This window comes from Sander vitreus, chromosome 19, assembly GCF_031162955.1.
Source record: "Sander vitreus isolate 19-12246 chromosome 19, sanVit1, whole genome shotgun sequence".
Lineage (NCBI taxonomy): Eukaryota > Metazoa > Chordata > Actinopteri > Perciformes > Percidae > Sander > Sander vitreus.
This window is the reverse complement of record NC_135873.1, coordinates 8,511,417-8,582,073: the sequence shown is the minus strand read 5'-3', so window position 1 is coordinate 8,582,073 and position 70,657 is coordinate 8,511,417. Positions and strand designations below refer to the sequence as shown.

The window sequence follows — 70,657 nt, the reverse complement described above, 5'->3', positions numbered from 1 at the left end:
TACATTTCTAAATCTAATCTGTCTCTGTTTTGTGGGATTTACAGTTTGATAACTGAAAGGATTTCTGGTGCTCCTGGAAAGAAATAGCAAAGGATTGAGGCCTGGTTCAAATAGCCCACATAATGTTCAGCATCTGTGTCAACCTGTTTTATGTTGCCTCCAGTAAAATGTGGATTTAGTTGCTGGAATCATCAAATAAAATGGCTACTTTATTTAAAACAAATCGTATGACCTGTAAGAAAATACACTTATTCACTTTTATGCTAGATGAGAGGCTTGATGCCACTCTCATGTCTGTACGGTATATATATATATACTCACTGTATAAAATAGTGTAAATATCAAGAGCATCCAGCCAGCCTAGTGTGGTGGAAGATTTCTGTCAACAGACTGGGCAATAAAGAAGTTTCAAACAACAACAACAAGTTGTTCCGTGATAGTTTGTTCAAATTTATTATTGCTTGCAAGCAAGGAGATCGAGTTACACAGCACACGTATCAGAGTACAGTGGAAGAGATCTCAAAGTAGCACAAAAAGACAAGAGTATATATATATATATATATATATATATATATATATATTTTGCAGAGGAACAGCATCATGTTTGCTAAGGATGAAACCAGGAAATATCTTGCTATAGCAGGATAACAAAACAATAAGAAATCAAGACACATCTGGGCGCACGCGTCTGGGAGTCACTTCTCTTATGCAGTAATTTTTCATCGATGTCCGCAACATAACCTTTTCTGTCTAGTCTGAAAAATCCCCTTATAGTCCCCTCAACATTACCTTTCTGTCTGAACTAAAACATCCCATTACACTAGCTTAGCATTAAGACTGGAAACAGGTAAACAGCAAGTCTGTTCAAGTTTAAAAACAACAATTTGGAGTTTTACTGGTGGTTATGTGTTAGAATATTTTTTATTGAGCCTGGAGCCTTTGGGCAGAGCTAGGCTAGTTGTTTCTCCGTTTCCAGTCTTTATGCTAAGCTAAGCTAACCAGCTACTTCGTCTACATATGCTGCCTTTAGGCTCGTGTTTACCGTGTTCAAGAGTTCAAGAGTCCATATGAATACCCCCCTCTTGTTGTATTCACAACCTCCAAGTTAAGTTAAGTTTTCAGAAATGGCTGAGGCCATGGAAGTTAATTTTTCGGTGGATGGTTATTCAATATATTGTAATTTTAGTCTTATAGAGTATAGCTACTAAGTAACTGTTAATTTATACAAAAATATGTCACGTTTGTCTTCCAATTTCTTGTTCCTCCGCATGGAGTTGAAATACAACCTGCGTCTACATTTCTTGGAAAAAAAAGCAAAGAATGACAAGAGACCATGTTGCCATTTCTTAGCAGCGGTGTTCTCACGACTTAACCACTTGAACGCCAAGCATATCCTGTACACGACTTCCCATGTCGTAACCATGAGCTCACGAGTTCCATCTGAAGGCAGTAATATTAACCCGAATAGATGTGAGAGCAGGAAAGCGAATAAGCATATTTCCCAAAATGCCAAACTATTTCTTCAAGAGACAGTGCCACTGAATAGACTCCAAAAACAACAAATAAATCCCAATCCACACTGGGATTTATTTGTTGTTTTTGGAGTCTATCCACAGTGGATGGGACCATGCTAACCCCTTTTCTCTCTTTTCACTTCAGGCATGACTGATTCTGAGAACGCCTCCACTCAGACTGTGCTGATCCTTTTTTTCTGCCTAATGGGCTTAATTGTATTGTTGATCCTCTTGTACAAGAAGTTGAACAGGGAGGCCAGTGGAGAATATACTGTGCGGCGCTTGGTGTATAAGGAAGGAGGGATCAGGGACCGGGTGAGAGGTACAGCTTTAGCTCTAGGGACACGTTTCGGAGTCCAGCTGTGGCCTCAAAGTGATACTGGGGAGGATGAAGAGGAAATGCAGGAAGTCCAAGTTGAGGCTGTACAGTCGGATAAGGGTGGTAGCCAGGGGAGTTACAGCGAGGGAGCTGACCAGGAGGAGGAGGAGGAGGAGGAGGGGGAGGATGTGGAGAAGTCTGGAAAAGGAGGTGACACTTCAGATGATAACTCAAGTGTGGAGGGTTCAGAGGCAGGGGGGCAAGCCAGGCCAACAGATCAGGAAAAGGCAAAGGGAGACACCGAGGAGAAAGTGGGAGATGAGGAAGGTAAAGGTGAAGCAAGTGGAGGGGCTGGAATGTTGATAGATCTAAAGCCATTCTCTGGTAGTGCCATCTGGTCTGAGGAAGAGGGAGGTGAGGGCAAGGACAGTGATATGACTGCACTGTGAAAACAGAATTTAAAAAGAAACATTAAATATAAGGGAGGCTTAAGAAATGAGTCATGAGTCCAAATTCCCTAATTAGCTGTTAAAATATATTTTTCTGTCAATTTTATTTCCCAACATAAATGTCTAAATGCTGTTCCACACTGTGTTGGCCTAAAAGTACTGGAGCCACCCTATAAAACAAACAAGTTTCCATTTGCAGGTTGCTAAAACCTCATCAATTCTCACTAAAAAACATTTGTATTTGTATGTAATGGTAGCTATGGCTCTGGTCTTAATTCCACTTCCTGTTAAAAAAGGTGATTGATGAATGAAGTCGTTGTAAATATGCAGGAGTACACTGGATTGGATTTTGAATGTTTGTGCAAGAGTTTACCTTACCTAAAGTAAAACCATATGAGTAAAACTGGTCAAATTAAACGTTGTATTACTGTGTCAGCGTATTGCATGCTGTATATTGTGGACTGTGGCATATGTTTTTTTACTGCTTTAAATGTTTTGTCTAATTTACATGAAACTTCAAAACTTCAAAACAAGATAGATTTTACTGTTTTTGTATTGTTCTTAATGTCAAAACAATTAGTCGATTGAATGATTGTTCGATCCCCAGCAAAGTTAAGTCATTTTTAAGCAAAGAAAACTAAATTTAAAAGGTTCCAGCTTCTCAAATGTGAACTGATGAGTCAAACTTTCCATCAAGTTACATTGTTATACTGTTAGTTAGCCTACCTTGTTGCATAATGTGTAGTAAAAGTAGATCAGTAGTAATCATTATGTTGAATGTACTGCAAAACTATGACATTAAGCTCTATATATAGCTGTGAAAGGATGTAATTATGATACCATGAAATTAAACTACAATAAGGTAGTTGAAATAGGCTACATCTTTACCATTGACATAGGCTACATGTTTAATGAATGTATTGTATTGAAAGGCAGTTCATGAACGGTTTTGTTTTTTGAGACGTTGTACACTGTAACAAAATTAATAAAAAAAAAAAAAAAAACTTTTTCTCGTTAGTAGTGACTTTTTTTTGAGACATGCATGGTGTATGACATCATCAACGTCGATGACGAACATTCAAAATACGTTGTTGTCCTTATATTGACCAATGGGGATGTAGCTCAGTGGTAGAGCGCATGCTTCGCATGTATGAGGTCCCGGGTTCAATCCCCGGCATCTCCAGGCTTTTTAGATATCAGACTATAAAACATGTAACAAGATAGTAAAGTATGTACAGCTGCGAATAAATTAATATAAAAACATTTCGAAATACAATTTATACTAGCGATACAGTTAACAAAGAGCGTGTGAGATGATCACAGAAGAAAATTTGTGATTGGCCAGACGGAACACTTGCTCAAATCGGATTGGATGTGAGAGGTCTTCAAAGAGCGTGAGTGTGGGAGTGTTCACACACGCGAATGTCAAACATATTTTTCACCGGCCAAATTATCTTCAGTGTGAGATCCACTCGATCGAGACATTATGAACCAATAAGTAACCCCGATTTAAAGTAAACATAACTGTAGTGACACATCATTAAAGCAATTATGTAACCAGAAATCCGGGATTGTACCTCAAGACTGAAGACATTCAGTGACAGATGGAACATTAAAGCACCCAAACTGTTCTACAAAGCAGTAATTTGACTGGAGACAATCTAACCCGGTAAATATTATTTGCTTTCAGGAATATGATCTTCCCTAACAGATAGCACAGATTTGGTTAAAAAAAAGAAGAAGAAAAGAGCAACCTTGCATTGCAACGATAAGAGCCAGTCTGTCACAGTAACCTACTTTAAGAGTGCCGCACCACCGTGAGCATCCAAGTTGCATTTTCTCCTCTCACCCTAACTTGATTGTGATTTCAGTAGACGTCACTCATCTGCATAGAGAGTAAAATGCAACCATCCTGCAAGGCTTTTTGCGCCCTGAAACTCTCTGTAGCCTCGCCGTGTGATAAAAGGACCTACTAATTGCTGCATAACCGAAACTACAAACATGGAAGGTACAGTTTGCATGTAGTGTCATGCCAAAATATATATTTATATGCACAGATAGGAAACACATCTGGGTTGCAAACTGTCCAAGATGGATGCAGCGCCGCTGTGCGCAGGGATGCACGGCGGAGCGGCAGCAGGGTGTCTTTAAATGCCCACCATCCCCGCGGTTTCGGTTTTATTTATGCCACCCTATTGTCAGTTGTATTTTTTCACCTTTGCAGGAGTAGGATGTTATTAGCATCCGCTGTAGTGGTATGGGAATGGCTGAACGAGCACGGACGCTGGCGGCCCTACAGCCCGGCTGTCTGTCATCACATCGAGGCAGTCATCCGGAGCGACCCGCGGTGTGGTAGTGTTGTCCTCGGCCAGGTGGACTCTCGCCTCTCGCCCTACATCATCGATTTGCATTCCATGCACCAGTTCCGACAAGACACAGGTGAGAAGCAGAGAGGAGAGAGACACAGGGCGGAGGGTGTATACGGTGTAGCCGGGCCTGATGGAGGCCTTTTTATCGCTCATGTGTCTACTTTATCTTTGCAACCCCTTATGTTGATTCTGCTCCAGAAGTTAATGCCCTGGTGGGAGTGTTTTGCTGCAAAGTGGCTTCTTATTTTTGCAGCAATGACATCAGTGCCATTATTTTTATTTTTTATTTTGGATCCCTAAATCTCGTTTCCCATATTTTACACCTTTCCTGTATTATGTTACATTATATTTAAATGACAGGGAGAGATGCTGTGTGTGTGTGTGTGTGTGTGTGTGTGTGTGTGTGTGTGTGTGTGTGATTTTGAAAGGTGTCAGTGGTGAAGTGAGTTATTCTGGTAGGACCTGTGTATGTTTGCATGTGGCACCTAGGCCACAGCTGAAGTGTCCAGTCATAGCCACAGATTCATTTTATTTTTATACTGCAAACACTGCCATCAGCACCATTGCCTTTTATAGCAGAATATGGGCATAACAAACCATCCTTCACAAGTTAAAGCTTCATGAAAGAGATGCAAGCAGAGCAGTAAGACAAAGCCGGGAATTGTCAGTTGTCAGATGTCTAACTTTGGCAGAGAACCCAACACTACCCCCCACCCCCACCCCCTTTGTGAAGTTTGTTTTCCAAATCCAGCAGAAGAAATAGGGGATGCTGTCTAAATATTAGACAGTGAGGAGGAAGGGGGGTGGGGGGGGGTTCAGGAGTCTGAGGTCATTGTTAAAATGAGGTAGATGGGAGCAGATCTAATGAATGAACTCCCTTGTTGTCTTGTTAAATGTCTAGACCTACTGTACCACACACACACACACACACACACACACACACACACACACACACACTGTATGGTACACATTCAAATGGTTTCTATGAGTTGTGTCATATATGAGATTTTTTTTGTTCTTTACTTCGGAAATGTTTTGATATATGTTTGATCCTACATGTATTTCAAATGCTTAATTTTACAGTATACTGTAAAAAGTACATGAAGTGCATTTTACAGTTCTGACAAAACTGCCTTGTGATCCCAAAAAGGTTTCATCTCTCACTTCTAGATTCAAGCTCACTCATCTTTGAGAAATCTTTGTAGCCCTTTGTGTTTCAGACACAGGGTTTGATATGTGAAGGCTTTACAGTATAAGAACTCTGTAGAGTTTCTCTGGACACTCTGGGAAAGCAAACACAGCCAGCTTTGGGTCGGATCAAGGCTGCCAGCCAATCAGAATTCAGAACACCGTGTGCTGTTTCCAGGGGCAACCTGTTTGCCCAAATTCTTAGCAAGCAAACACAGACATGTTGAATTTGTTAAGGTTGCAATCTACTTTTCCACAGTAAATACGACAGTCAGCCACTTACCTCCTATTGCAGCCACCTCTCATCACCAAGTGTCATGATAGTAGTTCAGGCTTAAAAGAGAAAGATGATCAGATTTTATAGTTACAGTAGAAGTCTTGCACATGTAAAAAATCAAGCAGTAAATCTGTCCAAAGTGCTATTCATGGTAATAATCCAAATGTAATATGACTGTATTACTAGCGGTTGTTGCACCTTTTTCAAATTGTAATACTGTGCATGAATCTTTTGCATTTTTCTGACCTCCTAATTACTGCCTTAGGTACCCTTCGACCGGTACGACGTAGCTTCTACGACCCAACCTCAGCGCCAGGCCAGGGCTGGTTGTGGGAGTGGGAGAACGACGCTGGCAGTTGGACGGCCTACGACACAGAGGTGGGCATCGCAATCCAGGCAGCACGCGATCGTCAGCAGCCCTGGCTTGACCTGGCGCCGCTGGGTTTCTGCTACCTTATTGACTTTGAAAGCATGACCCAAATCAACGGGCAGACACAGCGCTGCCGCCGCATCCAGCGCCGCTCCGACCTGGCTTACCCGCTGGTGTCCGGGCCCCTGCCCAAATCCCACCACGCCTGGGGGCCCATGTCCATGCCCAGCCATGGAGGACTGCTTGGTGTGGATGTATCTGGAGTGGGCATGGGAATGCGGATGAGCAGCAGTGGGACTGGAAACGGCAGCGCGTATCCAAGTGGGGCACTCCCTGCCTCATCCATCACCTCCTTGGGACAGCCCTGCGCCTGTCAGCAGTGTATGTTGGTGCTAAGTGTCAAAGCAGGCGCCATGTCTGCTCACACTCTAGGTCGACGACCGCCACAGACCAAACCACCTAGTCCCAAAATCAGCAGTTACCCTGTCCCAGGAGGGTCGTACTCACTAACCCTCCCTCGACCTCCTTCCCTGTCACGGTCATTTTCCCCCCACAGGACGTCCATAGTTGGGGCGACAGGTGGCTTTAGTCTAGGTGGTATGGGTGGTGCAGGAGGTGTTGGAATCGTCGGTGGTAGTGGTGTTGGCAGTGCCAGCTTTGGTTATGGAGGAGGCTTCACCCACTCACTTTCCCTCCTTGGCTCAGCCACCGCCGCCTTGTCCATTTCCTCCACCCGTCCCCCTCCTCCACCTCTCCCCCCTCTCCCACCACCTCCTCCTCCACCCTCCACCACACTCTCATCTGCTGCCACCTCTCCCCCTCACCCCTCCACCTCGTCCTCCCTCTCTGCTTCCTGTTCTGCCCCTACAGTGCCCGCTCCAGGCCCACCTATCATCTCCACGGCCGCCTCCACCTGCACGCCCTCGCCTTCTGCCCGCGTCCTTGGTCCAGTGTCTTCATCTGGTGCTGCTGCCTGCGCAGCCCCTCTGCCACCCCGGTCCAGCCTAGCAGGGCTGAGCCGACCTGCACTGCAGCGTATCGCCATGGCTCAGTCACGTGCCCTTATCGCCTCTGGGTGAGTACACAACCACTGTATGTATATCAGTTCGCTCAAAATATTAATTTACAGTCAAAAGGGTTCTATCATCCAAGAAAAGGTAAGAAACCTGCTGGAAATGAAGTGTATGGATTTCCAATGGAGCATATTAAAGCAAGCTTTACATTCCTACAAAAACCACCCATCCGAAGAATTCAAAATTGTTACTTACTACACAGTTTCAGTTTAGTCCCACACAAAGGCTTTTATATTTATGTAAATGAAAACAAAAACAAAGGGTGTAGTGCTCATTGACTGTAAAGGCAATACTGAATTGGTGAAATGATTAGCTTGAAGCTTAAAGCTGCAATAATCAATATTGTCATATTAACAGTGGATCAAATGACTATGTGCAACATAAAAAGGGTCGGCCAAATTGAGAATTATCACCCACTAGCAGCAGCAGGCAGCTGCTCTCAGTGCAACACCAAACAAAATCCACTGTCAGCTACCTGCCCAGCAGTTAGTGACAAGCTGGTGAGCATTAAGGCTAAAAAGACAACATAATATAAGAATACAAACGCATGTATAAACACACACGTTGACAGACAAAACACGGAGAAGACAGACAAATTGTAAAATGATATTATAAAAAGTATATAAGCAGTGGGCAGTTTGAATGCCAGCTAGTTTAGGACATTTTAATGGTCACCTAATGTTTGTGGCATTCAAATGACATCTTCACAGAGACTGCATCCCTTATCAATATACTGTATGAAACTAAATGAGACCAACTGAACAGGATTTGTAAGACAATCAATTTAGACAAGACATTATAATTAGTTTGAACCCTCATTACACAGTGTCTGACATCAGCGCTCATTAGCATTCATGAGCCTTTAATCTTTGTGACAAAGTCCATCGGGCTTGTTCATTTCAATGGAAATACAATGAAAAGCATTCACATTGAACAAGCCGAGCTCTCACAAGTGTTCCACATTCCAGACATTTATCATGCAACCGCTTAATGATGGATTTATTTTACACACACACACACACACACACACACACACACACACAACATTTACATAATTTGTATATTTTTCATGCAAAAAAATTTCGCTCGGGGGGCCTCAAGAAATCAGAAAAAAATGTGCTAGCTGTGTCACCAGTTATACTGGCAGATGTTATTCACTGGGAAATTAGGTTAGGTTAAATGTTTGGTGACAGAAGCAACACATTCTCTGTGCTCACTTGTGCTTCACTTCAATCTAAGTTTCAGACGCGTAGGGAACGAGAAGTGTGATGTGGAAACTTGAAGCCTCCAGTGCACAAAATAATCTGAGAATGAACTTTACTATGAAGTAGGAGACATCTTGTTTGTAGTAATATTTCTAGATTATGGACTTTGTATTGGGAGAGAGTAGGTTTTATTTTAAGAATTTTATTTAACTTTTTCGTAGAATATCAGACACACATTATTATTCAAAGTATTTATGGATGTCTTCAAACATGTTTAAAGATCCACAACATTTATTAGCATCAGTGTTAATGAATGATGGAAGTGTCCAGGTCTCATAGCCAGAGGGCGCTGGTTAACAATATATATATGTTGTCAGTGTAGTAAAGAGGTTCTGAGAAGATTTTTGGACCAAGAGCACTGCTGTTCCTATTTTATCATTCCTTTTTCTGTTTTTCAGTTGGTTCTGTTTTAGCGCCTTGTTGTGAGCATGCTACACATTTTTAGCATCTACATTTTACCAGATTCCAATTAAATAGCCTATCTTTTTATAACATTTCCCTCGCAATCATTAAGTCTCATTGAAAGAGATGTTTCTGGGGTGCTCTAGATTGTTGTTATGCAGTTGCTTCAAATATAACATGCAAGAAATTCCCACATTGGTCAAACGCATGCAGTCACTTTATTTGTGTTTGATAGCAGGTCTGCATGGAACTTCTTGTACTGTGATCAAACATTGAAAAATGACCACATGCTGTGGAGAATTTCCATGTTAGCAAACCCAACATCGCCCCAGCAGAGAACCCCAGCTTTCTGGATCCAGCTAAACTTCAGATTAATACCAAATACCACAGGCTTAATATTCATGCTTCAGTAATCTGCGTATTTGTCAGGTGAGCTGTGTGACTGACCCATTCTTTCAACACTGAAACAGCCAACGTCCCAGATCAAGAGTCTTTCTGATCCCATCAGCCTGTGATTCTTGCTTACCCCTCTAGCTTCTCTCCTTCTATGTGTTCTAAGCTCCACTTAGTGCTCCTGCTGTCCTCATTTTATTGCTTTATCCCCAAATTCATAAGTGCACCACATGGGTACTGGAGCAGTGGAGAGAACATCTCCCTAAGCTCTACCCAGTGGTAGAGTTCAATCATGGAAGTACATGTGGGTAATTAGGCTCACATTTTTGTTTTGAGCCACTTAAAGAAGAAAACAATTGGGGGGGAAAAGTGGATTATTGACATTTTGAAGCATTTCTTCATCAGTTGACATTATGTTTTAGCAGTATGCCTATTCTGCTGGTTCTGCACTTCTCATTTGGTGTGACTGATATTGTTTTTTTATTGGGGGTATATGGCTCAATCACCATTGTGTTTAACAGACATTTATTTAAATAAATACTCTTCGAGAATATCATTTTAAGATCAGGTAAAATTAATATTATTGATCCTATACAGATAAACTGAAGTATCACAGCAGCAAAAGGAAGTACACGATGCACAGTGCAGATAAGTAACCTAAAAAAGCTAGAATACTACATATTACTGTATGAGCATTTACGATATACAAAATGAAGCATTGAAAAACAAAAAATTGTATTGTTGGACAAAAATGATCACAAATAAGCAACAAAATGAGGAAGTGAGATACATTTTACATTTTAGATAACAATAATATAGCTTATACTATATTATGATTCTCGGTGTAGTTAAAATAAATATAGAATAGATATTAGATAGATAGAATATGTAATAATAGAATAGAAATATATTTTAAAAAGAATAAGATTTGTTATTGTTAAGGTTGCAAGCGTTTGCCTGCAGTGAAATGGAGCAGATGGGTTTCCAAGTGAAGGGTTAAACTCCTGAGAGGTCGCCAATGTCACAGATTATCACACAGTTGCCTTTAAGGCTCTGACACACCAACCCAACGGCCGACCTTTGTCAGAAAAGGCAGTCGTACTGACTGCCTCCCCAAGTTGGTCAAAAAAGTGGCTCAGAACACACCAAAGCGACGCCGACTTGAGCGTACGTTCTGCGTGTGCACGAGACGTAATACGTCTCCATAACAGCAGGCGGCGCTAATCTGTATTGTCGCCCAATAAATGAAAATCGGCAGCTGATTGGACGAACGCGTCACGTGGGTCTGGCTTCTCAAAGCCAGACCATTATGGCGGCTCGTTCGGAATACGATCTCATATTGTACTAAAATAGTTCACTGAAACGTGTTTCTGAAAACATTTGAAGCGAGAAATAGGACATGCAGTTGCTGAGGTCAGTTTAAAAGATTTTCGTCAGATTTTGAGAGACTCTAGTCACGCTCATCCCGCTCGTCATTTCCGGGTTAGCACTCCACCAATCAGATTGGTCATTGAGTCTGACTGCCCGCCTTCCGATTCAACATGTCAAATCGGCCCAAATGAAGGCCGACGGCTCCTTCTGACTGACGACGGCACGGATCACACGAACAGACTTGAGTCACTGACCTCGCCAGACTGTCCGATGGCCGATAATCGGGTTGGTGTGTCAGGGCCTGTAGTCCACACTAGAGTTCGGATCGGGCCGAATTTTTCTGTCCAAGCCCGGCCCGCGTCCGACTGAGCCGTGACCGAACCCGGCCCAAGCCCGACAGGCATTAAGATATTTGCGTCCGAGCCCGACACAGTGTGGAAAGCTTTTATTAAGCAACTGTAGGAAGGCATTCGGAAATGTCAACAGATGAGCGCATCGGCACACACGGGGCAACAAGCGCACATTAATAAGCTGTTTAATTTAAAATGTTCAATGTGTTAACCTTTCCCGATTGCTTCGTTTCCGACCATGATCAGAAAACCAGGGGAGACTCGTTACCTCCAGGGCCGACGTTATATAACGTTAGGGTTATATCTAGGGCTGTCAAACGATTACATTTTCTTAATCGCGATTAATCGTTGAATTTCTATAGTTAATTGCATGTTTTATCTCATGATTAAAATTCTATTATTTTGCATTTCAGAACTGTTTTTAAGTATACATTAACAATGGAAAGCAATTCTTACCAGTGTATCTTGATTGGGAATCAAATGAATGCAAAGAAAATGACTTTATGAACTTGATTTTAAGATTTGTATTTGTTTATTATATATTTAATCTAGTCACACATTTGAATCTAGAGTCAATATTAGGGTTGGGTATTGTTTGGTTTGGATACCGGTGCTAAAGCGGTACTTTTAAAATGGTACCGGTGCCTTAACGGTGCCTGAACCGATCCTTTTTAAGAAAGTAAAAAAAAAAAAAGAAGGGTACTAAACAGTTGGCAACATTAAAGAATGGCTTGTTTATTGCTAAGGCCATATCGTCAAAATTAAATGTTTAATAATAATGTAATCACTACAACAATAACTTATTTCACTAGTAAATAGCTGTTGAATGACAAAAACAACCACCAGATGGGAAAAGGGCATTTAACAACAACTTTGAATGCACCACAAGGCTGTAAATTACCAGTTTCATTACCAGTTCATTGTCTGTGTTTTTCCGACAACAGCAGCTGCAGATTGTTACATCCCGGTGACGGAATCCTCTACAGTGAAATACAGACACACTTTACACCGTTTAGCGTTAGCTGTCAGCACTGTAACCATATTTAGGTTTAATCCAGGTAATAGCTAGCGGTAGGCTAACGTTAGCTGCTGTCGAGTGTAGCGTTAACTAGCGTCATGTGCAGCGATGTTTCTGTTGCCTGTAATGTTTCAGAGCATCAGAGAGAAGCGCAGGCATATCAGTGGCACCAGAATGAGGCACCGAAATCCACGTTGCTATTCCTGCAGTAGCAGGATGTGTTACGACGCAAAGCCGAGTGAAGTGAAAATAAATTAATAAGTCGGCATGCGATTAATATGATTTAAAAAAAAAAAAATAATAATAATTATGCTCGGCCCTTAATCGCGATTAACGCGTTAATGCTGACAGCCCTAGTTATATCCCGTTTCTAGTGAGCAAATGAATGAACTTGGCTTTCAGTCTGGGGTTTATCTCGGACACCGCACACACTGTGTTGGCTACAAAACTTAAACTTATTCCACCAACTCTGCTCCGGTCGCACCTACACGTCTGCTTCCTCTTTCTCTATCTCTCTTCTGCCTACTTTACACACACACTGAGCTCTCTTAAAGGAGCCGCAGCACCATTTTTCAACAAATGCCTTATCATAATTTCTAAATATCTGTCCGAACCCGTCGGGCTCGGTTCGGGTATCCATGCCTTAGTCCACACACCTGCTGTGATACATCTCCACAAAACCTACACTTGTGTGTGTGTGTATGTGTGTGTGTGTGTGTGTGTCTGTGTGTGGCCATATGCTGCATCTTGTATGTTTCTATCATCCAGCGGTCCAGATGGCGGCTGCTCTAATGCCACTAGATTAGCTGGGATTAAAGAAACGGGACCAATTGACTCTTGTTTCCCATCCTTTCTCTGCCTCAATGTCAGTCAGCCAGCATGTTTTTGTGACTTTGTGAGTCATGTATGGCACACACACAGGAAGCTGGCAGTACAGCTTAGACACTTTGTTGGTAAACAAGCAAATATAGTAACAGAGTAGAGTGTAAGCATATTGTCAGGTACAGGACCTCTTGACTGTAAGTTGTTCTGTGTCATGGTTGCATCATTTATAAGGACTCTTCCCACTAGTGAAAACACTGTGCAGAAATGTGTTACTGTCTTTGTTTATACCAGAACAAAACATTCAACCTTAAAGCCTACACTTCAATCTACATGCCTATGTTACCTTATTGTTACCCTAAGAACAAGGTCGGTAAAATGACATTTTCTATATATGATAACTGATCAACTGTCAAATAATAGCTGGACAGATAATTTTATTTAATATTTCAAAAGGAGTTTTGTTCTTTTTATTTTTTTTATTTACCACTTTCAGGTATTGCTTTCTTTGGGTTGTAAAAGAGAATTATCTGACGTCACGCACCCTCTGCTTTGAATTTAATTGGGTTAAAAAATGTTAGCACAAGTCAAAAAGAGCACCCTGCTAGTCATCATATCAATTAGAGGTTTTAGTTATAGACATAATCTATGGTAAAGTATAAAATATATATAATAGCAGTACAGTGTGCTTTATATAATACGAGAAAAATACTCACAAAAAGATAGATGCATTAAGTAGAAATACAAACAAACTTGTTTTAAAGGTTTTAAAATACATACTAAATGAACTGTAATTAATACTGTAGGAGGAGAAAGACAGTATTAAGTATATTTTTAGGGAAGGATTTTTTTTTTTTAATAATGATGTATGCACAGTTTTAAAATATATTTTATTTTTTCCCATTTCACAAATCAAGAGGAAAGACTAAATGGCAAGAATAAAGTAACAGTAAGACAAAATATTTAAAACCCATACATAAAAGAAGAAGAATGACCAAAAACATAGAATAAAAGGCCTGAGGGTGGGTAGTCCTCATGGAAAAAATTAATTAACTAAATAGATAAAAGAGAAATGGATACAAATACCTTTAGTAGGTAGTCGAGTAGCAAAGGCCCAAAACACGTAAGTGTAGCTGACCATTTGAATGATAAAAAGCATCTGTTTAGACATTTCTTTGAAAGCCTTCTTTGTTGTTAGCATGGTGCACATTCTAATTAAATCTATAGGGACTGTAGGTTGTAATGCAAACATTACAGTTACAGTCAAAGTGATCACATAGCACAGCAAAGTTTTCAAATAACCCTGGCCAAATCCAAGGTTAGGATTTTATGATAGCAGGTGTAAGAAAGAAAGAAAGAAAGAAAGAAAGAAAGACAGGAAAGATTCTGTATTGGTCAATCAACAAAGGCAATTGTACACAAGGCAAATTAACACAAGGCAGTGGAAATGTATCTCTTGGCAGTGGCAGTGTGTTAGTAGGCTACGTCAACGAGTCGTATGTGCTCGTGTCTGTCAGTCTTATGGCAGCCAGTGTGACGTGGTAACTGACAGGTAATCACTCCTGTGACGGATATCTGCCCTAGAGTTTAGTCAACAGATAGAAACAGGTGGATTAGCCCTATAAAAGGAGGAAGGAAACATGACACTGGCACACAACCATAGGAAGTGAGAGACAGGGACAGACGAGTGCCAGAGCAAGTCAACTGAAGCGACAAGTGGAAATTATTGCGGCAATATCTTGAGTTTGTCTTTGGTGCTTTCAAGCAGGAAAAATGACTATTATCAGGGTTGGCAGTCCGTAAGTACACACCTGTTTTACCTGTTAATGAGCAGAGATATAGTACAGCAGTGGTTAAGGATGGTTTGACATTTCATTAAAATAAGGGCAAGTTTACTACTGTCTGAAATATTTTAATCAGCAGATTTAGAGGGACTGACACTTTGGATAATCCACAGATCTGGTTGGCAGCAGTTTCATGTAGGAACTATTTTCTTTCTAGCATAGTTGTACACAAAGATAGCAAATAGCAAAATATCTGGTTTGCTTTAATTTGCCTTGTTTAATGCTGCCATACACATCCTAATCTTAAGCCTTACGTAGCAGGAAGTCCTAGCTGGCAATTATAGGACAGTAAGTCAAGTCGTGATGAGCAACGCCTGTTTGTTTATCTATATAACTCGGCAAAAGCTCCTTATCCTGCTGACTGAGGTGAACAAGAAGCTAGCATATGCTGCCTGTCACTCCACCTGTTTACTTGTGACTCATCAGATTCTGACGCCATGAATCTGGGCTGAGGTGACCGGACAAGTTGCATGTCTGCTTTTAGTGTGTCAGCAATCTGTAGATTCATATTTAATTATTTTCTTGTGTTTCAGAGTGCCAACTGTTCCAGTGAAGAACCTGAATGGATCAAGCCCTGTACACCCTGCGCTGGCAGGTACATTATTTCTCATTATCTTTAAATCGATCAGAAGTACTTTCTTTGAAAGTCTAAAAGGTCTAAAATTCAGCTTTTAAGACTTTGAAGAGGCATCTTGTTTGTTAAGGTTTGTTGTACTTTACAGCTCTTTAAATAAACGTTTCAGTGGCACTGATGTACTTCTGTACAGACACCACAGTTAATGTCATTTTTTACATGACTAGACTAAATCCACTGACCATACCTTATGAATATGGTTAATAGATAATTCCCTGGATAAAGAGCTCATCACGCGCTGAGTAAATCTCAAATAAAGTGTCTAACACCCCCCCCTCTGCTGGCTGTATCCAGGCATTACAGGCATCCTGATGAGCGCAGCAGGACTTCCTGTCTGCCTGACCCGCCCTCCCAAGTTGGTGCTTCATCCTCCACCGGTCAGCAAGAGTGACATCAAGCCCGTCTCCGGTCTGGGCCACTGCTGTCGCAAGACCACAAAGAAACAGGCTCGTAAAGGTGGGTTTGATGATAACTTCTGCTTTATGGTTTTCCCCCATATGCAGTCATACCTGCATTTTGGTCATAAACATATCATCATACTTTGTGTTCCGTCACGTAGGGAAGACCCCTGAGGAGGTGGTGAAGAGGTACCTTCAGAAAGTCCGCAATCCCCCAGAGGAGGTGAGTTCTCCTTTATGATTATTTCTATTTCATTCTTTTGAAAACACCTGTTTTCAATGGCTAAACAACATCTTTCGTACTTGTTTCGTACTCAGGACTGCACCATCTGCATGGAGGCCCTGGCCGGGCCATCGGGCTACAAAGGCCCAGGCGTGGGTGGCATCTCCCGAGCCGAGTCGGTGGGCCGCCTGGCACAGTGTGGTCACCAGTACCACCTCCAATGCCTCGTTGCTATGTACAACAATGGCAACAAGGACGGTAGCCTGCAGTGTCCCACCTGCAAGACCATCTACGGAGTCAAGACCGGCAACCAGCCCCCGGGCAAGATGGAGTACCATGTCATCCCCCACTCGCTACCCGGCCATCCGGACTGCAAAACCATCCGGATAATTTACAACATCCCTCCTGGCATTCAGGTAAAGTCTCACCCATGCTTACATGACACTAGCTTCTAAATGATGAATACAGGAAGCGTTATTGATTTTGCTTGGATAATGTAATTGCTGACTTGCTGTTTAGGGCCCAGAGCACCCAAATCCAGGCAAACCCTTCACTGCCCGCGGGTTCCCCAGGCACTGCTACCTCCCTGACAGCGAGAAGGGACGCAAGGTGAATAAGAACTTTTCTCTATTGTCGAACTTCCTGTATGGTTTGAAGTTAATGTGACTGGATAAAGCGTCATCTTTTCTTTCTTCATCTCTTCGTCCAGGTTCTGAGGCTTCTACTGGTAGCGTGGGACCGCCGGCTCATTTTCTCTGTGGGTACATCCAGCACCACAGGCGAGTCAGATACAGTCATCTGGAACGAGGTGCACCACAAGACGGAGTTCGGCTCCAACCTAACGGGCCACGGCTACCCCGACCCCGGCCACTTGGACAACGTTCTGGAGGAGCTCAAGGCTCAGGGCATCACCGAGGAGGAGTGCCTACCGAGAGACTGAACGGAGACATTCACACACGATCCTGAGAAGGGATCCACAGCTGGACAGAGGAATTATTTTCAAAGTCTGATAAAAGATTTACTGAAACAACTTTCAACCACCAGAGATGGAAAACAACTTCTAAAAGCAAAACTCTTTGCTGAGAATAAAATGTCTCCTATGACTGCATGAGTCAGTTTCGATACGTGGGAAATAATGTTTTTCAAGATCGCAGATGATATTCAGTGAAACATTTGAGACCACTGTGCACATACAAGTAAGTGTTAGATTTAAAAAAAAAAAAAATAATAATAATAATCTATACTGTGAGACATCATATCAAGAATGTAATTAAGTGAATTTTAATGAATTGAAGTGTTTACCACGCCTACTACTGCTGCTGCTATGTGGAACTGAAAGGAGGTTAAACTGGAGAAAAGAAGTGGAGGTCTGTACGTTTTGTCAAGTGTTAGTCCACAAGCAGAAGGAACTTGTCACTGCAGATAAATATTTCAAGCGTATAACTGGATATCTGAGCATGAATATTTGCTGACCTCTAGTGGTACTTTTCCAGAACTACATTCCTTTTTAGGTTTGATTTTTATTCAATTGTATTGTTGTAAATTATGAATACTTGATATATTATATAATATTGATTCCATTCTATCATGTTTTTTTATAATTTAATTTTGTTTTATATGGTGTGTTTCTTTGCATTGTTTTTGGGTGTGGCGTGACTGAGATGTGGGGTGAAGTTAAGATAAACTGCTGGTGTACCAGAGTTTGCCTGACACTTTATATGCCATATACCAGCCCCCTTTCTTTAAAAAAAAAATAAAAAAAAATCATTTTCAGTATTTTGTATTTGATAGGTTCAGAAAATGACATTCCTTAATTGTTCTGCCCTCAGAGCATGGGTGCATTTAATAGCTTTCTATGTCTTCTTGTATCTGCGTTAATGTTAAGGACTGATAGAGGGAAAAGCTACTATGGATTACACCATTCCCCCCTGGAGGAGTAGATTCCCAAAAAGCTAGGATTGGACCTCCTGCTTGAGCTCAGACTTGCACAGAGCTTTCTACTTAGTATCAAAAAGAACCAGACAGCTTATATCTACTGTATAATTGTGTAGGATACACACACCAGCCTCAAATGCTCTAATCACACTACGAAATGTGCTCACCAATTGTTTTTGTCATATTACGTTTTTGTCATGAGCAGGTGCAGAAGATTATCTCTTGTGGATCTAGCTTTGGCCAAAATGGTCCAGTCAGTTTGCATTCGGTCCGTTGTGGACTGGTGTATTATGAGGTACGTGTACGGTATGTGTTGACATACTGATGTAGGCCAACATTAAAAGCATTTATACTTTATGATACTTTATGTATGCACTGTACTGTATGTATGTGTTTTATGTGCACAAATTTGCATTAAACATTTTTCTAAGGTTCAATGAGATAACAGAACTTTATGCCACTTTACTCCTTCATTTTATGTAAGGTTGATTATGTGATGTTTCTTTAAGTCCCTAAATGTGCCAGCCTTTATTACTTTAATAAAAAAGATGTAACTTTTGATAAACAGCAGACACTGTTGCCACCAGCGGCAAATACAAGATCATAGTAAATGCTAAAACATTGTGTAACAGTAGCACAAGTAGAGAAGAATCCATTTGCTAACGTCAACTAACATTAGCCACCAAACACTACTGGTCATACCAGACTAAAAGTTTTTTTTTTTATAGCTGGTTCACCTCATCTCTATGGGTTTAGTGTTTTAGTCATTGTCTGTTCAGCTATTGCAGTTTTGCTGTGAAACTACATTTTCATTTGATTTAAGCCTTTGTATAAATAGTCATGGAAAGATTAAATAAACTGACGACAAAGAATGCACGCATTAGTTACAGTATGCAGCACAGGATGTATGAAATACAAGCAACTTGCATACAGTAAAGTGCAGCGGGACTATTAAATTGAAAAATTAGAGAAGACAGATATTTTTTCTTGTGTGTTCACTGTTCTATGTTATACTCTGTTTATTTGAATTTGTCATCCTGCAGTAACACACTGAGATCATATATTTCCACTGCTTGTATTGGAGATTACCTACTGTGTATTTTCAGAAAGAAAATCATGTGTTCTATCAAATCATGGCAACACTGTGCACTTCCTCTATGCACTTTCCATAAAGAATTATAGCCATGGCCATCTTTAAACTACAGTGGTCGCATTCACTTTTTGCAAAGATTACTGTGTTATAGATTATCAGTTATAGAGACATTTTCTTCCATCGTGAAATTTATAAAAGGCTCCTGGAAAATAGATCCTGGTTAGTCTTGTCATATAGTTAAATTCTACAATGTTGTGTGATTTTACAGATCACCCACATTACTTCAAGAAATGAGCGGCGCGTAACCAGTTTATCTGTAGATTAGTCTGGCTCCTGGATTAGTGGTCTGGATTACTTCCACCTTAATGAATGAGAAAATGTACGGAGATAGTTAAACACAATTATAGTGGTCCCCAGCAAGAGTCAGGCATGTTGAAATACGCAACGGTTAGTATGTCAGTGACTATTTATTTAAACATATGTATTTAAGTCTTACTTAATGTCTTATTTAAGACAATGTGAAATACGTGAACAAAAAAAACACCTACCGTGCTTAACTCTGAGCCAAAGGCAACAATCACAACCCTGCAAAAAAAAAGAAAGTTACCTTCAGGAAGTCAGTAAAGCGATAAATATGAACCAATACCCAATAGACCAATCAAATGTATTTACTTTTTGAGACACAGTCCTTTATGCATACTGGAGGCAACAGTAGAAAAACAGTCACACACAAAAAACCTTTCACACCAACTTTCATTTGCCCTTCAACTTCTGTAACGGTGGAGCTTAAAACGTTTGTCTTAAGTGACAGATGTGATGGATTGGGCAAAGCGGCCAATTTATTATGAAAATGCACCGGCCGCCTGTCAGGTTACTGCGGAGCAGATGGGTAAAGGGTCTAATCAGGCCAGAACTGAGTTAAGCCGGACTGACAACAACTAGTGGCACCTTTGAATAGAGGGTGGGCTCGTGTTTTAGTGCATCACCACATCTGCACATTTTGGGGAGGCAAAAGTAAATAAGTGGAAAGACAAATCAGGAGGCGAAAAGGGGATTGGGTTTTTACTGTCTGTGTATTTGTGTAAAAGACAGTGTGGTTTTGATGGACTAAATATTCTTTTTAAAAAAAAAGGTAACAGGCAGGTAGAAAGAAAGGGAGCAAGAGACAAGGGGAAATAAATGCACAGAATATGGTAGATTAGGGTGCTTGAGATGGGAGTAGACAAAGATCCGCCCCTTGCTGAGAACTAAATGGGGGAGGGGTCTCCAACTGGTCAGAGAAACCCTTTCTGCAGGGGTCCATTGTCTACAACCCCAGCCTGCGAATAGAAAGCTGATTACAGATTACAGAGCAGTCAGCATTTTGTATTCGGTTGCAGGGGTGCCTATGGTTGATCACCACATGTTGCCATTTTGTCTAATGTGTCTCCCCCCTGTTATTTCCCCCGAACACAGCGTTTCCCAGTTTTTCAGTGAAAGGTTTTTGCTTTTGCCTTTTAGGTCTACACTGCAGACTGGAAGTATTTTCTCTCTTCTACATCATGCCAGATAAAGCTAATCCTCCCTCTCCCTTTCTCAAAATGATTTGTCTATTATTAAAAGCTTTTAAATGGAGCAGTGTGTTGGCTGACGACCAAATCCGTTGCCTTGTTGCCAGGGAAACATACCCTCAGCTCTCCTTTTTTTCTCTCCCCAGAGGCTCATATTTCAAAGCTGTCAGCAATCTCATGCGCTCACAGTGCTGTATTTCAGCTAAAAGCTTTTTGTGCTACCAGTGGAGCAGTGTGGAAGGGAATGGAGGTGGATGGGAGTGGTTAGAGGAGAGGGAGGGAAAATAAAGTACCACCTTCGCCGTTACCAAGGCAACTTGATGTCACGGTGACATCACACACCACTAAAAGCTTTTAACCGGATTCCTCTCCCGCCTTAGGCCCCATTTTGAGTCCTCTTTCAGCTAGGCTAGGGGGAAGGGCACAGGCAGGACGGTGTGTGTGCCTGTTTGCATGTACCACTCCCTCACTGCAGATTCATCACAGCTCTTAGCACAGTAAAAGACTTTCAAATTCACCCACTAAAGATCCTGTTTCTGCAAACCCAGCCAGCACAGGCCAAGAGAAAGCATTTCAAAAATGGCAACAGAGGATGGTTTCAGCTACCTCATGGCAGGTCACAGTGAGAAACACAGGCGGGCCCCGAACTGGACCGACGGTGAAATGAAAGCCCTCCTGTACGTGTGGGAGGAACACCACAACGAACTGAAGATGAGCAAGAGGAATGCCAAGGTTTACGAGAAGATGTCCCAGAGGTTTTTCCAGCTGACTGGAGAGCAGCGTTTCAAAGAGGAGATCAAGATGAAAATCACCAACATGTCATTTCAGTACAGGCAAGTACACCAGATCCAAATGTCCAATTACAGATATGACTTCAAACTCCAGCTGTTGCTGCATGACTTTAAACATCTATTGTTGATCCAACAGGCGACTGAAAACTGTTGCTGGTGAAAGTGGGGAGACGCCGGACTGGCCGTATTATAAGGCCATTGAGAAGATCCTCTCCAAGCCGCTGGAGAACGGGCGGGTGACCTCTTTGGAGTTCCAGGCCTCTGTTGCAGGTCCCTCCACTTCCTCCCAGTCTACAGACAACCTGGTGCCCCAGTCAGAGGAGGGCATGCTGGGATTTCTGCCAGAGTACACAGGCTCCTCAGATGAGATGGAGATAAAACAAGAGCTGGACTCTTTGAGCTCTGACAGTGAGCACACACTGGGCTCCAGGTAAAAGGAACTAGACAAGACATATATTGTGTTGGTGTGTGTATGTCACTGATAAAGGTAATAACAGTTTGACAAACTGACCTTTGTATTCTATTGTCAGGGAAGCAATCCACCTACAGTTGTTCAGTTTCAGCTGACTAAATGTCTAAATTTACTTGATCATGTTGTGTTTCCTGTTGCATGTATACATGCATAATAATAATAATAATAATAATAATAATAATAATAATAATAATAATAATAATAATAATAATAATAATATTGTCAAGAAATCAAAATTAGTTTCTAGAATACATGTTTTAGGATATGCATTCAAATTAAGAATATATTAATGTTGTGTCAATGATAATATATATTTTTGAAGAACAGAATGCCAAACATTTGGCAAAAACTCAAGGTCAGCTTTCAGCCCACGAATTGCTCAGTTGTCATAGAGCTGGTTAGGGTGGTCCAAAACTAAGATGACGGTTACTCTGCTAAGCTAGGCTATAGTTACCTTTTTAGCAGGAGTGGTTTAGTTGTTTTTTTATTCTCCATCACTGGATATAGCTGTGGCCTTATTTACGTGGGATAACAAACTAAATTACTATAATTTTAGTGCATCAATATTGATATGTTTCAATTACAGGAAACATGAAAAATATTTTACCTTTAGGCTAAAGATTAGTCGTGATTATCTTCAGCTAGCTTTAGCTGGATTTGGCTCTCTTGCTCTAGCGTCAGCTGTGTAGTTTACTGTTTGGGTTGGTGTTTAATTGTATTTTGTAGTAATGAATAGGTGGGGGGAAAGTAAGAACATTTACCTAGACGTGGATATCTTCAGCTAGCTTTAGCTTTTGGCTCTCTTGCTTTTGCTTAACTGTGTTGTTGACTGTTTGGTTCGGTGTTTAGCTGTGTTTTGTAGCTGGTAGCTTTAAATTCTATACAATGTTTTTTTTATTATACTGTACATATATGACATAACATATACTTTATGTCTATCTGGTTCATCTGATCTTAATATTTTGATTTAATATGCAGTTACTGCATTTTGGGTTCTGTATACATAAGTGCCAATTCAATTATTATTTATTTTTGATATAGATAGATTTTTCGCATTTTTGGCCTTTATTTGATAGGACAGATGAAGACAGGAAAAGGGGAGAGAGGGGGAACGACATGCAGTAAAGGGCCGCTGCGGCAAGGACTAAGCCCCTGTACATGGGGCGCACGCTCAACCAGCCGTGCCACTAGGGCACCCCAACCAATTCAATTAGTTTATTAAGCCTTTTTCATTATAATAATTATAATACTTTTGGTACTGTATGATTCTGGCTTTGGGAGAGGTTGCTGATGTAAACTAACAATTAGATTGAAGGACTAACAATTACCTCTTGCACCCAGAGGTGATCTGATCTATTACAAGTCACTGCCTGCTCTAAAAGGCCCATTCTCTGTTCTCCAGCTCTCACCCTACTTCAGCCAGAAAAAGACATGCCAACAAGCACCTGTCCATGAAGAGAAAGAAACTGCGGGTGATGCAGGCCATGTTCCAGCAACAAAAAAGGTCGAGTCGGGCCATAGAGGAGACATGCAGGGAGGTCCGTCGAGTCATGCACCAACAGAACCTCCTCCAGGTCCAGTGTCTGCAGCTGCAGGAACGTATGATGAATCTACTGGAGAAGATGATCCAGCCTCCCTCCGCCATGTCAGCATCATGGAGTCAGAGTGGGGTCAAAGATCCAGTGAAGCCATGACATGTGAGAGTTATAGTTGTCTGGGAGAGATTATGGTCTTGACTCACCTCTAGTCTCGTTGAAGCAAGAATAAAGCATATTTATTTTGGATTTCAGTTCGACATGGACATTTTTAAGGTTTATCGTGTTGCATAGCCTATGTCACAGTGTAGCTCCTATAGTGCAGAGGTGGCATATAGAGGTACAAAAATATACTGTTACGGTTTTTTAAGGTGTCATCAGCCTGAATATCATCAATGGAAGATGAGCATTATTAATAACCATTATGACATATGCTGGCACTTTAGCATCTAATGTGCGTCAGGCCCCATTTCATTGTAGGGATAGCTGTATCAGCTGTCACTGTGGGAACAACAGGCTTGCAAAAACAGTTATTTTGTCACTTCATTTTTTCACTGTGCCAGGATAATTACAAATTGCAACGTTTGATGCCAAAACAGGACAATTTGCATTATGAACCAGAAGATGAGGCAATAATCCCTGCTGTTATTGAAGTAATTGGAAGGAATCTGGCAACAAATGGCAACATAACCAACACGAATTGCAGCCCTCATGTCCTTTTTGTGCTCAATAGCAGCACAGCCAGTATTGACAAAAACATGCTGGCCTACCATATTCCACGTATGAGACAGAATTGCTTATAACCTTGATTATACAATATACAATACTGATGTGGCTGTACAGAAAACAAACCACAATACATGAGCTTCTTATAATGAAGGTACTTCCAGCTTTCAACTGATGATAACTTTCAAGGTGAATCTTATTTAGTAAATAAATAAAAATCAGACAAATATTGAGTCCACTGACTCATTCTCAAATTGTGCGTTACTGTGACCACACAGATTGGCTCTCTGCCTTTACACTAATTGAACTGACTACGGACATTGTCATTGTGCTTTTAGCATTAGATAGAAATGCAAACTTCGAGACAGAAACAGAAAACTTTTTTTTTTTACTTTAATATGCAAAAATGTCCTGTTCTTATTTGCATTTCTGCTGAATAAAACAACACACAGTCTCTTATTTATTGTCTTTTAATTGTTACTGCAGAGGAATTATTGAAATGCAAAATACACAGAAGGTAAGGCCTGAAAGAGCCAAATGTTAAGGCATTTGCCTTTGTGTCTATTTTAAAAGGATGTGGAGAAACTGGGGATTAAGTTAGTTCCATCAAACACTTCACAAACTCCATTGAAGTCACTGCTTCATGAAAAAGCAATACTGTTTGTTCAAGATGTAAACCAAATATTACTACCTGTTACCTTGATGTTATCAAAAACTACATAAAAAAACTAAACAATTGCTTCATGGCAAGTAGCAGTAGACTATTTATAATTATTTATCTTTCATCAAATGACTGTCAGTCATTTCCTCTTTTCTGCAAAGGTGTAGGCTGAACATGTGTAGTAAAACCATGTCCGTTGCAGCCCTTTGACCCGAGTGGTATTGACAGACTGCATCCACAGTCAAGTGCTGCTGCTCCAGTGTGGAAGAGCCAGGGGGCGATCTACATGCACATTGTTTGAGGAATACTGCAGTAATAACGAAACCATTTGGGTAAGACTTACATTTATATACGTATAATAAACGTGTTTCTATTAGAACGCATCTGTAAATGCGTGAGTGTTTGCTGTGCGTTTTAAAATGCAACGTGCTCCACCGTGGCATGTTTCCGGGATAATTATATATCTTACAAAGTGGTTTCAATCCCAGTTTTCCTACATTTAAATGGCGTTGTTTACTTAAAAAAAACTCTATGCGTTTAATGTGATTTACTTTAGCGCAAAATAAAGACCGTCAACTGTCATCCAAATCAGCCAATAGCGTCGCTCCAATCGTTTGAATATTGAATGTGACAGGCGTGGTGATTGGCCAGAAAGGGACGTCACATGTTCTAGAGACGTTACGCTGTCATGGTTACAATGAAAGACGCTTTGTGATCTCCGCCACGGGTGGATGAGAGGAGGGCGGTCGTGGTGCTCTCGAGCGTTGCCATATGGACTACTGAATCACAACAGGGAAATAGTGCTTTGAATTATATAAAAAAAAATGGACGTGTAATGTGAAAATGGAAACGTTTGGAGGTGTAGTAGCGTGAATGTAATCGTTGGCAGTTTTTGTGGAACTTTTTACCCCTGGAAAAGGTAACTTAAAAAGTTATTCCTCACATAGCCTCGTTGTGGTGATAGTTTCAGATAAATTAAGTGCGAGCGTAACATTGGTTCAAATCTATGGTTTAAACTATTTTTTTTTAAATAACTGGTACAAAATAAATAAGCCACAGGTCTTCGTCAGGTGTTTCCGGTTATGAAAGTGTTTAACTTGTGTGGTTAGTAGAGTATTGGAGCATTTAAAAACATTGGTTGACCGAAACTAAAGTCTGGTTGTGATTAAAGTGTTGTTGGTGAGTAGGGAGCCAGCTGGCATTCTGTTTTGGGGGAGTGGGTGGAGGGGTGGATACTTTTCAAGCTGTGTTTGGGCATAAAAGATGTCTGTCTAATCTCTGACAGATAATTGCTTAAATAAGATTGATAGTAGTGTTTAATTTGATTTATAATTTACTTTAGTTGGAGTAAAAAAAACACCCCGCCTCTTATTTTTTGTTTGCTTTAAAGTATGTATTATAAAGTGTATTTGTAATTCTGTTTTTAACAAATGGTCTCAACAAAAAAATAAGTATTATTTAAGTATAAAATAATAACTTAACATGATTAACTGTGTAATGTAGAGCTGAAACAATTAGTCGATTAATCAATTAGTTGATCACCAGGAAATTAAATAGCTACAATTTTGATGATTGATTAATTGTTAAGGTCAGTTTTGGAGCAGAAGAGCCTAAATTAGCTGGTAACAGCCTCTCAAAAGTGAATGTCCTGCTTTATTTAGTCTCAAATGGCTTTCTCAAAGCTTTTGCTGTTTAGACATAATATCAGGAAACTGTGATGGGTGTTTTTCACTATTTTGACAAGACCATACTCAATTCATTGGCAAAGAATTTGACAGATTAAGCAATAATGAAATAAGTGTTGCAGCCCTAGTATAATGCTTCAAATTTGTATTTCACCAAAACATGTCTCCGTTGAAAGCTGATGGACAACTGAATTATTCTGCAATTCTGTGTGATAATCTGGTGATAATTCTGTTCTTATGTAGTATAATTTCATGTATGGAAAACAAATTGCTTTTCAATTGTCTTCCTGTTTTTTCCCACTTTGTGTAACTGTAGGATGACAACAACACAATAGTGTTGGCAACTTGCAAGTGTTTCAGTTCCCACACACTGGATCTCACAGCGCCCTACAACAAAGATGAGGATACAGGGGCAGCCTGAGGGCGCAAGGAGGCGTCTGGATTTAAATGCAATCGGTGAGCTGAGGGGTGTGGAGGTCATCCGTGGTCGGGCAGGATATGGATTTACTATTTCAGGGCAGAGGCCATGTCTCTTGAGTGGCATCCTGGAGGGAAGCCCTGCTGACTTGGTGGGACTCAAACAGGGGGATCACATCATGGCCATCAACGGAACTGACGTGTCCACTGCTTTGCATGAGACTGTGGTGCAGTTAATTGGCAGCTGCAAAGGCCCCTTGCGGTTGGTGGTGCATGCTGCAAGCCGAATCATGGGGAACCCCATTCTTAATGATGCAAAATTTGGGATTGGCCAGAAAAATGGTATTTTCCAAAAGGCAGGTGTTCTCCGCACTATCTCATATGATTCAAGCAATTCCTCCTTTAACTCAAATCATGCTATCAGCACCAAACAGAGGCCGGTGTCAGAGCCTGATATGTCACAATGGTCACAACAGTGGAACTCTTTAGCTGAGCAGCGAAATGAGGAAACGTCCAAAGTGGGGGACACAGACTCTGTGTTTACAGACACAGAAGAAGCCAATTCAGACTGGAGTATGTTAAACATGACCTTGGTGGTGGGCTACCTGAGCTCCACAGAGCTGATTTTAAACACTACAGAATCAGAGGAGGACTGTTTAAAAGCCATTCGGGAGCGAATACGACTGTTGGGAACAGAGCAGAATACTCATACTCTGGTGATGATGAAGATCATGTTTGACTGCATCCGACTTTGTGACGACGCAGGAGCTGTTTTGGCAGCCTTTCCTGCTGAGAACCTGGTTTTAGGGGCTGTGTGTGCTGAAGACCCTCGTTTTTTATGCCTGGTCACTACAGCACATGTAATCAATGGCCGTGTACCAGAGGATGGTCCTCTGCGGGCCTCCTGCCATGTTTTTTTTATCGACCCAGAGCTGGGAAACCACGAGGACCACGTAGGCATTGCAGGACGCTTTGGCTTTGACTGCACTCCAGATCCAGATGCCTTGGGCTGCCTGGAATTTCCCCAGACTCCACCAGACGTCCTTCACTTTGTCACAGTCCTGTACAGTGACATGGGGGAGGTTGTGGAAAGGCTTCGCGTCAAACTGGACATGGAGGCTCAGCAGCAAGCCAAGGAGAACGACAGCACAGGCAAGCAAGGCAGCGCCAGCAGCAATGGGGACAGTGGAATTGGAAATGCGTCGCCCCCTGAGGAGAGAGCGGACAGGGATTTCCCTTCTGCAATCCGAAACCACCCTGGGGCCCACCTCCCCAGCTGTCCATGGGATTATCCCATGGCTGAAGACCTCACCCCAATAAACCTCTCCAAGAAGGGCCAAAACCTGAATCCAGAGAACAGTGCCAGCACACATTCCCTTTCAGAGTCACTACCTGGCCCTGATTCTCTTCATAGCTTTTATGGAGGTCCCCCACCCAGGCTGGAGTTCCAGTTTAAGCCCCCACCACCTCCTCTGCCTTTGGTTAAAAAAGCAAGTGTCTTTGGAGACCCTCTCAGAGGTAGCCAAAGGTGGTTCTCAAAGCCAAAGTGGCCTAAAGTCCTGAGTGGTGAACCGGACCCTCAGGTGATCAACAACTGGGCCTCCAGTGTTAGTGTTAGCACTGGCACAAATAACCTGCCCCCCCCCATGAGCCAGATCCCCTCAGACAGGTACTGCTCAGCAGAGGTCATGATGCTCCCTCCCAGAGAGGAATGGACCAAAAAGCTTCTTGAACAGAGAGAGAAACAGCGGAAAGATGGTGGTACCAAAAATGTAAGTAAGACACTTTTCCAAAAAACAAAACTAAAATCTGCAGCATTTAAAACCTGTAGTCTGGTTGTGACCAGTTCAACTAAACAATAGGCCTATGTCACACTTCCTGCTTCTGGAACGTGGAGTAGGGAATAAGAACTTCCGGTCAACAGTCCCTTTCTCCATAAGGATTTAGATTATCAGCCATAATGTCTAAACCATCTGAGGTAGACTGACCACGAGCTACGTGGTTGTGAAACGAAAGTTTCTGCTCCTGTAGAAGCTAGAAGTCTGTATGAAATCAACCTTGTTTTAAAGTGCTCATATTATGCTTTTTGGCTTTTTCCCTTTCCTTTATTATGTTATATATCTTTTTGTGCATGTTATAGGTTTACAAAGTGAAAAAGCCCAAAGTCCACCCCAAAGGGACTTACCATCTCCAACAGGAAACACTGTTCACAAACTGCTCCAAACAGCTCTATTGTAGTCCAGCCTTTACTTCCATGACGAACATGCGTCACTTTGTAACACACGTTATAATACTCGCCTAGCTGCTAGCATGGCACGCCCTCATACTCAAGGGGGTAAGCGAGCCTCCGCAAAGCGTACCTTCTATGGAGCCATTTTCATGCTAATAAGCCATCACCAGCCGTTAGCATTCCATTGACTGCCATTCATTTTGGGTCACTTTGACAGCAAATAACTTTACATCAGAAGCGTTTAAAGACTCTATTTGTCCATTGTTTATTTCTAAAGAAACATGACAATGTATAAAAGGCTCCACGTATCTCACGTTATGGCTCCGTAGCAGACGTTTCTATTTCTATTCTGGTACAACCTCTAAATACAATTATGAACCTGAAAATGAGCATAATATGAGCACTTTAAGAAAAAACATGTTTTATCTGCTTTCTTATGGAGAAAAACTACACTACCCACAATCCTAAACCATATCTCTTGCTGTTACCATAGAAACGTTTACTGAAACCGCGAACGGCTAGAGCGAGCTTCTACAATTGGAAGTCTATCATAGTTTCTGTACACGGTCTTGTACCTTTTGCCTTTTTTGCCATTTTCAAAATGTTTTTTACTTTGAGAGTGTTCATTTACAATCCGAACCACATCGTCGTAGGTGACTTCAGGCAGTTTGCGGAAAGACTTGGTCCAGCAGTATCTATCAGGGTCCGCCATTGTAAAAAGCTAACCGGAAGAGCCGTATCCCCACTCAGAGACGTCCTTCCGGTCTTCAATTGTTGCGTGACATAGGCCTATTATTTTTCATTTTTTTTGTCTTGTATTTTATTTTTAGAAGCCTGAAGAGGTGAAAAAAAAAATCGATAATTAATTAGAACAAAGGCAAAGTTTTGGAAAGTCTGATAAGATAAATATAATTTTGTGCAGCAGAAATATATATTATTCTGTCTGAATGAAGTGTCTTAGGGACATTAACTGGTCAGTCGATGCCATTTTTGTTACTGCTTTGCAACAGTGAGGGGAACCAGCTTACAAAACACAACAGTAGATGCTCTGCCATCTTTGCTGCAGTTTGAATATGTGAAAAGGTTGCTAATGTTTTGATTATAGGCAAAAACATTTTACCCAATGGCTATTTACGTTACCTGAAAACTTGGTTTTGTGTAATTTTTATAGGTATTATCGGATTGAACACTTACGTAGGCTACGGTGAAAGCTCTGAAATTCCTGTCGAAAGCATACTGTTTGTGTTTAATCCAGGGTCTGACTTTTCATAAAAAAAATTTAAAAAAATGCGGCAATTTGTTTTTCTTCTGAAAACATAATTGCCTGCCTATTGACATTGACTGATACACTGCCCTCTGGTGGACAGAACATATACAACTTATACCAATATAGGTCTTACTGAAGGCATTTAAAGGTCAAAATATTATTAATACATATTGGAATATATTCAAATATTAATATTAATAAACAAACGAACTTCGAATATGATTTTGGGGCAAAAGTCAAAGCCCTAGCTCACATATACTGTTTCCTCGCAGATAATTTCTTAGCCAATGAGATATCCTTACAGACTGTGACATTAAATAGTTCCATTGTAAGCAGAGTCCCACTAAGACATCTGTTTCTGTACTTCATTCCTGTTTAACACAGCTACACAGGAAGTATTAAATGGTCACATGGAGTTGAGTTTCCAGACACTGAGAGGGTGTGAGTAAGCCTGACTTTGGTGGCACCTAAAATGAAATACAATACCTCTTTTTCAAGAGTCAATTGATGCTGAGTGTGAATTGAAATATCTGAAAGCACCTGTTTTAAGTGAATGCAGTCATTGTCATAAACATGCAGAGAGGGAAACTGATTTTTTTAGTTGTTTTTTTTTGCATTACTGTCCTCTCTGCCCACAAGATGGCCCTGTGTATCCATATAGTCCCAAAAATTAGGCTCCCTCAGGAAATCAATTATGTGTATGCATTATCTTTGAATTTATGTATTTATTTCAGCCATGGGGATCAATGCAGTTAGTTGACATGTAGGCAAAAATGTTTTTTGTAACCGGTAGCTAAAAATAAAATTCTGGGCATTTTAGGTTATGTCCAAGTCAGCTACAAAATGTATAGTTTTTGAACTTCCCCTTTACAGCATTTATTGGTGTTTTCAACCTTATTTTAGCAAAGTATTTAGCTGTGTTTATAAATCAGAAGCAGATTGTGTTCTTGTCCCCCCAGTCTGCATTAGATCAGAAAGGAGACTATCTTGCACAGGAAGCCAAGCAAATTACAGGGTAGAGACCATGTCATGCAGTGGTAATTATCTGCAATTTTTAAACTCTCGTTCAAACATTAGACACAGCCTCTCCAATCATAAGAATAGGGGTGGCTGGTGAAACTTTTCTAAAATGATAGGCAGAAAACCATGGTGGTTCTGTCTGATCTCTTATGGTCTTGTGGTTTGACAGTTAGTGCGATTAGTGCTTCTGCCTCGGTACTTTTGAAACAGGGCTGTAGTATTTCAGGTTAACTTTAAATCTGCATGTTGTCAGACAGAACTGCGTGTCATGATGACCCCCGTTATATGTAAATGCAGAAGCTTTAGTAGGGAAATCTGTAGAAAATCTCTGAGCTTTCCAGACAATCTACTTCAACTGACTAACATCAAAGTCACCGCTCACTGGTCATTTTTGGTAATAGTGTTGTCATTTTCTCATACACTTTATGAACAACTATCATCTTTGGCTCTTAAGACAAAAAGTGCACACAAAGATTTTATGTCTTGGAATATCATTTCATTATTTCAGAGTCAGTCATAACACATTCTTAATGTTTTAAATTTAACTTTTAAGTGGATGAAAAAGGATACAGTAAACTAATATGTGATGTATGCATAGAATTTCTTCTTTTATTTGAATTGAACTTCTCTTTTTTTACCTTTTTAGTTTTTCAAACATTTAGCAAGATGCATTTTCGAGGAGTTTCAAGACTATTAATTACAATGCAATTGATTTGAATTGAATTACAGTAACTTGGACTCAGTATTGTTGGCTGACAGTCCATTAGTTCACATAAGCCATATGCAAGCTCAAAACCAGAATAAATTACAAATAGTACAAGGATAAGGGTGTTGATAATGCTGTCTATAGTATTGGTAGTTGTGTTTTTGCTAATCTGTTTCTCCTTTATTCTCATAGGGCTCTAGATTTTGGGGTATGGGTGTTGCCCGTGCCTCTAAACGCCGCTCTGCCAAACGTCTCAGCCTGGCGCGATCACTGGACGACCTTGAGGTAGGCAAAAAGTTTAGTTTTTTTCATTGGTTTTCTTAGAGATTTAATTCCATTTTCTCATTTAATTTGAATCAGAACTAGAGATGGTCCGATACCATTTTTTGCTTCCCGATACCTGAACTTGCGTATCGGCCGATACCGAGTACCGATCCGATACCAGTGTGTCATATATTTTATTATGTTTTAAGAACTGGTGATATTATTTCTATCTTTGTTGTCGGTCTGGCTCAGGTTAACTCTTGGTGAAACATGAATGCCACAGAACGTTCTTTTATTATGCAGTTTGACAGTCAGTTATAACGGAAAAAGAACATAAATAAACTACTTTAACGTATTTTTTCTTTAGGGCTTTATTACGTGGTATCGGATCGGTGTATAAACTCCAGTACTTCCCGATACTGATACCAGCGTTTTAAGCAGTATCGGAGCGAACATCTCTAATCAGAACATTCAAGCTTTTAATTTGATTCATTTTGCCATTATTTGTCTGTGACAAAAGTTGTTTAAAAATGGAAAATCATCAGTGGTTTTTAGTGGTCTGCTACACTAATGTAGACATTCAGTTGAACCATTCCCCTTTCTCATTCTGCTCCACTTTAAGTTATTTTTTAACCTTTCATTTCCGTTGCCTTGAACTCTGCGTTTGCTGCTAAACTTGTGGCCCAGGGTGGCTCACAAAGTGGTCTTTGTGTGGGCCAGAGGCGGGGTCCTGTTTGTTTGGCCTCGCTAATGAGCACTGCTCACGACTAAATGTCATGCTCACATTTTCTCATATTAATGTTGCTGAGGAACTCTCTGCATGCATGCATTACTCAAACACACTGATTTACATTCACACACAAAAAAAAAAAACATGCACACTGGTCCTACATCTCATAATTGCTCTGAAAGCACACAGACAGACACAGAAACAAACCAAAAAGTGGCATACTGTATTGTATGTCCACACATTAGACAACAGTCACACCCGCAGACCACACTTTGTACTCAAAGAGGCACACCACCACACAGATCCCCTTAGGATTGTCCCAACACACACTAAACAGTACTGTTGTTGAAAAGCCCTAGGTTCTGAGCAGGTCTGCTCTAGATGTACAGCCACAGGATTAAAGATGGCTATAAAAGTTACGACAGCTGCAGTGCATAGCACAACTTTTATGCTTTCTTTCATAGTTGATTTATGTAATGGATCGCCCACCTTATCCTTACTGTAGCTTGTAAAGCAAACTTTTAAACAAGTTGTAAATCATGTATGTTTTGTTTGGTTTGTGTGCTCCAAGTCAGCTAATGTGCAGTGATCCCCTCACTTTGTTTTTCTGTTGGTTTGGTGATGTGTTTCATTATATTTAGTTGCTATCAGGGATCAAAATTAGCACCATCCACCAGCCAAATGCTGGTAAAATATGCAATTGGCTGGTAGATTTGCTTCACTCACCAGCCAAAAAAAATCAGTGGTAATCTATTGAGTGGCTGGTAAAATATGAACATTCTCTAGCCATTTGACTGGTGGACGAAAAATTTAATTTTGATCCCTGGTTGCTATGGTTATGGCATCCCAGCAGTATTGCAAATTAGTTTGCATCTATCAATAGTATAATTACTTTTGAGTTCACAATCATCCCTAACAACTGATGCAGCTGCATTGGTATATCAAAAGTTTAGGATGTGAAGAACTGAGAAGCTTCAGACTGCTTTAATCAGTTTTCTATTTTACACATATAACGTGGAACTACTGAAAACTATTTTTCATGGGACATAACAACATTGGCTAGACAGAAAGCTGGCTGCTTTTTTTTTTTTTTACTTGTAGTGTTGTGTGGAGTTCTCTTTCTTAAACCTTGAGTTTGCTTTGTTACACAGTGTTTTGTGCACATGTATTAATACTTAATACTAAAAAACACTGGCCTCTCATGTGCGAGCATCATGGGTAACATGATGTCTGTACATTATCCAATTGAATTGAATGATCAAGCTCTGGCATGTTGAAGTAAGCTGAGTTTGGTTTGGCATATGTATTATGGAAAATAGAATGCGGTTGCCTGTATAATGACAGTTTGTGTTAGATTAAACAAGACTTGGATGATTGGGATGCTGGAATTATTGAGTTATGAGAGTGAATTTTTCATTGTTCGCCATACATTGTTTAGAACTGGCTTTAAAAACGCATTAGCTGTTCTCTTTCGAACTTCTCATTGTCAAGTGGTTTTTTAAATCTGCATTCAGCAGGCTGAATAAATGCTTCTTGGTGCATGGTGATGTTTTTGGTTACATAAGACACCCTTTGATGACAAACTGAAGAATGTTTCATTGTCTGTTGCAACAGTTTAAAACGCTAAGAATCCATTTCCATTCAAACAGTTGAACATATTCACTGCTGTGCAAACAGATGTGTCTGCTGTTTGTTTTGCACAGAGCCATATCGACTATAGTTGTTGAAGGAGTGAAGAGAGGGAGACAAACAAAATCGGGATATTTTTACTGTTGAAAAATAAACGTGTCTGTGCTTTCTGGTGGACGCTATAAGTAACTATTTAATGGTGACACTGTTTCTAAATTACCCCAAATGTATCTGTGGCATTTCTGCGCTGTAATGTCAGCAGAGAAACACACTGATATATCTCTGATTAGCTAATATCACTCTACTTCCTATTAAATAACATCAGAGAAATCAGAAAATCAGTTGTCATGGTGCATCTAGCTCATAGGTATTCAGACTGCATCTAATCAAGAACAGTAATTTACCCCATGCCTATACATTCCTATACATTCCAGGTATTAACACCATAGGGCTGTTTTATGGTTGTCAAAGGCAATTAGATCCTCACCTAGCACTTGCCCCTGGGCTCTTGTTTCAAGGGCTGAGCTTCACCCTGGGTTCATGGTCAGAGATCTGATGTTGCACTTCTAAAAGCCCAAGTGTGTCCTTATAAAGACATGTGCAAAAGTTGGTGTTTTTACTTCCGCAAAAGATTTGGAGAACGTCTCTATGAAGAGCCTGTACATCAGACTGGAGAGACAGACTAGAAAGTGAAGCCTGAGAACTTCTTTTGTCTTCTTTCTGCTCTACTTCAAAGATAGCACAGATAAGAAACGATTAACCTATCAAGCCTATGAGCTGCACTGAGCTGTTGACCTTAGATGACTCCTTGCTTCTACGTATTCAGTGGCAGTAGTGCGGATATGAACTTGAGGGGTTGAAGTGTTTGGTTTCTGCGGCTCTCTCTAACTTTGAATATTGTTGTGAAGGATGTTCTAAGGGACTGTTCTCATGGCAGGTTTAGCAAAAATAAATGATAAGCTCTCAGTCAGTGCTTGCATCTGGACTCACAAGGACACCATGAGACTATTTTGGAGTTCACCATCAGTGCTAAGGGCAGACCCCTGTGGATAACCCCTTTATGTAGCTTTACTGCATGTTGTGGACGAGCCCATCACAAATTGGACGCATGTGGCCGTGTTGCTTTTTCCATGGTCGGTGGTGTGCGTCACAGTGGCTACAGGAATGAGCAAATGCTTGTTATTTTATTTCACAGTACAAAGGCTCTGACACGTAGCTTTTGCAACTCGTGCATCAGTTCATAATCCCGTGCTTTTTAAAACGTTTCAATGTTTTGTGTCTTTTTGGTTTAGTAGAGGGGGAAACTGCTGTACAATTCTGTGTTTGTGCCGATTCATCTTTCCTGCATCTTGTGATGAAGGGTGTTTTGATGCACGCTAAGCTTTTGTTGTCAGATCCCCTTATGTTTGGGCATGTTGAAGAATGTGCTGCTTTGTACACAGAGCTCGTCGGAGCCCTGCCGCAAATGTACCCAAATCCCACCGCACCAATCTACCACCATGAGCCTATTTCTTACTCATCATAGACCCCTTGTTTCTAGCTCCAAACAGATGCTTGGCGCCTGTAGATGACAACACGTTCAACTTTGCAGAGGTGACACCATTAGCAGGCTGCGTGTTTAAACATCTGCTAATGTGAGTTAGTGAAAGCACATTGTTTTTTTCAGACATACAGGTGCCTGCTGGGAAATTCAGGGCAGCTCTTTTGCTCCATGAGTGTGAAGTTTCTCCTCTCCTTCTAGGTGTGGAAACATTAGTAGCTCTTGTTTGCACGCCTGCGGGTAATAGATCTATCTTGTGGGCGTAGCAAAACCAAGAGAAGGCATAAAGACACTGAGAGGGAAAGAGGAGGAATTAGAGAGAGAGAGAGAGAGAGAGAGAGAGAGAGAGAGAGACTGGCAGCAGAGGAAGAGAGAGGGAGCTTTTGAACTCCCAATAGCTGTCAGGATTTGCGACTCTCCTACACGCTCTCTCCTCCCCCGTTGAGCTCCGTCTCTCTGCACTGCAAACACCGACTCACACACACAGCGCGGAGCTCCAGCGGATGGACTGGTTTACACACACCAGGCGTGTGGAGCAGCGCTGAGGACGAGCCAAACGCACGCACACAGCGCCATACATGGAGCAAACTTTGACTCTCAACCCTGTAAGTGTTGTCATGAAATCCCGGAGTCTTCATTATTTTTGTCTGTCCTCACTTCTCTTCTGTTTTGGTGGTGCCATCTTCCCTGCCACCGTTACTACTCCGTCTTTGGGCTCTTTGTAGCTCCTGTTGTAGCCTTTGAGCGGCATACAGTGGTTAGCTTGTGTGGTCTGTCAGAGGAATGTTTTGACCAGTGCCAGCTGAACTCTCATGTGCTGTATGACACACACTGCGCTGCTCTATATAGCAAAATGTGGTGTAGCATCTATATCAGGATGCACGCTGACTTTAAATTAGATGTTATGCTAAAAGGGTTTTGTGAAGTGACCCAAGATTATTCTTGTAAAGTGGACATCAAGGGTCGCTTCATGGGCCTTTGAATGAAGTGTGCTCTGTTGCGCTCGCCCTGAGAAGTGACCATTGCTGCAATCGTTTGGTGGCATTGGGAGAAGTTAGATTCCGTGTGAGCGAAACGGAGATCGGAGGTTGTTGTTGTCAGTTAGAATTAAATCTTAACTGGACGTTCTCTTGCATCATGTAATAATTTAGTTTGAACTTGAAATGGTTGCCTGTGGTTTGGCCGTGCCCATATTTCCTTTGTGCAGGCATGTCCGCGCTCTGATTCACTAGCCCTCTCATTCACATATCTCAAAATAAAAACATCTATCTTTTTGATGCTCATGACTACTGCATGATCTTTGCTGTTAATACAATATGTTTTAAAGAAACAACCATACAGCATATCCAAGCAAAAACACTATATTCACTTACAAGTTGAACCAGGATTATTATTATTATTATTATTATTATTATTAGCTGCTACAATGAGATTCTATACTTCATTATATAAATTATTCTTTCTTTTTTTTGGTGTGGGTGTTATGATTTGAGAAGATGCGCAGGAATAGTGTGTTCCTGGGGATTAGCTGTAGAGGCATGAGAACACGACACACTTTTCTCTGTCTGACATCACATGGCCAGCTCTGGAGTGTGGGTGGACAGTTGCGCTCACGAAATGGGTCCTTAGGTGAACATTATAGGATGCAAAGACTAAACAGCCTGACATTTGCTAAATGTCTCCACTATGATTCCTTCTTTTCCTTTCTTCTCTCGCAAGAGGTTTTATTGCAATTACATAGACTTCTCTTTCCAAACCCACCGACTGGAAAAACAATATATTAACACAACAAAACCTGAGTGGAAGTTGAACTGTCCAGCTGCTTGGGGTATGAATATGCAACAGCCAATAACCAGATGACCAGATGTGGCTGTGGTTGCTGAGTTTGCTGTTTGACCAAACTGTGACCACGGAAAATACCCGCTGCCTCGCCATCTTTTGGACGGAGACGCACCGCAGCTCCACTCTTGGCTCTATCGACATTCAGGATTCTTTTTTTTAGTTAACCTAACAGCTTTTCATCATCCTTTTGTTGATTGGCTATAGGAAAGAGTGTCTGAACCAGGACGTCTATGGATGTGACGCACAACTTCTGGAGGTGATTCATTGCCCACACACTGTTTACCTTCCTCAATCGTACTATTATTACATTTCTTTGCTTCATTGAAAGGGAATCGACTGCCAAGGGTGTGGAGGTTACTTAACAAGCAACGGTTTCAGAAGTGCCAAAGTCTTGTATCACCTCCCTGGTAACAGTTTAGACATGTCTGGGATACAGTGGGCTCATCACCTGCTCAACTCTCACACCTGTTGCTTAGACGACGCCAGGGCGCGTTTGCTTCATGTCTTTGAGACATTGAGCAAGACGGATTGTCTTGTTTGAACTAGAGAGGATTGCAAGGAGGCTCGGAAAGTGAATGTAGTTGGTATCTTTTTGACCTTGTGTTGGCACAAGACACGGCAGGACCATGCCAAAGCCTTGTCTACCTCACACTGTGGAAGTCATAAACATGGATTGTTGGGGCGGCCAATTTAGCCTTCCTGTGATACTGTGAGGGATTGGCCTGGCGCTTTACTTTGGCAGTCCAAATACTAACTTTCCCTCATGAACTATTTATACAACATCTTCATCCTGTGGTCAACATCCAGAAATATAATATCTGTTTATATAGCTTGGTTATTGCATGACCTCACTGCTTTAGGTTGAGTAAAATACTCTACGTTGTTCATGTTTTGTTCACGTGTCATGGTATTTCTAAAGGCAGTAGATTAAGAGGTTGCCCTGAAATGCAAATTATGCGGTGCTAAATGAGTGTCATATTATGAAATATATGCTTAAGCAAAAGGTGACCATCACATTTAGTAGTACATATGATAAAGACAAAAAAGGAAACGTTTAAGGAAAGATGCAGATATTCATTGTGTAGACAAAGTGTCACAAATCTCAAATGAAACCTTTCTGTCATGTTTTTGCCACTGTGAGCATTTACATGAACTGCAATGCCAAATACCCATAGAGAAATGCCATCCCATAGACCTTAGCCTAGAGCGATCAACTTAAGCCAACCTTGACTTCCCTGCATGACCCAAAGGATTAACAGTGGGGTGTTAGGTAGGACTTAACACAGGAAGTAAACAATTATGACAGTTCCTTGTCATTGGCAACATATAGCCTTGTACACTTCCAGGAGGCAGGTATTCATTCATATCATGGCCTTATCTTCACACAACAAATGTACCCAAGCACTTAGACTTTTTAAAACACTGTAGACTGTGTGTAAGTGAACTTTTTTTTCTTCTTTTTTATGGAAAAGAAAGAGAGCAGTAATAGGGTGTGGTGGTATCTTATGTGGTTAACCCACCTCAAGCCCTCTAGGCTCATATGAGCGCAGCCCTTTCTCTATGATAATAAATTGAGATGGGAGGGGTCGTGGTCACTGGTTCTAGTTTCCGTCTCTGAAGTTATTCTATTTTTGTTTAGCTGTGCCTTGTGAAGCAAATGTATTTTGTTGGTCATTTTGTTTAGCATTTCCTCCAACCTAGCCTTCCATTTTGTTACTTCAATGCAATAAACATGGATATTACAACAACAAAGGGAGTTAACGACATGTATCCTGGCATGCTTTTAGGCTTCACAGTAAGCTACAGGTCCAGTGCCATGGGCTGTACAGGTTTAGGCCGAGTTAAGAAGATCAGAATTTACATTGTCGTCATAAGTTGGGAAAGACAAATTCTGATATTGGTTAAAGCGCCACATTCCTGAATTCCATTCCAACCTCTGCGAGAAGTAGGGCAGCAGAGGGAAAAAGGTAAATGTCTCCATCCAGAGGAATGCTACTACTCCCTATCAGCTTTTTTTTATTTATTTTTATTTTAATTTTTTTTTTTTAATTTTTTTTTTTTATCAGCAACAAGTGGTAAACACACACATGCACACCGGCAGCACTGCACAAATCATACTAATGCCACTTTAAACCAGATTGGAGCAGAGCCGTACCCATCTGCTGTGGCTAACCAGTTGGAGTTGGGGAACAGGCAGTAGATTACTGCCGATCAAGGGGATTAAGAGAAGAAACGCATTGTGGCGATGGACTCTGTTTACATGCAAATCACCAGTGTCTTCAACCCATTTGTTAGCTGAGGGGGATTACACTTAAAAGATGCCTCGGCACAAGTCTCATGATTGAATCACAAAGTGTTGGCTTCCCATTTATATTGTGGAATATAGTCTCTTCTGTTTTCATTGATAACAGGAGAAGATTTTACATCACCCCCCCCCCGTATCTGTTTGTTTGTAAGATTTAAGAAAAAATATATACAGATTTGGCTAAAATTAGGAGGAAATAAATCCCTTTGCCGAAGCACTTGTGAAAGATGGATTCTCTTTTTTTATTTTTTGTTTTGCAATAGCAATAACACCGTTATACTTTGTTTAAAAATGAAACCCCAAATGCCCAAATCATGTCTTCTATGGTCACCTTTTTTATAAAAAAATAAAAATCAAATTAAGTTATATCCCAGAACATGTGAAACTAAATTAGATCATAAGTGAAGTTGAATTACACCACTGGCATCATTTCTGAGGCTCTCTCATGGCAAAAATAGGATTTCTAAAGAGAGCGTGACCGTAAGTCGCATATTAAGATATGCCATGAAAACTTTGTCTGAAGTGACTCGATATAGAGTTTCACAGCCCTTGATCTATGGACATAATGCAGATAGGAAATCTAAGGGGGGGCGAATTGTGTTCATGTTGTTTACCATTCCTGGCCCCCTAGCGTCACATAATTATGCTGACCTCATCAGATCCTTGCTAATGTAATAGAGTGTCTGGCAGATTTGCTGTGACAAGATTTCCCACAGTAAAAACACTGGATCCTTCTTTAACCTCCTAAAATTACCCAGCCCCCCACACACACACACACCACCACCACACTGCTTGCTTGGTTGGGAAATAAATGGCTTTTCCATCTTATCAGTCACCACACCCTCGCCCCTCTCTCTCTCAAAAGGAAGTTGCCTCCATGCAAGGCTCTCTCTTGATGTTATTGTCAGGGAATAGTTTGTCCTCTGCCACAGATAGCAGGCCGAGATACATTTCCGTCATTGCTAAAGATTGCCTGGTGGAGAACTTGACATGCAATTAGTTATGTCTTGTGACAAACAGTGCTCGCTGTCGTTGTAAGGCCTATTCAGAAAAGCTTCACAAATTGATTAAATCAAGTGGAGGCTCAGAATGCACGTGAAGGCTATTTACTTCGACTCTTCGGTAAGCAAAACTGAAGCAAGACATAGAAAAATGCTTTTCCTGAGGGCATTTTGGTTTGAAGAGTTCCATGATTTTGCTCTTGTTATGTGCTTGTAGATCACCTGGCTGCAGTGAACACAAAGGGCAAAAGTAGACCTGAAGGGCTGTAGTAGACTGTTGAGTGTCCTGTGATTTTTGTGACCACAATTATGAATGACTCAGCTTAGCACCAAGAATAGCTTCTAATTACTGCATGGGTGATTTTATCTGCACATGAAATTCTGTCTTGCAATTCTTGAATAACACATAGATTATATTATTATCTGAATAGCATAGTGTTTTAAATCAATGTCCCAATTTGTACAAACAGGAAATAAAACACGTGCACGGGTGAACATCAACTGCTTTGGAGAGCAACTGCCAATTTAAATTTGGAAAGAGAAAACAAGAGATTTAATACTTTATTTTATATTTTTGAGATTTTCCTGGAGCTGTATCAACCCTTTTCGCAATTAGTTTTTTTTTTCAGCTATGAGTAGCTCGTCTATCAATTTTGTGCTTTGCATTGTGGGACATTAGTGTCCATCAAAAGCACAATCAAAAATGAAGTTGAGATGTACTAAAAAAAAATCTGTTTTCAGCTCTGCTAGCGTTAGAGCTACTAGCTAACATCGACAGTCAAACAAACATCAATCATCCAATGTCTTTTTGATAATCTACACGTTTTTCTTGCAGTAGCTTTTCTACAATAATCCGTGGTAAAAGTTACTGTAATCCGTTCAAGGAGTTGATAAGCAGACAGATTAGCTAGCTAGCTTCCACTTTATAAACAGCTAACTAACGATAGCAGCTAACGTTAACGTTACGTGGCTGCTGTAGCGGTCAGCTACTTTAGCGATGTTTAACGTTAGCTACATAACGTTAGCAATATATCTTGTGTAGAATCCAGGACCGGCAGAGCAGAGGGAAGTGTCATGGAGCAGAGACAAACTATTTAGCTAGATGAAGTGAGCTGGTTTGACCATTGAGATGGGATATGCTCGCTTAGCTTCACTGCAGTCGTGTGTGGTGAGAGGTTGAGGGGTGTGGGGTTGACATCATCGATACGATAAATATCCGGCTTCACCATCCAGACGAAGCCCAAAGACAGCCGTTTTCGAATTTTTTCACCCTGGGACCCGGTGCCAGTGCATTTACTGGATTTGTGTGGACGAGGGGCCCAAACAATGCTAAAAATGTGCGTTTGCACCAAAAAACGTCTCTGTGTGGATGGCCCCTTACTTGAGATTTGGAGGTTCCAGGTGAACTTGTGGAAGCCATTGCAGATATGTGGTTCTAAAGCATCTGTGAGGATTCCTGTGGAGGTGCGGTCTCTTGCCAGTATGCAAATTATATGCAAATTACCCGTAACCTATCATAATGCAAAAAAATGTCAAAGTGAAATAAAATAATAGCATCGTGAAAACTTTTTGATGTTTGTGTTTTATATTTCAGTTCAACATTTTTCAGTGCCAATATTTGTTGTTTCAATGCCAATTTTTATTTTCAATACCACAGGTTACTGTCACTGTTATATCTGTTACTCCATATATTCACACTTCTGACACTTTTTATGTGTATAACTGGATGCAACAAAGGAAAGCCTTTGAAGAGATGCTGTCCAGCGTGCGTTGTTTTATCTTATATTCAGTACCTTTGGACTAGGGCTGGGCGATACGGAGAAAATCAAATATCACAATATTTTTGACCAAATACCTCGATATCAACACCGCAACGATATTGTAGTGTTGACTATTGGTGCTTTCACAAAATATTTACATAATGAGATTTTTGATAAATAATCATCAGTAATGTGGATATAATGACTAAGTGGGTAAAGGCAAATAATAGAACAGTTACAACAGTCTGGTAAGTTCAGAAAATGACATAATTTTACTGTAATGCAGCCTTTAAAACCAGGAAAAGACAACACTTATGCCATATTACGATATTACGATATCCAAAATCTAAGACGATATCTAGTCTCATATCACGATATCGATATAATATCGATATATTTCCCAGCTCTACTTTGGACACATTGTAAAACCTAGTGTGTTTGAAGCATACTGAAGCCTTTTCTGTCCCTCCTCCTTTTTTCAAATAATCAACATAGCTATGCACATATGGGAAAAACCTCCAGTTTCCAATGTGATAGACCATGTGAAAATCCAATTAAACAGGAGAAATCTACCATGAAAGCCACGCTGTTATTAAACACTGTGTCACGTCTATTATTTACGGCAGAATTAAGTCCAAAGAATGCTAGATCGTGTGCCACGGGAAAACCTCCGAAAGAGCCACCAATGCTTTAGGAATAATAGTCTGTGCAAAAACAGTGGGCATGCTGATTGTAGAGATTTGCCAGAAATGTGGAGGCACAGTGCTGCATCGGAGACCAGGAGTGATGCCAGAATATAACCCAATTTTCTTTTGCTGGTACATGAGCTAAATTACTCGCAGAAAACACCAATTGACATGATTAACGGTGAAAGAGTAAGAATGGTACTCTGTGACAGCGGATAATGAAGCTCAGAGTTCAGCTCGTGGGCTACCAAACTTTTGTTTTGATTAAACAAAATTCATCTGGTTTCCATTTAAAATGACTGGGTATTTCTTCTCTCTTTCATGTAAAGAGAGAGTGCCCCAACTGGAAACAAAAGAGGGGGGAAGGCCAATGTGGTTTTGACATGGCCAGTGTGTGTGTTTTTGTGATGGGAATACAGAGTGGGTTAATTCATCTGATTCCTTCATGCCACTATGGCAGAGGCTGTATGTATTGGCGGGCGTATTGCCATGGCAACAGCTGCGGAGTAAGGAAATCTTTCTTTCCTTCTTCTCACCCTCCTCCTCTTCTCTCTTTCTGTCCAGTACCTTGTCAAATTTCTGCCTCTCTCTCTCTCTCTCTCCCTCCCTCCCTCTCTTCCCCTCTCTCCGACTTGTACAGACATGGTTTGTAGAGTTTTGGGTGGAGAATGTTCAGGTATGCGTTCACACACACACACACACACATAATCTGTCTGTGTGCTGCTGGCGTAGCAGACTAGGGAACAATGAGTCTCAAAAAGAGACTTTCCTTCAAGAGGACCTGGAACTTCAACACTGTAAGTAAACTGTGGTTTGCCGAGCGAGCCTCCTATTCCTCCTCTGTATGAAGCGGGGAGACTCCTTTCGTTCAGTCAGCTGCTTTTCTCATTAATCTCCCTCTTTGTCGCTTGTCTCTCTCCCACTCAGAACAGCTGTTTGAAGCGGCGGGGACTCTTGGGTGTTTGTTTGCGCGGTGCTAGAATCAGCTTTGACTTGTGTAAAAGTTTAGAAGAAGTTTTTTTTTTTTTTTACTGTGGGGACGTGTTGAGCAGAGTACATCTCAACCCAGTTTTTGAGGGCAGGAACATGCCTAAACAAGCCCAAAAGATAAAAGAAATCACTTCTTAAAAGATCAGAAATACTGTGAGAGGTGTTAATGGGTAGCATTAACATTTGTGTGAGTGTGGCTTATCCTTCAACTGATTTAACACCGGTCAAAGTGTGTTTTTGTCGTGGTGGCTCACTTCAGATCACACATAAACCTGTCTTGGTGGGATCATCTACGTTCCTTCGGTATGTGTGGTGTCTCGGGATGCCAGACTGTATGGCGTGCCATAGTAAAGCTGGGAGAGCGTTTTCCAACTTGAGCCAAATCCTGCTCTGTTTGAAGCCAGGGTACTCGGTGTGACTTGAATGGGATTTTGTCCATTTGCTTGATAACAACCTGACGTGGACAGCTTTCAGAGGGATTCCAGCTGGGAAATGGGATCTCTCCTTATATGAAAAGGATCAAAGAGTTTCTGGAGTACTGCAGAGCCACCCATGGTGGACCAGCTCGTCACCAGAGGTGTCCATACAGGAAGGGAGTGTGTTGACAAGAGGTGATGGTGTTCCTGGCTCATCACTTCTTGTAGGGGACTTGTGGGCAAGGAAGTAATAACAAGTGGTGTGTGTGGTCTAACCCCTGCAGCCTCATACAACCAAACATACACACACCACCCTCTGCATATTTGTCAGCCCTACCTGGTCAACTTTTACGTTTACGTTTTTTCACTTTTAAGTGTGACCGTGATGTCATTTTTATTTAAAAGTCCTTGATTAGTTGATGAATAAATTATTACCGACAATAATTTTGATAATGCATTTATGATTTAAGATCGTCCAAGCAAAAAAACACAAATATTTGTTGTTTCCAGCTTCTCAAATGTGAAGAATTGCTATTTATGTTACATTAGGCTCAGTAAACTTGTTATTTTATAGCCCAAAAATAATCTATTATTTGAAAAAAATAATAAGTATAATAAGAATTTGAAGTAAATCTAAAAAATGATGTATTGCAGCTGGTCACACTAGCAGCAAGATTTTGCAACCTTTCCATTCGTTTAGACGCTTCAGCCTGCTTACGCAACTTTGTCATCAATGTCATATTTGTCATCAACATAATTGTCCTCTGACACGAGCATGCTTTAAAAGATGATACGGTATATTACATCAACTGTGTGTCAAGAGATTCATTGTAATTTATTGTAACTCACCCACTCATATCACATGTCTGTGAATAAGAGGAAGTTCATTATTGATGTCATTATATTTGTCACCTTTTAGAAGAAAAATCTCTCTATGTATATGTTTTAAAAGTAGTGTTGACTCTCAAAGAACGGATAGTAGTGAATACACCAATTCACAATTTTAAAGTTTCAGCCTGGAGACCTCTTGTTTGTCCAAAACCGGAGTTTACGTCACATTGTGTGATGACTGTCTCGTTCTTTAAAATGAGCCGCACTCTATATATTTAAGGTCTGAGGTTGAGTTGTTTTTAGACCCAAAGGGACAGACAGATGGAGTGGGTGTTCTCTCTTTTCTCTCTTTTCTCTCTCTTCTGTTTTGGCTTCGTGTTGGTCCTCATCCTACCCGCCCATGATTACTGTACACATGCTAGCCACCACAGAAGGGGTGGCTTTTGGGTGTTGACTATATGGGGTTGGACCCAGCAGCAGCAGAGTTGTAAAGAGACTGTGACAGACAATTAGTGGTTTAGTGGTCGATGTCTGATAGAGCTTTTACATGTGGTCACTCCCAAAATGGAACGAAGCGTCACGTCAGTGCACATGACCGTGGTTACATCCCCTGCCTTCAGACGATCACTTGCATCAACAAAAACTAAAAAGAATGGGTCAGTCCACAATATGTCTGAGCTTGTTCTATGGCTGATCGATCAAGCTGAAAACTACTAATTAAATCCACAGCCAATTTAGAAATGATATTGTGAATAAAATGAGACAGGAAAATCACATATCCTGATGTCTTATTTTAAAAAACAGTCTCAACAGTCCAATATTATGCAATTTCACCAAAGTACAAACTGTATGTACTGCTTAAACCAAGGCACCAGCCTGGTAATAAGAGCCTTGTTTAGACGTATTATCAGCCTTGGATATTCACACTTTGAAGTGGCAGCACAGAAAACACTCTTCTGGAAATAGTCTCCCCTTTTCAGATGAATCCTCCAACGCACCGATTTTTCGAGTGTTCTTGGACCAATCCCTAAGATGCGCCTCTCATATCCTCCCCTGCATTTAAATATATTTGGGACAGCAGCTTTACAGTTTGGGCTTCTAATCTCTCTTTATTAGCCGAACCAAAATTATGCTAACTGGTTTTAGAGAAGCCCAATGCTGAGGCAGTGATTTCAAATAGAAGTATTGTCAAGTGAATATTTGTTGATCTTTCATAAGATCAGACATGTGTGGTGTTTAATTTAGATTTAGTCCTTGGCTATAATTGCACACAATTATAGAAAGTTGTCGCCGTGAAATTTCCATGGCCCACCAGGGGTGCTTTTGCTGTTTGCCTTTTATTCAGGGCCATCTACATATGCATACACCACTTGTTCCTTGAATTAGCAAGTGAAAAGAGGACCATTATGGCCAGTGATGGCTTCTCAAGTAGCCCTGCATTGATGAGCTCTGATCTTTGTGTATGCAGGAATGTGTGTGTGTGTGTGTGTGTGTGTGTGTGTGTGTGTGTGTGTGTGAGATGAAGGGTGGGTCCTGGTGTGGAGGTGTGAACAGCTGTATGCGGTAGAGCCCTGGGGTCCACCCACTTACAAATTAATGGTCTTGTGTAAGGACCCAAGATCCAACCCTTTCCTAGTAGCACACACACACACACACACTCTTTCACACTTACAAATCACAAAGACACACACCTCAGAGCGACTGGTGGGATGCCTGAAGAGACACTGCTATCTTCAGTCTCTGGTCTCAGGCAGCACAGGAGGTCATGAGGGCAGCCTCTCACTCATGTCTCTCTTTGTTCTCTTTCAGTCTGCTGCTTCTTCAGATGGTGGTAAGTACAATTCCTTTATTGATAGCTTTTAAACACTATTCTGTAAGAAAAATAAAACATCTGAACATTTTATATGAAATGTAGAAAATAATGTCAGCTATGTAAGTGAAACTCTGAATTAAATCACAAGAGTAACAAGAGTCAAAGGCTTCTTCTTTATCATCCCTTTTTACTAACACAGTAACACTTTTTGATCTTGTCCAGCTTGCAGTGCTTTGTCCAGCTTTGTCAGTGTCTGCACTTTTCTCATTTTCTGCTCCACCCTTAACACAGAACTTTGTAGTTGCTCAAAAAAATGGTCTAATAAAAACACTTAGCGAGGATGATGTAGTCACTGTAGGCAGCATGCCTCATTAACAAAGGTTTGCTGAGTGTGTTTTGGGTTACAGTCAGGGCTAGCGTGCATGCTTTCTGGTCCTCCCTTTCATAGCAGTTTTCAATAACATTTGCTAACAGGCTGACCGAGGCTGCGGTGAGGAGTGCAGCTCCTTTCACTGTGGATGTGCATCAGATATACACAGATGTTTGCTTTCTAAAGCCATCTCATTACCTGAGCAGCACACATTGTGGTAAACACGTCTCCCAAAGCCTCGGTCCTAATGCATTAAACCAAGTACAAACAAATGGCTTGTCAGCAAACTTTAGAAAGGGAGTTTCGATGGCACAGGGAAAAAAACCAGCCATTTGGCCTTATTGTAAAAAAACAACAACCAATCCCTCAGTTTCTAATGTCCTTAATAATGCCGTATGTCCTTCTTCTCGGCTGGATGTCCGTTACCTTCCGCTTTCTTTGTGTTGGAATTTTAAACTCCGGCCAATTTCTGAGGACTATGGTTAACTGCTCCTCAGATCTCTGCAGGGTAAATCCAGACAGCTAGCTAGGCTGTCTAATCTGAGTTTTCTGTTGCACGACTAAAACAACTTTTGAACGTACACACGTTCCACCAAAACAAGTTCCTTCCAGTAAGGCTGTTTGTGACGTCATGTACTATTTACAGGACTTTTATTTCACCACAGTTGAACTACACCTATTTGTAAATCCACCCTATTTCTGTGCAGGCGTATTGGTAAGATGAAGATATGCAGCACTGTACCTTACTTGACCAAGCTAACGTTTCTGTTCTCAACAGCAAAGATAAATTCTGTTAATACCAGTTGCCCACATCACCTAGTTGACTCTCAGCAGAATGACCACAGCTATGTGTCTGTAACAAATCTCACTGTGACCCTTTTGTTTTGACTGTGCGCTTCCTGCCTGCCCGGTCCACAGCTCTAAAGTGGCCATCTGCTGCCATGATAGCAGGTACTATGGGTGCCGAAGCCCCCACTCTAGTTGACTAGCAGCTCCTTACAGACTCTGTCTCTCTCTTTGTGTCTCTTTAATCAGCCATGTCTCCTGTCTTTCTCCTTCTTTTATTCTGCCCCCTCTCCTCACTGCCCCCTCTTTGCTCCTCTCAGACCAACTGAGTGGCATCTGCTGTCTTCGAATGTAAACAGATCTGTTAGCTTTGTGCTCCACGCTTTCCACGTAACACATTTGAACTTTGACATTACACTTATTGTGTCACATTCACCGGTGAGAGGTGTAGCAAAGGGTACAGCAAAGAGCCATTAGCTTTCCTTTCAAATCCCTTGACCTTTACCTTGTAGTCTAATCCATTTTCTATTTGTATTTATGTTTGGTGCAGATATAAGGCACCCATAGAAATAAAATGGATTCTGGAGACATTTTATTTCTAAGAGGGCACCTTTTGCCCTCCCCATTGTGCCATATAATTTCATGACACCTTATTCTCTCTTTACTCTAACAGGATCAAGACTTTCATTAAATTGCTCAAAATATATTTGTTTTTCTCGTTTTCCTGCAATTTCCGAAAGCCAAACATGTACTCTTGAGGAAATTTTGTTGAAAAGATTGTAGTGAGATTTTTAGGTGTAGTTGTTGACTTAAATTAGCACTAGAACCCGAATCTGATGTTGTTCCTATGTTAAAAATGTGCTGTTTCTTGTGCTTTCTGGTTTACACAATACACGTACAAAAATCATAGACATGTCTACTTTTGTGAGGCCCTTTTCAGGATGTGTACCAATACAAGATATGTTTTCTTTATGGTTTCTTTAAGGATGTCTAGGAAAATCTTTATAAAAGCTCTGTTCTCCACACATTGAATTCAAATTGACAATTCCGGCGCAAAATGAACCTAGGGGTTAATAACAGATGTGTACCCACTCGATCGTTCTCTGGGACATGTTTTCATGCTAATCGAATGTGTTTGTAGTTTGAAACAAGCTAGCGTGGACCGCTGATTAGCTTACAAGGCTAGTGTTTGGGGCACGGGGAAAGTAAAAACAAATCGCTATTTATACCACTAAAAAGGCTCAAAATATCACCACACTTCAACGGTAGCATAATGAGGGTCCCTAAATGTTATCCAAAGCATTGAGAACTTTGAGTGTTCGGACAGTTTATTAAAAAGACAGTCGCGTTCTCGTATACAGGCGGCCGCCGTCTTGGGAGCTACTGTCTTTCTAAACTATCATTTTAATAAACGGTCTGTACATTTACAATGTTCTCAATGCTTCGGTTAACATTTAGGGACCCTCATCACTTTTTAGTGGTATAAAATAGCGATTTGTTTTTACTTTCCCTGTGCCCCAAATACTAGCGTTGTAAGCTAATCAGCGGTCCGCGCTAGCTTGTTTAAATTTACCTTTACGAATTTTGTTGTTTTACGTATTTGTGAAAATACAATAATTTGTGAAAATACTACAAATAAATAATTTGTGAAAATAATAAAGTTTTGGGATTCTCTGTTCTCTTATTAATCAGTTCTGACCCCTCATATTTAACTTGAGACCCCTTTGTGGGTCCTGACTTTCAGGTTTGGAACCACTATTAACAAAGGGTCAATCGACATTAAATGACATTTCGATTTACAAACACATTCGATTAGCATGAAAACATGTCCCAGAGAACGATTAAGTGGATACACATCTGTTATTAACCCCTAGGTTCATTTTGAGTTGGAATTGTCCTTTAACTCTCAAAAAGGTAAAATTGTCATGAGGAAGAAAAGCACACAAAAATGCTCAAATCCGCAGGAATATTTGGAAGGTTGAAAGGGCACATGGGAGAATGGCTCTAACATTCCCTCTGGCTGGAATTACCCTTTAACATTAGAGCCTTCTAACCCCTTTGCATTTTGCTCTCTCCATCATGCAGACTATAGTGGAGTCCAGTTGCAGGGCTGCTGCAGCCAGAGCAGCCTGAACAGTAATGGCAGTCTTCCAGGAGCAGGCAGCCTGCGAGGGGTTCCGGAGCAGCGCGTGGCCAGCTGGGCCGCCTGCTTTGAACGCCTCCTCCAGGATCCAGTGGGGGTGCGCTATTTCTCGGTAAGAAAATGAAAAAGTTTCTCAGGTTGCTTGAATGCTGTCAGACTTAACCAAAAGTGTTGTGAAAAACAGCTGACATGGAGTGTCTTGGTCCTTCAGATTTAAAAATAAAACAAAGTGGGTTAGCAGTACGGCTGTGTGTTGTTTAGATTTAATTAATTCTGCTTATTAATTCTGTGTTTTATTGAAACCTTGTTTTGATTCATGGCATTTGAGAAGGAAAGAAAAGCAAAATATATCAGAAGCGATAAAGAACAGTATTCTTTTTAGTTTAACGTTTGTTTGCTGATCATCGACCATTATGACATGAAAAACTCATGCATTCTTGTACAGTGCTTTGTCATGTTAGACCACCTTCCTTCGTGCATTCAATTATTTTCACGCACTCATTAAATTCTTTTGTTTCACCGCTTTTTTTTGTAAATCTTGACGATGATGTGTAACCACTATATGGCTCGAATCGCATTAAATCCAGATTATACGACCAAATTGAAAAGCACATTTCTTAACAAATCCTAGCTTTATATAGATTCGGGAATAGGTTCAAGTTCAGAACCAGTTCTCAAAACTGAGTACAGGCACCTCATTTATGTTACCTCCCACATAAAAGATGTGTCTTTGAATTTAGCCCACGACACTTTCCGAAGGCTCAACATAAAGTTCTGGCGTACCACAACCCGCTCGCTCCTCACCTTCCCTCATCACTGATCAGAGCTGCGCTGTGCGCCTACACTGTCCTGCGCCCACACTTACACCAATCTTGTTCACACCATTACACCCAATAATTTCTTTTCTCACTACTGGTCTCAACAACAGCAGCACTGGAAAGAAAGAGTTTGAGATCATATAGAAACTCTCGTACTGTGTGACTCCACAGGAATTCCTCAAGAAAGAATTCAGTGAGGAGAATATCTTGTTCTGGCAGGCCTGTGAATACTTCAGTCATGTCCCTGCAACTGATAAAAAGCAGGTAAGTCCAAAGTATGAAGCACATCCCATTGCTGAAAACATATACACTGATTGGAATGGTTCCAAACCCATTTGTTTTATATCCACTTAAAATGAAAGAAACTATGTGTGACCTCTCCTCACAGAAATTATATAATTTCAATATTTTGTAGAGGCTTGAATGGGTTAAGAAAAAAATAAATAATTTGTGAAAATACAATAATTTGTGAAAATACTACAAATAAATAATTTGTGAAAATAATAAAGTTTTGGGATTCTCTGTTCTCTTATTAATCAGTTCTGACCCCTCATATTTAACTTGAGACCCCTTTGTGGGTCCTGACTTTCAGGTTTGGAACCACTATTAACAAAGGGTCAATCCACATTAAATGACATTTCGATTGCTTATATAATTTTGTGCAAAACACATTAATAAAATAGTATATAAGAAGACATGTAGCAACATCATTATCTAGAGTTGTTCTTGAACAGGGTTTCCACGGGGTCTTTAAAAGTCTTAAAAAGTCTAAAATTTCTAAAAGTAATGTATTTTAGGTCTTAAATCATTTTAAACAGGTCTTAATTTTCCTTCGTCCATGCAACACTACCTCATTATGCTCTTTTTTTTTTAAATTCTGTGGTGTTGTAGTTCTTTCTTTCTCTAGTCCAAATATAATTTCACTGTATTACGACTTCAAATGAGACCAACATGTAACTTATAGTGCAGCCAGTCAGCTTTCGTGTTATTGGCGAAAGTCTCTTTCGGATTGAACCACAGACATAAAACAAATATTATTCTTCAGCTATGGGGAAGTGCAAGTTTAGTGATACTTAGTTTGAAAAAAATAATGATTTAGGGCTTAGTTGATGTTGTGATAAAGAACATAATGGTCTTAAAAAGTCTTACATTTGACTTGGTGAAACCTTCAGAAACCCTTATGAAATTGTGCATCATCAAACCCCTCTTCTCCTGCAGCTGTCCCAGAGAGCTGGAGAGATCTACAACAGCTTCCTGTCCAGCAAGGCCACCATGCCGGTCAACATCGACAGCCAAGCCCAGCTGGCTGACGACGTCCTCACCTCCCCACGGCCCGACATGTTCAAGACGCAGCAGCTCCAGGTACCAACAAGGCCGTAGTAGTGGTGGGCTCATCCTATTGGTTGGTACAGGGTTTCCACGGGGACTTAACACATCTAAAATTTTAGGCCTTAAAAAGTCTTACATTCGCTGAAGTATTGTGTTCTAGGTCTTAAATAATTTTAAACAGGCCTTAATTTTGCTACGTCCATGTAACGCTACCTCTAATGCTCACTGAAATGCTCCCGCAGCAAAATAGAATAGAATGTTGTTTTTTTAATTATTCTGTAGTATTGTAGTTCTTTCTTTCGCTAGTCCAAATATAATTTACTATATTACGACTATAAATAAATGAGCAGAGGTGCTCTGCGTCCTCCACACGCTGACTAGACACCAGTCCTATAATGAGACGATGTTTCCAGACTCTGACATCTGACTTTTTTTTTGGATTGTTTTGAAGTTGTCTTAAATTTCATTCATTATGGTCTTACATTTGACTTGGTGAAAGTTGCAGAAACCCTGCGCTAAATAACATGTTGCTTCCACAATTATTTAAATATTTCATGTCTCTGGTTAATTTAGACTTTCTCATATTTAAATGATTCAGTTGTTCCGTATCAACACTGAAGATCAAGACATTTTTCCTGACACTAGGGGGTTTTGTTCTATCTAGTCACTTTGCACAAGCATATTGGGTTTTTTCAGTGGCCATCTGGGTTTGTTTACGAAAGGGCTCTGATCCTTTACCAGAGAGATAAACACAAACTGGCATACACCCACAGAGAATGTAGCGCATACTGCACACATAGACATGCAGTTAGAGATCTGTAAATGTTCAGCCTGCGCACGAGCATGATAAAATGGTAACCATTAAGACACCTGTCATAACATCAGCTGTAACCATATGTTAACACTGGTAGTTTCTTCTGTCTTGTTTCTGTCTGTTTCATTTTCTCTTCCTCACTCCCTTATTTTTCAGATCTTCAACCTGATGAAGTTTGACAGTTATTCGCGATTCCTCAAGTCCTCCCTTTACCAGGAGTGCATGCGTGCTGAGGTGGATGGCCGGCCCCTGCCGGACCCCTACCAGATTCCCTGCAGCCCCGCACCCTCGAAACACAGTGCCAGCTCGGACCGCTCTACCCTCTCCACTCCCAAAAAGGTGCCACTATTGCTTTTTGACTGTATCACAGCAGCTGGTCATGGAAATAAAACCGTGTTGACACAGTGCTCATCCGTCCTGTACGGCAGGTAAAATCTTAATTTTTTTTGTTCTCCAACCAACAGGAGGCCAGAAAGCAGAAGTCCGGGAGGTCACTGAACGAAGAGAGCAAGGATGAGAGTGCTGACAAGAAACGCGGCATCTTCTTTTCGTGGTCCCGCAACAGGAGCTTTGGGAAGGGCCCAAAGAAGAAGGACATTGGAGACATTAACCTCGGTAAGAAATTGATTAACAAGCCCGTTGCCTTCTGGCCACAGAGATCCTCCACAGTTTAAAACTTTTGCAACAAAAGCGTCCAAAGTACTGATGTGTCCTTGAACAAGACACCAATTCACTGCCAGCTCCAGGGTTACCATGAGCTATATGCGGGGGTGGCATGTAGAAACGCAGCTGCCCCACAGTCATCCAAGTATTATACACACACACACACACACACACACACACACACACAGTGCACTGGTACACTAGCAAAAACATACTTGTTGCAACCCTGGCATTTTGACACATCAAAGCGAGTTATCCACAAAGGGACAAAGTTTTAAAGGTGGTAAAATACAAAAATGAGGTTGATATGATGATGATGTAAAACTTTTGTTATGGATTTTGATTATTATAATATCAAATTATTGTATAAAGTTTCTTATTTAAAGGCTATAGTTGACTAAAATGTCTTTTTAATGTCATTTTTAGACTTTCAAGCTTTTGGTTTGTAAATATCCTCTGAAAGCACAAGTAGTCATACAAGTATACACAATGTTGCAGATAGCACAATTGTCGGTCAAAACATCAGAATAGCTATCGTCTAAATTATCTCTATTTCAATCATGTGAACCTCCTTTCTTGCATTTCACACCGGTGCTTTAACATAAATGTCTAACATAAAACCCCTTTTTGTCTATTCATACGCTTCTTTGATGAGTCATGACAAACACCTTTTTTTGCCTGCCAATATGTTGTGGTGTCGAACTACGATCACAAATCAAAAACGTTGTTTTTAGTCATGCTATAGCTTGACGCCGTCTTGGTGTTACTTATTGTAAGTCCCATTTAATGCAAGTAGTGCGCAAATGTCTCTTATCGGCATTAATTCATCCTCCTCTGGGCTGTTTTGTGCAGACTACTGGGGCAGTAATGGGCGGAGGGAGTCCCAGGGCTCCTTGTCGTCCGGTACCAGTCTGGAGATGGCCACTTCCTGCTCTGCTGGCAAGATTGAGGTAAGATTCGTCTGGACAGATCCCCATGGCAACACAGAGCCCAGTGTCTGGTGAAGCCATCATAATAGGCCTAAATTATTATTATTTTTATTTGTCAGCCCACTCGTTGTTTATGTATGGCATAAATCAGAGAGTAAAGAAAAACTAGCTACAAATACAACTGAATCTGTTTTATTAATACTGGAAAGCCATAAACCAGGCCTTTGACTCTTTTTTTTCCTCTCCAATCATTTATTTTTAGTCTGATAACCGTCACTCAGTATGGGAGCGTTCCCCCAAACATTGCACCGTGATGCTGTCCAACGGTTCCTGCTCTTCTGTCAGTCTTCGGCCCGGTGCCTCCATAAGAGAAGTCCTCCACGATCTCTGTCAGAGCATTAGCGTCAACATGGCTGCTGTTGACCTCTTCCTGGTGGGAGGGGAGAAGGTAAAGGGAGGCAGACGCCACGAACAAATGACAAATGCTAAAAACTGCTGCTAATAGATCAGAGAGCAGAATACTGCTGCAAGCACCTCTTGAATGAATCAACCCTCAGTTTTATTATAAACCAAACTTTGGTAAATACAGTCAGCTACACTTACAATTTAAACATGTTTTATTTTGTGAAGAGGCGTTTAGCTGAATTCAACCAAAGTGAATTGAAAAGCTTACAGAGGAGTGAAGTGGACAATATGTATTTTAGTTAGTGTGTAAAGAGTTTACAGTATGGAGTGTTTTGGGCTTCATGTGTTGCTAATGTGTAGTTTCATTTTTCCTCCCAGCCTTTGGTGTTGGACCAAGACTGCATGACCCTCAGCTCACGAGACTTGAGAGTGGAGAAGCGGACCTTGTTTAGGTATTAATAATAAATCAAAGTTTGCTTGGATCTGTCAATTTCCTTTGAATATCACATTGTCTGTCTATGCTTTTATGTCTGTGCTGACATTTACTTGTGCTCTTTCTCTGCTCCTAGATTGGACCTGGTACCCATTAACCGCTCCGTGGGGCTTAAAGCCAAACCTACCAAACCAGTCACTGAGGTCCTGCGCCCCGTGGTGGCCAAATATGGCCTTCACCTCAGCGATCTTGTGGCCAAAGTAGTAAGTTGTCCCCGGTGGCTACAATGCCTTAATCTTTTTGAAGTTCCTGTGTGTCCAGGGAGCAGCCTGTGCAGTGTGTGACAGTGCCACAGGGTGGAGTATCATGGTTAGGGGAGGGAAGCGACCGCATCCTTTTCCATCTCTACATGGTGGTTAGCACTCTGACTCAGCCCAGCCTCTGAAGATGGAGCACCAGGGGTATAATTAAGAATGACGACACTCCTCAAACATGCCAACTCTTTACTCCTCCCCTTAACCCTTGCCAGATGATTTATTTTAGTCCCGTGGGTTTCCAGGCATTATATACTGTATTATACAGTAGACCCGGAGCCGAAAGATGGTTTATAAATTAAGCAAAGGCTCGTGAACTCAAATATCAGCCGTGTGCTCAATATGCTAAGAGAAATTGTAACATTAGAGTAGTAGACAAAACATTTCATTAAAACTTGTGTGTGACAAATACTGTATATGTCAAAATCTAAGCTTTGTCTAACTGCTTTGTCTGGGAAGAAAACTCTGATTTATATGGATATTTTTTTAAATCACGCATGGAAATTTACATTAAAAACTGTTTTTTCGATCGATAATCGGTTTAGAATCGAATCGTTGGCCTCTGAATCGGAATCGGATCGTGAGGAGCGTCGATTCCCACCACTAATCTTTAGACTTCTGCACAACCGGTGAAAATAAAAACGCGCTGACCGTCAAATTGTGTTTTGTTTAAGAGCGGAGAAACTGAGCCTTTGGACCTGGGTGCTCCCATATCGAGTTTGGATGGCCTCCGAGTTGTTTTGGACCGAATCGACCCAGCTTCAGGAAAAGGTAAGACCATCACCACTGTAACCCAATATTAAATACTTCATTTTACAAACTAACAATACGTTGTTTTTCCCACTGGAATCTGTAAACCACTGTTTGTGTACTGACTGGGTTGCCCTTTCTCAACCGGATGCCATAAATGTAACTGCCAATTGTAAATCATGTCCACCTCTGTTATTCCATTGATTAACATATTCAAGCTTTGAAGAACATGTCTCTTACGTCTAAAGTGTCATCTCCTCTCTTCTCTGTCTCACTTTCTCCTCATCAATTTCTCAACCTGATGAATTTTTCATGTGCATCTCTCTACTTCTCTCTTTCAAGTAGACAAATCCAAGTCGTCCTCCCTAAAAAACCACCCTCCAACCAGGAGTTTTTCTGCTACAGTAAGTACTCACGACATCTTTGTTACATCTTTGTCTCCTACAACACTGTCCAGTGTGTGATGTTTTGTCCTTTTCTATTGCTGCACTGCTTCTGCAACATTCAGTATCATTTATTAGCGGCCCACATTCATATTTATTAACATTTACAATCTTTGACAAGCTTTAAATTGGTGGAGTTCCTGATTTGTTTGTATTCTTTGCTCTAACACTGCCTGTGGCTAACTTGCTTGCTCATATTTTCCATGCTTGAGTTATTGCACCGTATGTAGGCAGATAGCACTTGGTCTAGAGATGCTAGCTAGCAAGGTCAGTTAAGACACAGAGCCAACAGATGAGACGAGGGTCTCAGTAAATCTGGACACTCTGCTCAGTAGGGTGCTTGACAGCTCATGCTTAGCCTCCCCCTTACGACCCCCCATCCCTCCATCCCCTAACAGAGTGCATTGTTATTGTTGCATCTGCAGGGAGATGAGAGGTCAACACCAAAGGACTTTTCTGTGAGAGCAAGTGGACCAGACACAGCACTCCCAGGGGAAAAGAGAAAACAGAAAAAGATTAATATAGATGAAGCTGAAGGTAAATCCCTCTTTTCCTTCTTTCTCTCTCTTTCTCTCTCTCTCTCTCTCTCTTTTTTGACTTATTGGTGGATGTCTTAGCTTTGCTTTGCCTCGGGACTAACTATCAGCTGTGAAGCTGCTACGCTGCATGTTAAACCTTAACTCATGCTTTTCTTCTTCAAGGTGTTCATCAACTTGGAAAGTTTAATCGAGGGAACTTGTTTGATCTGTTTTGCAGAATTCTTTGAGCTGCTGAGCCGGGCACAGAGCACCCGAGCCAACGACCAGCGCGGGCTCCTAAACAAAGAAGACCTGGTGCTTCCCGAATTCCTACGACTAACCCCTCCCAGCTCCTCCTGCTCCGTCTCCTCTGACCTGGCATGCTCCACTCCTGACCGCCGGGAGAATGGCGTCTCCTCGCGGGGGGCCCTCACCGCCAGCCTTCGTTCGGAGAGCCTGGACTCCTCCCTCAGCTCCAGCGCCAATGGACACTCCGGGACCAGGCGGTGCCTGATGCCCCCTCCTCGCCACCAAACTTTTGGCACCTACCTGTCCCCCATCCCCCGGCCCTCAGACACCCGGCCAAACCTCCGCACCGTGGAGGAGGACACCCACAACGACTTGACCCTCGTGGGCGAGGGCGACATCAGCAGCCCCAACAGCACCCTGCTGCCTTCATCACCGTCCCTCATGCCGTCCTTCGACAGCAGCCTGCCTGAAGCCAACTTCACCCCGCCACCACCCTTCTCCAAGTCTCAAGACGCAGCTGGAGAGGGAAAGTCCAGTTCAGGTATTTCTACAGTGTAACAAACCAGTGCTCCGTGTGTTTGCGTGTGTGTGTCGTATGTGCATGTGTGCGCTCTATCCCCGGTGGTCTAAACCCGACCACCTTCGTGATTGAACTCCCCCTACACTGACTCTGATGCACTTTAATGACAAATTGATACTGACTCTTTTTCAGTTTGCCGTTCATTTAAACAGATTTGTTTCATTAAACTTAGCATGTGTGTGTGATTGATCTTAATTACACTCGGATCATCTTGTAAATAGGGATGTGTATATTTTGTTCAGTGAGTAACGTTTACTTGGATGTCACTTCCCACGCCACAAATTGTTGGGTTTCGCCACATGACTGGGATGAGTTAATTCCAGGGAAATATTTAGTTTGTTTTGTAGTTTTGGGTGCATGAGAATGCTGATGTAACTGATTGCAGAGCTTATAAATATTAATAATATATGCATAGTGCATACAGATCAATGATCAATATTTGACAGTACTGTAGTCAGTGAATGTTGTGCTGAAGATTGTAATTCAGAACAACCGAACAATTGAACGTGATGACATTAGCAGCTGTGTTTCCTGGCATCATGGGGTCATTATGTACAATTAGAAAACATCGTAGCAAACCAGACCCATGTGATTGTTTTACAGTGTTGGACCTGCGAATGCCAAACAACTCTCTCCATCCCACCACCTCGAGTTAAGAGCAATTCAACAATGTCAAAAAGCTTCTTCTATTTTAACGCAACTCTCTAAAACTGCTGAGTCATTAAACGATGTTAGCGCTGTTGACATTGTTGAATTGCCTTGTCATTCTTTATCTGGACCATTCACTCCCTCTCTAGATGCCTGTTGTAGATAATCACTGCCAATAAACTCTGTACCTGTGATTGAGTAGATCTAATAAATGTTAGAATTGGAAATCACTCTTGTCTGTCTTTTTACACGTTTGTGAGCTCAGTTCTCCCCCCTCCACTACCTCCGCCTCTGCATGCTCTCCCCCTCCCCTCCCCCCGTTCTCCTTCAGCTCTGTTTCATGTTGTCTTGTGGCTTCCTCCTCTCATCTGCGCCCACTCCTTTTGTGTACTTTTCTGCGTTCGCTCGTTTCAGGGTGTCGCTGCTCACTTTGTGTGTTCTGCTCAGATTGCTCAGTGTGGCGTGTTTGTGCGGTGTCGTTAAACATTGCTTGGTCTACCTGCTTGGTGTATTGTTGTTTGATGGGGTCACTGCTCCCATGTGTGTGTGTGTGTGTGTGTGTGTGTGTGTGTGTGTGTGTGTGTGTGTGTGTGTGTGTGTGTGTGTGTGTGTGTGTGTGTGTGTGTGTGTAGCTCTAGGCATTGTGGATCTTTTTTGAGTCTGTCTTCTTTCAAACTTGGGTTTTAAAAGCTTGCCGTTGTTTGTGCTGGAGTGTTGGCTGATTGTGTGTGATTATAATCATCTCCCGCAGATGGATTTCATTTCTTTATTTTCCCGTCCATGTCATTTCCCTCCGCTCCTCCACTCCTGTATGTTTCTGAGATTTTTAAGGTAAACAATCAAGTGGTGAATTGATTTGTATTGGTGATGGGTTTTTTTTTTCCTACAGTAGACATTTTCAGAGTTGTCAGAAAAATAAAGCCAAAAGCCTTCTGTGTTTGGATATCCAATTAGAGGAGATGTTTTGATTCTTGACTTTAAAGAAAATCCCAGGAAAGCTTCTTTGAAACCGTGTGAACTCTACAGAAAGGGAAGATTATCACGCTCAACATGTTTTCCAACAACAAAGCTGGTGACGTGGCGAGTATTTTGCACTTTAAAGCACTTTACGGAAGGTGCACAAACATGTTCTCTCTGACCTTACTGCCTTAGCCAAGCTTTAATGTAAGGTGATATGTACACAATATGATGAGGAAGGAGCGCAGCTCCTCCACAGGCTCTCTCCTCTTTTCTGGTTGCTAAGTGCATCAGCCTGATTCTTCCCACCACTGGGCGCCATGGTAACCTTATCCACGAGTTGACTGAGCTACAGATAGAAACTGTCAGTGCTGGTTTTCATCTATTTCTCTCTCTTTCTCCCACCTGCTAAACTAAAAAACCATTGAAACATAGCTATGATTCAATATACCCATATTTCTAACACTGTTTGCCACACGCCTCCACCTTTTAGAGACTTTATGAAGTTGTTACTTTTAATTCTGGTGGAAAGTCACGCTCACGGGCTTAATATTGTGTAAGAGACAAACACCCACTGAATAAGTCGGAGGCCATCAGTGCAAACAAGTTAACAGTGGTTCAGTAGCAATTATGCTCTTTTACTGTGCCAATCTGCTTGATTTTGTCCCTCTCCAGTTTGTGTATTACTGTTAAACTGACGCCCTCTGCTGTTCCGAGGGAATAAATAATTGCTGCTGAGGTGGATCAACGTGTTCCTCAGACATCATTACCACTATGCCATAAATAATAAAGTACTAAAGAAAGGAAGAGGATGAAGTCCAGCTACTTGCTCTTCTTCGCATGAGGTGATGTGGATAAAAGAAATACTTGGGGACTTCATTGTTTCCTCTTCTGCAAATTCACCAAACCACACAAGTTAATTAATGCGTTAAAGGGAGACACTGACATTTTTTATAGATTTTTAGGGGGTACAATTTCTCTTTCACTAAAAAACAATATACCCTGACATCAGTATAAGCATTTGCATCTAAAACAGTGGGTCTATTGTAGCAAAAGTACTTCTGGTCTTGCAGGTAGTTGCATTTATTGGGCATATCAGGTATAAATTACAGGCTGATTAGACTGTTACAATGAATACCAGTAAGGCCTCTGGTCTGTATCCAGAAGACCAGAACTGAGAACTGCTGCCCAATGTTATCAGAATAATTTCCTAATCATGGCTGTAATCACTTCTCCCTGTCTGGCAAGTGTTGGGTCCCTGGGCTTGGTTGGTAGGAATTAGGATGTCCACTAGGGGGCGACGTCACACAGTGTAACTCCATTGGTATGACTGATTTGAACTCAATGCCTGGTGTTTTTAATTTAGTCAGAAAAGCTAAGAAATAAGCCAGAATTTGTAGAAATGATTAATTCAGAAAGTTCATGTGGAAATTGCTTCCTTTTCCCTCTCTGCAGTGGGAGTTAATGGGACATCTACCCTAAGGCCAGGCTATCTACAAAAAGTGCTCTGTAATGACTCAGCAGTACACCTGAGGGACCATATGGCTTAGTTTTCCTTTAGACCCGTTTCACTTTCTTCCTCCTTGTGTGTCCGCTCCAAGCTGGCAGCCTCTGACCCTGGGCCAGCCTTATCATCCATCTGTCGGTCGGAGTAAGAGGGCTCGGCTCAGATCTCTGGCAGTCAGCCTCAGTGAGGACTGTTCGCTGGATCCATTCCAGTCTGGCTGGTCTGTCTCAGCTCCCGGCTGCTGCCATATCTGTGGACAAGACTCGCCACAGGAGGCTTGGCTGTGTTAAACGGCTGTGTCGGGACATCACGTTTACACGTCACAGGAGAGTCGGCAAGCTTGAACATTAAAAACATGTTTGAAAAAGGTGTATGGGTAAATAATAATGAAGGTCTGAAGGAAAATACTTATTCTAATGAGGCGCTGGCTTATGGAGAAGGCAAGATGTACAGAAACCGTGATACATAGAATAAAAAAAAAAGATTGTATCGGTGGCCGGGTTGGTAGAGCAGGCGCACATATGTAGAGGTTTATTCTTCGACGCAGCGGGCGCAGGTTCGACTCTGACCTGTGGCCCTTTGCTGCATGTCATTCCCCCTTTCATGTCTCTGGCTGTCCTGTGAAAATAAATGCCCAAAAAATTGGAGTTTCCCCTCCTCACAAAGACGTAAGCACATCAGTCATTTATTGTAAAATAAATGTTTTTATGGTGGCTCAATGGTTACAGTAGGCCTTGTCTCCTCTCAGTATCATCTATTTATAGATATGCACAAGGCAAAAAGAGATTTTTACTTTCACACATACTTTCATATGTATATTTTTTTAAATACATGTTGAACGCCTGAAGAGATAAAACTATCCAGTATTTCACAGGAAAATTATAAACAAATGCAATTATAAACTAATTTTAGATCATAAAGGATTTTTTTCATACTGCCTAAAATCATCTCCCGACCCTTAAGATCTATCGTGTGACTCCTTAGGGGGTTCTGGTACCCAGGTTGGGAGAGGATGGATTGAGGAATACATTTATGACTGTAAGATTCGTAAGAAATTCTACAAAGCCCAATTCATCAAAATGCATCATCTAGCAGCTCTGCATGCCAGCACTAATACATCACATCCTGTGGAAAACCCTGTGATGGAGATTTATGTTGATATATAATCCATTATATCTAATTATAATCAATGTCACGCCTTATTTGCTTAATTTTGAATATTTGAATTTGCCTTATATTTGTTCACCTTGGTGGTTCAAGTTGTGCCGTAGTCAGTTGCTGAGGTTTTGTATAAGGTCAGCTGTTGCAGCTCACAGGCTGTGTTTACATCTGAGCTGAACAGCAGTGAATCACAGTCAGCAGAGTTAGGAGAGTGTTGTATTTGAGTCACTCGGGCCTCTGTGTTTAGAGTCTGTGGGACCACAGGGATCACATGACAAGTTTAGTCACCATAACAGTAATGCCAGCCTCCTGGTGTTTAGCCCCCCAAGTGTGCATGAGAAGAGGGAAATGTTGGAGTCCCTGTGCCCAACACACCTTTCTTAAATGTGAGTTTAACATTTCATTAACTTATGTTCAGGGCCTTCTGATGACGTCATGCTGCTCTGAATTGTTTGAAATGAAGCACAAGTGGTAATGTTGAAATATACCACATGTGACAACTAATTAATTTATTAATTAATACACTACCGGTCAAAAGTTTGGGGTCACTTAGACATTTTCATTTCACTCCATTATAGACAGAATACCAGCTGAGATCAGTTGCATTGTTTTTAACCAGGGCAGCAGTTTTCAGATTACATTATGTGCTTACATAATTGCAAAAGGGTTCTCCAATGTTTTCTCAGTTTAGTTTTTTTTTTTTTAAATGATATCAGATTAGTAAACGGAATGTGCCTTTGGAACATTGGATGAATGGTTGCTGATAACGGGCAATGTAGATATTGCATTAAAGATCAGCCACCCACTCAGATCAGCTGGTATTCTGTCTATAATGGAGTGGAATGGAAATTTGTAAGTGACCCCAAACTTTTGACCGGTAGTGTACGTTTAATCCAGTTGCAATTTCATTCAGATCTTTCCCATGATTTGGCAAATGAGTTCAGTAAATTTGAGCTGAAGCCGTTATGTCATCAAGTTTGTCTTGACAACAGCTGTCCAGATTACACAAAAATATTAAGCTGGCGTGTTGATTTGAGCGCTGTAGAGTTAAACTTCATGTGCAGTGTGCCCCCAAGCCATGGGTGACAAGGTTTTGGTTTCTTGGATCCTCTGAAATCTCATACAGTTGTGTGCTCAGCATCTGGTCATCATGCAGTCTAATGTGAAGGCAATGTCAGTCGCCTGCAGGTCCACATGTTGCACAGAGATGGAACAATTCTTTTGTATCTATGTTTAGTCATTGTTATATAAAAATACATATTTTTGACAACCATATTTAAAATGAAGATTGTTTTGCCTGTTGTAATTTACTTATTTTTAACTGCAGTGATCAATATTCTTATATAAACAATGGCTCAAATTACTGTGAAATGTGAAAGGGGTCACTCAGTGACAAACCCACAGAAAATTATCTGAACGATATAATGTTACTTGTGTCTACTGGATGTGTAAATAGGTAACTATTTGATTATAAGGTGATAGATAGTGTGTCAATACGTGTTTTGCTTCCCCCAAGTGGCCAAAACAATCAATGAATGCAGCTTTAAAGGCATACTGTAGCCTCTTTCTGACCAAGTAGTTACAGGAACGTAGTTATAGGAACAGTCCACTTCTAAACAGTTCTACTAACTACTCTCCCCCAAAACCTTTTTTGCCATTTGCATTCACACTGGCCAAGTGGCCATAGGGACTGACCTTTTGTTATTATAATCACAGCCATCTAACCACCACTATGCGGAAAAGGGAAAAGACCCTGCCCTGAAGTAGGAGCTGAAAGAGTTATGGCTTTTCCATTACGTGGTACCTGCTCGACTCGCCTCGACTCTACTCGCCTTTTTTGGTTTTCCATTACGAAAAAAAGTCCCTGGTACCTGCTAACAGGTACTTTTTTTAGTACCACCTCAGTCGAGGTTCCAAGCGAGCTGAGCCGATACCAAAAGGTGACGTGAAAGCCACAGAGGGGGGTGTCCTGAACAAACCCGCCATTTTTAAATAGTTTAGCCAGCTGTGTTTATTTTTGCTGCCTCCAGCTTCATTTGAAACAAAATGTGTCTTCTGGCTGTGGCAACAACAACACATCTTCGACGTTCTGTGTGTGTGTCGCGTTAGGTCACGGCAGTTTACTGCGGCGCCGCTAAGACGACCAGCCACGCTGAGGCAGTACTAAAATCTGCAATGGAAAACGGACGCACAGTGAGGCGAGTAGAGTCGAGGCAAGTAGAGTCGAGGCGAGTCGAGCAGGTACCATGTAATGGAAAAACGCCATTACAGGAACTGCGGCCAGAGGAACTTAATAATCCCCAAATTGGTCCAGTCGGAACACGAGAAAAAAAGGGTTCTAGGAACGTTATGTTCTAGGAACTGCAAAAATCCCTCCGGTCGGAAAGCGGCTTATGTAACTATGGAACTACAGCCGCGCGAGCTGTAGTTCCAATGAGGCAACCTGTAGGGGGACCGAAGAGGGAAAAGTTACATAGTATGCCTTTAAGTGTTTGCCTCTGCAATTTCTCATGACATAAATATTCAAATAAACCTCTTGGCTGTCCGTAATACATCAACTAATCTTAAATCTCCAATGTCTTTCTTTTCTCCCGTGCACAGAGGGAGGAACAGAGTCAAGCTCAGACACCAAATCCACCGCCGACAGAGCCGACGCTGCACAGACTCTTCAGGAGGTGATGGATGTGGAGGAGGTTCATCTAGAGGAGGGAACGCTGGAAAAATCCCTGGGAGAGGACTCTGAGCTCAGCTTGAGCTTCCACGGCTACGTGGCTGAGCTGCGGCAGTGCCAGAGCAAGCTGAGGAATGCCCAGATGCCCCAGAATGGCCGCAACCCACCAGAGGGCAAGGACTGCAAGACAGACCTTTACAAGGCCACAATTGTCTAAAGGGAACCCCCACTGCTGCACTTTTTAAGCCTGAGGCACTGTCTTTTGAAAGGGAATTAGTGAAACGCTGGGCTGCATGTACACTCCAAAAAAAAAAAAATCAATATTATGGTAATACACATTGTATATTTGTTACAATTTCTGGCGTCTTCTGGTACTGGTTGTAATTTTTGGACAGTGATGTGTTTTTTTGTTGTTGTTATGGTTTAGTTTAATAATTAAGTGCAAAGCAGTTTTATTATGAGCCATGTTAGACCAAGGACAACCATGGAAGAAGCCTGATATGAACTTTTGGGTGCTAGTTTCTAATTATAGGCATACATTACAAACAGTTTCTAAGTTGTAATCAATGAGTTTATTATAGATCCTAACTTAATAATAAGCCATAAAAATGAACTAAAGAGCCAACTAAAAAGTAAGTTATGTTAGTAAACAATATGTACAAACCAAGGGATTAACCATTAATTAAACTATTAATTACAATTTAATGACTCAGCTGAGGAAGACTGTGAGATGCAGTTGAAAGCTCCAAAAAGTGAAGCTTGATTTTAAATTTTTTGTGCTACCCACTTTTGTCGGACCATACATTAGACGGGACTGTTTTAGGATCAAAAGGGAGGCAAATCACAATTTTCTTGCACATTTAACTATTTCCTGTATATATCTTCTTCCTATGTTTTACAGATGATACATGACGGTACCTTTGTTTCTTGTACTTTCTGCTTCTGTGGTTTTGAGGTTGTCCATATGTTGAATGATTAAAAAGCTTTGATGGCTGTAATTCCAACTGAAACTTTTCTTTTGTAGCCTACATAGATTAATTCTGGTATTTCTGACAGCAGGGAAATCCTTACCATCCCTAACCTGTAAGCCCCCTTGTAAAAACAAAACAAAACTTTAAATACTCCTTTGTTTTAGTTTCTAACCCCAAGTCAAGACATTTACAGCCCTGAATGCTCCTACTTGCAATATTTGACCAAGGCCCAGCTAAATGTATTTGCCAAGTATGTCCAAATTGTCAATAATTAACAGCATAATTGTCTTAGTTGAACAATTCCTCTTTGAAAACACACTACCTTCATCTGGGGATTTGTTGCCAATGTGGACGTGCTGTTTAGTCATCCAGCCTCCTCTTCTAGCTGAGCATCTGGAGAGAGATTATTACAGATGGTGAAAATTAGAGGTTAGATTATGGGACTGGAGATCTTGTCTTGACACAGGCACAGCATGTCATTGCTGGAATGCTGACAACACATGGGGCCTGTAAGTGGTTGGTTGGGCTATTCACTTTTATACTTTCTTTTTTTTTTATTAAGTACTGTCATTACTGAATTCTTCATTACAGTACTTCCTTCCAGATCCCTGATACACTTCAAGTTTGGATATAACGTTATCTTATCTTAAAAAAACTTGGGTGAATGTTTTCATTTCTAGACTACTGACACTATGTATGATGGGTCTATTAGGGGAGAGCACTTTTAATCTGTTTTAGGACTTTCAAAAATCCCGAGTACCTTGGTGTGACATTAGCTAATTTTGCCTGGGACACATCCTCTGACAGATAGTTACGGTTGTTATCAACACATTGCAGGGGAAACTTAACCAACCAATGTTTTCTAACTTTAGTTAGCTTATCGCAATGTAAGCTAACTTCTAAGCATGCTAAAATGAAAATGGCACAAAGCTTTACTCTCTGTGGAATTATTTATTAAGTTATCATGAGGGTAACATTAACAGTTTTAGCCTGAGCTAGCTAGATAATACGATTTAATTGCCATTTGGAGTTTAAAATCAATTTACTTCAAATCGCTGAGGAAATCTAGCTAACGCTAACGTTAGCATTTCAGTCTGGAAGTGAATTAACGACGTTAGCTGAAGTTAGCGTTAGGCTAACACTAGCTAACTAATGAGATTGATTTCAGAATTAAAATCTGTACTTTTATATGAGCTTAATCCTCTATCATGCTCTAATGTAGCTAAGTGTTGTAGTTATATGTGCCGTTATTGTATTGTGTTATAATACCGTAAATTGCTGGGTTGAATTAGCTAGCTAATGTTATTTCTCAGTTTAGGAACCTTATTCTAAACCCTTACAGCTGTGTGGTAATAATAATAATAATAATAACCCTCGGCTTCAAGTGGTCTGAGATAAAACTAGACCTCCTCTTGGCTGTTTCCAGGCTTTAGTTAATATAGCCTGTGACGGAAGACTTTTGCCATTGGCCAATCACAGGTCATTTCAGAGAGACATCTTTATTAACTATAAATCAGAACAACCAGACATCACAGCTGAAACAGTTAAAAAAGTTTATATTATGCGAACCAGGCAAAAAGTAACTTCACACTGGACGGTTCCAGAGGCTGGAAAGGAGGGACTTTGCAGCACCATCTCCTGGCCCGGCCGCCGCCTCTGCCTCTGGAAAGTTTTGGTATGTCCTCTCTCCGTGGATAACTTGCAATGATAAACCGTGGGCGTCTGCAGAGAAGGTTTTACACGGAACACCAGCCGGGGTATAGGATGCCTCAGAGATAGACAAGCCTAATGACGCAACAGGTTTACTCAATACAGCTTAGAAATTGTGAGGGACAGGATAATACTTGCAGGGTTTCCCACGTTTCCTATGACCAAAAGCAGGCTATAAGAACTCGGAAACTGACAGATATAACGTGACACAGGCACACAGACCCTCTTCCGACTTCTGGAAACAAGCTTATCCGGACACCAGAGACCAACAGATGCAAACTTTCATGATGGCATACCTTATATTACTTTTTTTACCTTTTGTTTTCACTACACGGGCGGTAAGTTACAACCATCCTACTCACCTCCGTGCATCTTTTTTTTTTTTATCAATATTGCGGAAAAAGCCAGATAAAGTGCAATAATTTCTCTCCGCTGATTTCAGCGCATATTAAAAGCTGGATATGAAACGGTCATCTCCAAACAGCCATACAAGGAGAGCCGGAAAGGTAGGTTTTACCTCTGACCTGTGTTTAGAGGAGAAAAGAGGGAGGGAGGGGGATGAACATTAGACTGTCAGTGAATGTGATATTTTTTCAGCTGTAGTAATAAAAGTTGTTGGTGCAATATAAATCTAAAGCATGTGGGAGCTAGTGCGTGTATAGGTCTGTAACCTGCCTTATAGCAGCATGATTAAACTTTCTGAGGCGAGGATCATGGATTTACTGTCCTCTAATCAGATATATATATAGTCTGAGGAGTTGTGTGTGAGGTACAGGGGGAAACTGCACAGATGTTTTTCAGACAGTTTCTGATTTCACTCTTTTCTTGTTTTGCCCATCTGTGTTCATTGGGAATCACTAACATGCTGTGTTTTGCTCTGTTGCCAGTTCTTACTACAATGGGAGAAGAATGCAAGTTCCCGTTTCGTCAGGGTGGAAGGATTCATCATCACTGCCTCACCATCCTATCCTCAAAACCATGGTGAGTCCCTATTAGCCAGCCCATCTGGATCTACTGTTTATGTTACACAAACACACATCACTAATGTGCGCGTAATCACACGAGTTACCACACACTCGCTTTAGACAAAGTCTTGACAGGTGGAAGGGCTGTCCTGTCATATTTGGTTTTGTTCACACATTCCTTGTCCTTGTCTACGTCACGCTCACACACACCGCAGTTGTTAAGTCACAGGTGAGGTAATGAGCTAATTTTCTTCAATAACTTGCTCATTGCTGAATCGTATGTGGGCCTTGTAATGGATGAAATTAGAATACCGCTGTTATTATAAACATCCGTTTGTTTTTTAAAGGT

The 70,657-nt window shown here is 41.2% G+C and overlaps 5 protein-coding genes and 1 non-coding gene across 14 annotated transcripts in view; all 6 read left to right on the top strand.

The window, feature by feature from the left end:
- Nucleotides 1-2,831, top strand: part of LOC144534292 (uncharacterized) — a 3,996-nt gene extending 1,165 nt beyond the window's left edge. For all 3 annotated transcript variants that reach the window (XM_078276143.1, XM_078276141.1, XM_078276142.1), the window contains exon 4: nucleotides 1,660-2,831. In XM_078276143.1, the coding sequence (XP_078132269.1) occupies nucleotides 1,662-2,282 (621 nt within the window). In that variant the 5' untranslated portion in view covers nucleotides 1,660-1,661 and the 3' untranslated portion in view covers nucleotides 2,283-2,831. The remainder of the gene's footprint in view (nucleotides 1-1,659) is intronic.
- A 562-nt stretch (nucleotides 2,832-3,393) lies between these two features.
- On the top strand, nucleotides 3,394-3,465 carry trnaa-cgc (transfer RNA alanine (anticodon CGC)). Its single transcript has one exon. It is a non-coding gene; the product is annotated as a tRNA-Ala (tRNA).
- A 275-nt stretch (nucleotides 3,466-3,740) lies between these two features.
- Nucleotides 3,741-17,417, top strand: dtx4a (deltex 4, E3 ubiquitin ligase a). 4 transcript variants are annotated; one of them, XM_078276177.1, is made up of 10 exons: nucleotides 3,741-3,951; nucleotides 4,157-4,290; nucleotides 4,507-4,721; nucleotides 6,382-7,561; nucleotides 15,558-15,619; nucleotides 15,953-16,114; nucleotides 16,218-16,279; nucleotides 16,375-16,695; nucleotides 16,799-16,888; nucleotides 16,989-17,417. In XM_078276177.1, exons 3-10 carry the CDS (start codon nucleotides 4,514-4,516, stop codon nucleotides 17,217-17,219), a joined length of 2,316 nt encoding a protein of 771 aa, XP_078132303.1. In that variant the 5' UTR covers nucleotides 3,741-3,951; nucleotides 4,157-4,290; nucleotides 4,507-4,513; the 3' UTR covers nucleotides 17,220-17,417. The 4 variants fall into 4 exon arrangements, with proteins under 4 accessions (XP_078132303.1, XP_078132302.1, XP_078132305.1 ...); XM_078276176.1 differs by having other exon boundaries at nucleotides 4,154-4,290; XM_078276179.1 differs by lacking the exon at nucleotides 4,157-4,290.
- Nucleotides 17,418-21,119: 3,702 nt separating this feature from the next.
- On the top strand, nucleotides 21,120-24,832 carry msantd1 (Myb/SANT-like DNA-binding domain containing 1). The gene is made up of 3 exons (XM_078275534.1): nucleotides 21,120-21,690; nucleotides 21,785-22,078; nucleotides 23,523-24,832. The coding sequence occupies exons 1-3, from the start codon at nucleotides 21,437-21,439 to the stop codon at nucleotides 23,812-23,814; spliced, it is 840 nt and encodes a 279-aa protein (XP_078131660.1). The 5' UTR covers nucleotides 21,120-21,436; the 3' UTR covers nucleotides 23,815-24,832.
- A 942-nt stretch (nucleotides 24,833-25,774) lies between these two features.
- LOC144533966 (regulator of G-protein signaling 12-like) lies at nucleotides 25,775-67,660 on the top strand. Of its 3 annotated transcripts, none has more exons than XM_078275532.1 (18): nucleotides 25,775-25,961; nucleotides 27,044-28,916; nucleotides 32,560-32,652; nucleotides 48,171-48,192; nucleotides 51,416-51,585; nucleotides 52,463-52,555; nucleotides 53,510-53,653; nucleotides 54,591-54,773; nucleotides 54,899-55,049; nucleotides 55,950-56,047; nucleotides 56,289-56,474; nucleotides 56,810-56,883; nucleotides 57,001-57,127; nucleotides 57,853-57,949; nucleotides 58,274-58,332; nucleotides 58,797-58,908; nucleotides 59,128-59,679; nucleotides 66,593-67,660. In XM_078275532.1, the coding sequence occupies exons 2-18, from the start codon at nucleotides 27,126-27,128 to the stop codon at nucleotides 66,877-66,879; spliced, it is 4,239 nt and encodes a 1,412-aa protein (XP_078131658.1). In that variant the 5' UTR covers nucleotides 25,775-25,961; nucleotides 27,044-27,125; the 3' UTR covers nucleotides 66,880-67,660. The 3 variants fall into 3 exon arrangements, with proteins under 3 accessions (XP_078131658.1, XP_078131657.1, XP_078131659.1); XM_078275531.1 differs by having other exon boundaries at nucleotides 58,271-58,332; XM_078275533.1 differs by lacking the exon at nucleotides 66,593-67,660 and adding an exon at nucleotides 62,779-62,888 and having other exon boundaries at nucleotides 58,271-58,332.
- Nucleotides 67,661-69,328: 1,668 nt separating this feature from the next.
- Nucleotides 69,329-70,657, top strand: part of hgfac (HGF activator) — a 12,991-nt gene continuing 11,662 nt past the window's right edge. For both annotated transcript variants that reach the window (XM_078275881.1, XM_078275880.1), the window contains exons 1-3: nucleotides 69,329-69,681; nucleotides 69,786-69,849; nucleotides 70,231-70,324. In XM_078275881.1, coding sequence (XP_078132007.1) covers nucleotides 69,616-69,681; nucleotides 69,786-69,849; nucleotides 70,231-70,324 — 224 coding nt within the window. In that variant the 5' untranslated portion in view covers nucleotides 69,329-69,615. The remainder of the gene's footprint in view (nucleotides 69,682-69,785; nucleotides 69,850-70,230; nucleotides 70,325-70,657) is intronic.

Coding starts and splice junctions, on each gene's coding strand:
- dtx4a (XM_078276179.1), top strand. CDS start 4,514: ATGTTATTAGCATCCGCTGTAGTGGTATGGGAATGGCTGAACGAGCAC. Junction 16,115..16,217: donor AAAGAAACAGGCTCGTAAAG/GTGGGTTTGATG, acceptor TCCGTCACGTAG/GGAAGACCCCTGAGGAGGTG. Junction 16,696..16,798: donor ACATCCCTCCTGGCATTCAG/GTAAAGTCTCAC, acceptor CTTGCTGTTTAG/GGCCCAGAGCACCCAAATCC.
- LOC144533966 (XM_078275531.1), top strand. CDS start 27,126: ATGAGGATACAGGGGCAGCCTGAGGGCGCAAGGAGGCGTCTGGATTTA. Junction 57,950..58,270: donor CGACCCAGCTTCAGGAAAAG/GTAAGACCATCA, acceptor CTCTCTTTCAAG/TAGACAAATCCAAGTCGTCC. Junction 58,909..59,127: donor TAATATAGATGAAGCTGAAG/GTAAATCCCTCT, acceptor TCTGTTTTGCAG/AATTCTTTGAGCTGCTGAGC.
- msantd1 (XM_078275534.1), top strand. CDS start 21,437: ATGGCAACAGAGGATGGTTTCAGCTACCTCATGGCAGGTCACAGTGAG. Junction 21,691..21,784: donor AACATGTCATTTCAGTACAG/GCAAGTACACCA, acceptor TTGATCCAACAG/GCGACTGAAAACTGTTGCTG. Junction 22,079..23,522: donor GAGCACACACTGGGCTCCAG/GTAAAAGGAACT, acceptor TCTGTTCTCCAG/CTCTCACCCTACTTCAGCCA.